Source organism: Sturnira hondurensis, unplaced genomic scaffold (genome assembly GCF_014824575.4).
Source record: "Sturnira hondurensis isolate 20B ecotype Veracruz unplaced genomic scaffold, ASM1482457v3 Scaffold0008640, whole genome shotgun sequence".
NCBI classification, from domain to species: domain Eukaryota; kingdom Metazoa; phylum Chordata; class Mammalia; order Chiroptera; family Phyllostomidae; genus Sturnira; species Sturnira hondurensis.
The window spans coordinates 20,657,255-20,729,343 of record NW_028081271.1 but is presented as its reverse complement, the minus strand read 5'-3'; the positions used below and the strand labels follow the sequence as shown (position 1 = coordinate 20,729,343).

The window sequence follows — 72,089 nt, the reverse complement described above, 5'->3', positions numbered from 1 at the left end:
CCTTCAGCGGGAGTCCGGTATTCAGTAGGTGTTTCTCTTTGCCTTCCCCACTTTCATCTGCTTGACTCTGGGTCCCAGGGAGACTGGGTGACATACTACAAAATGTGGCCTGTTAGGTAGTCTGCAGTGTAGTCTGAGCAGACTTCCTTAGAAGGGAATGTGAGCAGAGCAGGAAATGATCAGCATCACTGAGTGTGGCTTTGTTCAAAAAATGCTGGGAAAGCCTCAAACCCTACTGACCTGTGGCAGCACTGAATGAAATCTCATCTGCATTCCTTTGTAGTTAGCCTGTTGCTGGTTTCCAAGTGCGGAGTACTAATATGGATATGCTCCTGCCATTAAGCTGTTTTCTTCTCAAGAACGACCTGATCATCTGAATGGGAATTCAATCTCGGTAGTGTAAAAACTGTCCGCAGAGTTGCTGTGTGCCTTCGGGTCCAGTGGGCACAGCAAAGAAAAGGAGAGGAGGGTGAGACACAGACAGTGTGGTGGTCTTAAGGGGATTGTGGTAGCTGGCAGGTCCAAGTGTGACTCTAAAACTCAGTTACACAGCAAAAACTGAGCCAGGGGCATGGCCAGCATGAGAGATCTGCTTAGCACCGGGAGAATGTAACACCTTGTCTGGAAAGGTGTGAGCGTGAAACTCTGTTGATAACATTGAGGTCACATTTGGCAGTGTTAAACTAGAAAGCCAGGAACAGATTCCGAGACAGGTGAACAGTGAACAGTGAGGACAAACAGTTGCAGACAGCAGTTCATTGTGTCTACTGTTTTTGTGCAGTTGTTGTTGTTTTAATTTAATATGACTTAAGTAACTGGGAAGTCCAAGAGCAGACGTGGCTTCTGTTACAGTGACTTGGAACATGTCTTCTAAGCTCTCCCTACCTTTCTCTCTTCCCTCCACCCTCTCTCTATCATTCTGGCCCTCACCCGCCCTCCCTGCCTGCTTTCCCCTCATGTTGGTTTTGTACTCAGACAGGCTCGTTCTCAGTCAGCCCCAAACCTACATTTACATGAACTTCTCTCCGCACCCAGATCGTCAAAGTTAGAGAGGCATCTGATTGGCCCCATTTGTGGCCAAGGTACTAGCGTACTCAGTTCAAATGCAATCGAGTCACCTACCCACACCTGTGGACAGCAGCATTGGAACGACCCCACTGGTAATATGTGAAATGGATTACCTTGACCCTGAAGTACTAATGGGAGTGGAAGGTTGTTCTTGCAGGTAAGGTAGAGCCAGGCAAGTGGGAAGTTAGGGGGTGGGTACAAAAACAGAAGAATGCTTGAGAGGATTGCAGAACAGAAAAATGGAGGAGGGCACTGCAGACAAAACAACTTACTTCATTTTTTTCAGGAAAGACATGTATGGGAGGAGGGCACCCATGGGATGATTTTGACATTGATACCACCTTAGGTCCAAGGAGGAAAACTCCAAGGTCTGAATTTCCCTATGACCGCACTGCACTGTCTCTGGACACAGCAGTTAACCCTAGGGGCTGCCAGTGTGGCAGAAAAGAGCTTCTAACTAAAGAAGAAGTGAAAACCCGACGGTGACAGGACAGCCTGTGTATCTTTCTGAGCATTGTGGAGAAAGAAGCTGAAAAGCTGGGCGTGGGCTGAGCTTGCCGCTACCCTTAAAACCAGGAGCGAAGCAGCACAGGTGCGGGCCGGGAATGTCGTCCACAGGGCAAGTCCTTTTAAAGTGCTGCTATATGTGAAATCCCAGATGTGTTGGAGTGTTTTGCCTGGTAGCCACACCAAATGTTAATGCACCATTTCATGCCTGAGTCTCATGGTGTTTAAGTACCAACCAAGGCACAGAGTTAGTTCTGGTGTTTTGTAAGGTGGTGTCAACTGCGTTGCTACTTGGCATTCTGGGGAGACTGACAGCTAGCTCGAGGACCTGTGTGGAGACAATACACAGGGTGGGGCAACAGTAGGTTTATAGTTATTCATATGGAAAACAATAAGATTATAATACAGGGATGAACTCTGTGTTTTACGTACTCACTAATGTACTTTTGCCCCGCCCTTCCTTGGTTTGGAAGCATGAAAGCAAGTCTTCATTGTTTGTACTGTTTTTATCCTTTTCTAAAATCTTAATTATTTTACATACATAAAAGCGTATCGTGCTGACAGTGTGTCAGCCCCTTAGCTGTAAGCAACACCCACGCCTTTGACACTGTTGCTGAGAATTTCAGTCTAGGATCTCCCATGTGTGGGACTGTCAAGGCTTCCCTTCCTCTTCCGACAGGACGATCCTCGTGTATGGCTCTACTGTGTCATTACGGTTTCAGAGATGAGCTCCACAGAAGCACCGAGCCAAGTCCTCTTCTACTTTCTCAGCCTAGGTTCTGCTAAGCTGGAGAGGATACTTCAAAGCCACACCTGTGGAACTCCTTCACATTGCTGCAATAAAGGGCGATTCATGGGATCCGCGTCTCTGGGTTACTCCCAGAGCTAAGAGGGCAGCTTGCAAATGCACCTTGTATTACTTCCTCTTTCATCCTGAGGAGCCCTGGGGGTGACCCCAAGGATGGGGATGGGGAGGAGGTACTATCTGACTGTGATTTCTACTGAGAACGAAAAGGGGCACCTGCTTTCGTTTTCCACACTCTCTACACTCTGTGAGGGGGCTTCTGGCATTGCTGCTGCCATTGCCCCTGGCTTTTAGATTAAAGACTTCGGAAGTAGATGGGACTGTTTATGAAGTATGAATTAAAGATTAGAGTTAAGTAGCCTGACTCACTGGTGATTGAAGGGTGATTCACTGCAGAGGAAATCTCTGCCCAAAGCCATTAACGTAGATCCGCCAATTAAGGCCACTGCTATGGGATCCTGTGTGTCTGGGTTTCTCCTGCCAGAGTGGTACAGAAGCTCAGAGAGGAACTTTGGGACAGGAGGGAACACTAAATGCTGAGCCTAAAGGACTGAATCCTCTGGTCAGCGACTGAGGAGGGCCTGAGACAGACTGGCTTTCAACAAACTCCTCCCTTTCCCCACCAGACAACATGCATGCAGGGTTTTGTTTTGTTTTTAATGTATTAATTATTATACACAAAGAGAGGCGGATAGAGCAACAGACCCTGGCTCGCTGTTCCACCCGTTCATGCACTCACTGGTTGACTCTTGTATGTGCTCTGAGTGGGCATGCCCACAGTTTTTGAAATCTTCTCTCCATTGACATTTGGCAACCACATTGTGAAATAACAATACAGAGACCATTGCATGAGGAGCCAAACAGCCTGGGTTTGCATTTTAGTTTCACCCCTTACAGTGCTCTTGACCTTGGGCAAGTGACCTACCTCCTTTCTGTAGCACTTTCTTTACTAAACAAATGGGGTAAAAAAATTGTTATCGAAAATAAATGGAATAATGTTCATGGAAGCCTTTCATAAGTTTTGCACATCGTTGTGAATGCCGTGATTCTTACAGCTGTGCCTGATACAAACTTAAATGATAGTGCACTAGTATGTTAAGGTACTCACGAAGTACCTTGTCCTGAGCTGCAGATTCCAGAGAGACCAGGAGACTCCTGTTCCCTGTGAGGAGTTTTCTCCCCTGTCACACAAGTTCAGACTATGTTTGCATCCATCTCAGATGGGCTCTCTTCACACACCCCCTGAGCTTATTTAGTCCTTCATTCAAAGAAGGTGTACTGAGAACTACCTATGCGTGGCAGAGGGAATACAGAGGTGACTTTATGAAAGACATAGTTGAGGGAAGAAAGCATTCACAGAACAGGTAATTACAGCTGCGCCATGAGACAAATCCAGCCATGGCGGCAAGACCAAGCTGTTAGGCAGCATATTGGTGGCAGTGGGGGAGGGGGAGGGCACGGTGGCGGAGGAAGGGCCTTCTGGAATGGACGCCTGAGTGGACTCTTCAGGAATGTGCAGGAAACGACATAGGCAAAGGTGCTGAGGCAATTCCAGGCTTTCTGGCTATGTGAGGATGAAACGGATGGGTTCCGTTAACTATCATAAATTACAAAGAGATAAGATACCATGATTTGAAACAGCGATGATTACCCAGTGTTCTGTGATACTGTGTGGGATGAGCAGTTGGCCATGGTAATGTGACCACTTGTTCGACGGGACTGGTAGTTGCTGTGGGCTGGGTGTTTCAGGTAACAGAGGAGGTGGGTCTCTCTGGGAAATTTCATTGTTAAAATGTGATTTGTTGGTTTATTCACTAGCATTCTTTATGTCATAAACATTGCCTGTGTTTAATGCAAGCAGGCAGAGTCCAACCTAAATGGTAATGAACCAACTAGAAGTTAGAATAATTCCCAATTGATATCACAAATAGAACTAATTCCCTGTGTACTCAGCACAGAACCAGCTCTTGCACGCCCATTGGAGAATCACTGAATGCTAGAGAAGAGAGAGACCTTACAGAACATCCAGTCCAGCGTGCCAAGTTCACTGCTGAAAACACAGAGGCTCAGTGGGATGAGGCAATATGCCTAAGGTGGGCAGGCAGAGGGGAGTAATACAATCATTTAGCTACACAGAGTGTATTGATTTGCAGAAGAATCCTAATATGCATCAAATATTTTCCAGCTCTACCTGTTTCTAGTAACTTTTGAAAGAGTATTTTATCCATTAATTTTAATATCACTTAAGAAACATACCATACCAGTTTCAATTAAAGTCCTAGAACCAGTCTTCCCTCTGATAAAGTCATGGTTAGTCAGCAGCTGATTTGGGATCTTGCCATTTTGAGGAAACTGTCCATCTCCTTTCCTGTCTCTTTTGGCCCAAGTTATCTGGAATCTTTTCTTGTGTCCTTCGTTTGACAATAGCATTTCTTTGTTCCTGAAACTTGAATTTGTTTTCTATTTCTGCTGAAACTTAATGGTGCAAGAGACTGGTCAAAAAAATACTCCCTTTAAAACATATGCGAATACTTTTTTCTGTGTGTTTTGGGGGAGGGATGGAGTGTGTGGGTCATCAACACAACTTGGGTGTTTTATGCTTCATATTCAGATGATTATAAAGAACTCTAGATGTCCCCCTTCGGAAAGCAAAATTCTCTTTAACTGTGAGATGGATTACAGGCAGTGGTTGGCAGTCCCTGTAATAATAATGTGAGTAAGAAGGAAACACAATACACCAATGGTTCTCAAATTTTAGCTTACAACGCCATCACCTGGGAACTTGTTAGAAAAGCAAATTCTCAGGGCAAACCCTAAATCTACTGTGCTTCGTGAAGTTGTAGGCAATTCTGATGCAGGGCTAAAGTTGCAGAGACAGACTGCTGTAAAGGTATGGAATGCAGCTCATTTAAAGAATTTACTCCTCACTATGCGAACAGGTAGAATGTCTTCTAATCTGAGAGCAGGTGTTTCTACCAAGCCAGGGACCACCCATGTGAGCATAGCTTCAAGTTGAAGGTAACATGACCACCTCTAGCGCAGGCAGGCTGCCCAGGGTGAGGTGCGGGCTGCCTGTGTGCCGTGATGACACGCTCTACCCTCCCAGACGCTGCCTCTGCTCCTCCTACTTCCCTCTGCCTCCCCGGACATTGTACTAGATTGTTTGATAACTATGATTAAGGCTTTCATGCAGTTATACTCCCAAGTCCTTAGGTAGAGTTAGTACTCCCATCCTTTATCAACCTCTTACACAAATGGAGGGCATTTTAGACTCCTTTGTGAGAAAGAGTTTTGAGAAACATAGAAAATGAGAAAATTGAACTTTTAAGAAAGGTGTATTGCCTACCTCAATAGACATTCAGCCCCTTCTCATTTGATAGAACCCCACCTTTTTTTTTTTTCTGCTGAGTAAATGACTATTCTATTAAAGGACTACATTTGCCCATCTCCACTATAACTAGGAAGGCTATTGGAGTAAGATATAGCCAATAGAAAGCAAAAGATATGTAGGGGACTTCTTGAAAGCCCCCTCAAGAAAGAGGAAATTGCCCTTCTTCGGGGCAGAGGGAGAGAGAAATTTGATTTATTAATGACTTTATGGAGCAACCAGTTCATCCCTAAGAGAGAAGCAAACTTCTACCCTTAGGATTTTTCTCTAGTAAAGAAAATATAGCATTGTCCTGATAGAAGAGATGTCACCAAGTGGGGGTTGGCAACCCAGAAAGGGGAAGTTAGAAGTGTGGAGGCTAAACGTCAGATGGTTTACAGCTTAGCCAGCCCCCTCAGGCCGTAACGCATTATGCTCCTTCTCCTGGAAAACTAACACGCCCCGCCAGCAGGCATAGGGGTCTTCAGCTCTATAAATCCTACTCCCGATTTTTTTCAGAATGTATAGTATCTCCCCTTTTCTCAGAGAGTGTTGTAAGGTCTCACAACAATACTAACGTGACTTTAGTTGAATTTTAAAACAAGGTATTTTATATCATTTAGAGTTTAGGGGTGGGACTGGAGAAGTTCTTGTATGGTTAACATGACAATAATCAAATGCTATCAGACAAATATTTTCCTACAAAGAAAAGTACGCCATACCATAGGAATTTCTCAGTTTTTCCAAAGGCCTTTTTATGGGGTTCCTAGACCATAAACTTTCTCTCCCAGATGAAGCCCAAGAGAACAGGAATGAGGGGGACTCTGCCATGGCTATTCCTTGGATTTAAAGGGAACAAGCTTTCTTTCCACACTGCACATCCGTGTGTCTAATGATCCCTGACAATTAACAAAGGATTTAACAATAGTTGCAAATTGTTACATAATGCTTGCCATAAATAGACAGTTGCCTAAATGCTTTACGTATGTCAACTCACATAATGATCATTCCCTACAATATAAGTTTTCTTATTATCCTTAAATTGACACACAAAGATGTCACACATATGTTGAATAGAGGAACTGAAATTTGTACCCAGGCAAGTGACTAAAAGGGAATAGTGTCATGCGCTGGAGATATACGTGGTTTTCACACTCTAATCTGAATTTACGTCTGCTATGTGGCTTAAGGGAGATTGAATAATACACAGTCTAGATTTGTTGTTTTCATTAGTTTCACATTCGAATTTTAAACCCTCTGTTCACTGTCTTTATTAACCACTGAAAATTAATGGACAAGGAAGATAATAAACAGGGACTATTTAAGTTTGTTTTTTATGCTGGTTTTGTATTTTTAAATAAGGGTGAGAGGTTGCTGACCACGGGCGGATTAGCTGGATGGGATGCTCCAATCTCGTGCCTCAGTGCACCCAGTGCACCCACACTCTTCCCCCCAGGGACTGAATACAACTTCAGTGATTGTCACAAGAGGACATTTTGACGTGAACTGACTGTTTGCATTGCCACCTATGTCTGCACACTCTTACGACCGGTGTTCCGCAGAAGTCACGCACAGCTGAGTGCAATGGAGGGGCAACCAGGGGGACCTTTCATCAGCGAGGACACTTGTATCCTCCTGTAGACAAAATCCCAGCTAACCTCTTTCTAAGCCCAGGGCAAGTTTTTAGCTTTTCCTGTTTGTGGTATTTATATGATCTTTCTTTGCAATGCTGAGTCCTGTTACTCATCTTTTTTTCACCATTTGGCAACATGTACGATTCTCTGAGAATGCTGGTCACTGAGGCAGGATGAAGAATTCTGCTACAACTCTTAAAGACATACATATTAGTATTTTCCTTTTTAATAAGAAATATAAAAGGAGGGGTAAAAACCATATACCATTCTACCCCCTGGACTATCCCTAATAAAATGTACAAGTATAGGAAATGAGACTTCCATAGTGGTTGTACCAGTCTGCAAGTGAACTAGGGTCCCCTTTTCCCCACAACCCCTCCAACATTTGTTGTTTGTTGCTTTGTTTATGATGGGCATTCTGATGGGTGTAAAGTGGGTATCTCATTGTGGTTTTAATTTGCATCTCTCTGATAGCTAGCGATATTGACCATCTTTTCATGTGTCTCTGGACCTCTGTATGTCCCTCCTTGGAGAAGTGTCTGTTCACAGTTTGGAATTTTCTAAGAAAACTAAAAATGAACATGGCTTTTGACTCAATAATTCCACTGTTAGGAGTATATCCTAAGAACCCTGAAATATCAATCCAAAAGGACCTATGCATGCCAATGTTCATTGCAGCACAATTTACAATAGCCAAAAGTTGGAAGCAACCTAGATGCCCATCAGTAAATGAATGGATCAAAAACTATGGTATATTTACACAATGGAATTCTATGCAGCAGAAAGAAAGAAGGAGCTCCTGCCCTTTGCAACAGCATGGATGCAACTGGAAAGCATTATGCTGAGTGAAATAAGCCAGGCAGTGAAAGACAAATACCATATGATCTCAGGAACCTAAACAACAAAATAAACAAGCAAGCAAAATATGACCAAAGACATTGAAATACAGAACAGGCTGACAGGGACCAGAGGGGAGAGGGGAGAGAATCGCAGGGGAAAAGGGGAAGGATTCACAGGAACAAGTATAAAGGACACATGGACAATAACTAAGATGGTGGGGGAAATGCGAGGGAGGTGGGGAGCACTGGGGGGGGGGGCAGGGTTGGGAATGTAAGACAGAAAACTGTACTTGAACAATAATTAAATAAATCTAAATTTTTAAAAAAAGAAATGAGACGTGCTTTCAGACAAAGAGAAATCTGTCTGGATTGTTTTGGCGTGGTGCTGTCATAAGGCAGAGCTCTTGGTGACAATCTTTCAAGACTGCTTCCAGTCCCACTGTACAGAAAGAGATTCTTTTTTTTTTAATAGGAAAATATCTGGGTCTGTGAGGTTGGTGGGAATCCACACCTTGCTTTAGATTCAGTGGATTATATTACAGGTTGCTATTGCCCTCTGGTGGTAGCAGACCAGACTTACAAGCAAAGTTTAAACTTTCATGGTTTAAGACTGAGATAGGTGATCCCAGCTCCTGATGTTTGCCTCCGCCTGAGGTAAAGCACAAATGAACGTCAACCACTATTTACCCACTTACCTGGAAGTTATAAATCAAGCTGGAAAAGTATTAAATAAAAAGTGTTCTACCAACTTATTTTAAAAAGATACTTTGGTTACTACCTGAGAGCCCCTATTTAAGTTCTCAGACTCCTTAGAATTCCACGGAGGCACAAAGACAGTTTCAGGTCTAACCTTGCTTTCCCCCGCCTGCCCTGAGGCACACTTCCAGGGAATGCTCCATCATTCCTGCGGACACACCAGCCAGCGGGCTAAACTTCATCCACATACCTGCAAGGACGCCCCACCTCCATACACCCTCACTGCGAACCCAGGCGAATTCATATGGATGGCAAATGGCTCAGTGAGGAGTAAACTCAGGAGAAAGTACCCTGCAGGTTCTAGCAGCCGTCTTGAGGCCATCTGGGCAAGGTATTTTGAAGGTCAGGTACCCAGAGTACGACGTAGAAAGTGGTGGTGGAGGTGGAGGTCGTGTGAATTAACGGAGGGCAAACAGGGTGGATGCACTGATGTGCCTAAGTCTATCCTGAAAGTCCCCAACCTGAGAAACCCTCCATCAGGATGTCACAAGTTCCATTTTTCTGATCTTGCACCAAGCCATTAAAGGAAAAGTACAAAATGTATATAACAGCCCCCCAAACAGGGGCTGAGATGAACGCTCTCATTAGTGTCAAATGTGGTGTAATTACCCATCTTCCGCAGTGGCTGCCAGTATTTTCCCCCGATGGCTAATGTTGGCAACGGTGATTTGTGGTTTTCAATAATGGATGTGACTCCAGTGTGCAATTTCAGTCACAGTGTTTGTAATCCTAAACGTTAACAGTCTGCCCGTGACTTTGACGATTAACATTGTACTTCGTAATGAGATAGCATGAGTTAGACTTTTTTCACATGGTATCGTGGTCATATTTTCTCAACTCATTACTAACCGCCAAGGTAAAACAGGTAACTGTTTTGTTTAAATAATAACATTTATGTAACAGAAAGGCAAGTAATGTTGACTAGAATATGATTTCAAGTAGATGGATATTGTTCACATTTTAATAAATGAATAACACCTGCAGATCATTATTATTACATCGTCATGCTGCTGTTGTTATTTTCTCCAGTCTGGCTGTGTCCCTGATTGGTTTTCTAAAAAGTTAGTCATCTTAAAGGCCAGTCCCCTGGACCCCAGTACTCCCTGCCTAGTGAGGAGGGATATGGCCTGGTAAGGGCCAGAGCTGGGTTTAAGGGCTTCCAGCCTAGGGTTCAGGTCAAATCTCTAATTGAAAATTTCAGGAGGGAAAACAAAACTGTTTATGCACCATTAAAGGCAGATATATAATTGAGTTTGGTTTGAAATCTATATAAGCTGCCACCAAGCCATGTGGGCCAAAAGATTTGTGAGTTTACAAAGAAAATTGCTTTGCTAAAGAAAAAAATCATTTGTTTTTGTTGATGCTTACATTCAAGAACTCAGTTTTTCAATATCACTGGAAGCAGATGTTAAACTGCAAAAACTAACTAGAGATTGCACTTCAGAAAGCAATGATATCCAACTTCTTTATTAAGTTTACTGTTAAATGAACAAAGAGAGAGAAGAACACGTCTTCCGTTAGCCAAGAAAACAGGACATCTGTGCCCAGGAAAATGCAAGACAGAATTTGGTGGGTGAAATTCATTGTTGAGGAAGGAATAATTGGCTTGCAGGTACCAAAACTGTTGTATCCCACATCTTAAATTGGATTGGAACATACGGGTTTTGTTTCTTTGTTATTTGTTTTTATTTTAATTCTGCGTAGGTTGCATTGCAACAACAAAAAAGAAGTTCAGACTAACAGCAAGGGAAGGAGAACTCAGTTTCTCAGCCTCACTAGTCCTGACTCAACCCTCTGTAAAGTGAGATGTTTCTGTGTCCAGGTTTGAGGGAGTCTGACCTCCCACTAGTAACCCCCAAACCACGATGGGGTCTGTGAGCCCCATAGAGCGAGTATTACGTGAGGTAGCCATGGCATCTAGCTGGTGTTTCTGTTATGCATTGTTGTTGGTCTGCTTTTAAAATCATCCCTGAGTCTTTAAGAAAGGTTGCCAAAATGATCAGATCAGTCCTAGCTGGACTGGATGTGAGCACAGGGTGAACAGAAATCAGCGCTCCCTCGACACAATCGGTGGTAGGTGCTGGGAGCAGCCAAAGTGAAGGTCAGTCTTGGGTACGGGGTTTTAGAATTCAAGGCCCCGTCCTCCCTTTCCAGATGAAGATTTGCCCTCTAGTCTCACCTTTGGAGCAGTGGGTTGTTGTTTTTATTAAGAGAGACAATGGTTTCGTTCTACATGGTTGCTTGGTATAAAGCTCTTTCTAATATTTTTATTTTTCAGTCACAGTTTCTGTTCAATATTATTTTGTATTAGTTTCAGGTGTGCAGTATCGTGGTTAGACAATCCTGTCCTCCACAAAATGACCCCCTCATACTTCCATACTTCTGTGGCACCAGACATAGTCATTGCACGGCTATTGACTATATTCCCTTTGCTACCATGTACAACCCCATGACTCTTTTATAACAACCAGTTTGTGCTTCTTGAGCTTTTCACCTTTTTCCCCAACGCCTTTCCCTCTGGCAACTGTCAGTCTGGTCCGTTTCTCTTTTGTTTGCTTGATTATATTGTTTACTAGGTTTTATATATGAGTTATAAACTAAGTCAGGTTTTTGTTGGTGGTATTCTCACCTCTCTCTGGTGGCTTCTAGACACCACACCACTGCCCCCTGTTCGGGCAGCTTAGAAGCAATAGCTCTGCTCCGCACCATTTTGGCCTCCTCCCTATCTTTGCGAGGGAGGCTGTCTCTTCTCTAACAGAGTGCATGTCAGATACCATAGCTCATCCTAATCCAGGCCCTTCTCAAGGAGGCTTGTGATAGCTGATTTTATACATCACCTTGGCTGGGCCACGATGCCCAGATATCTGGTCAAACAATATCCTGAATGTTTCTGTGAAGGTGTTTTCTTTTTGTTTGTTTGTTTCTTTTGTTTTGGTGGTGGTGTTGCTTTTTCAGACAAGATGAACATTTAAATTAGCAGACTCTGAGTAAGGAGATTGTTTTCCATAGTGTGGCTGGGGTTTGTCCAGTCAGGTAGAGCTGGCCGAACGAAGATGGAATTCCCCCAGGGCGGGAGGGCCTTCCGCCAACAGTTGGCCTTTAGACTTGAACTACAGCACTGCTTCATCCCTGACTCTCCAGCCGGCTGGTCTACTCTCCAGATTTTGGAATTGCCAGTCTCCATAATCACAGGAGCCAATACCTTAAAATAAATATCTCCCCCTTCTCTCTCCATGAACCCCTGAATACACACACACAGAGACCCTATCATCAGTTCTGTTTCTCTGGAGAACCCCAAATAATACAAGTCTCTAGTTATGAAACCTCGAATACTTACAAGGCATTGACAAGGAATGTATAGCTCAGCATAAATTTGGTGGAATTTGAACATTTAAGTGGTATATGCCCCATCTATTGGTAGGACTGGCTCTCTACAATAATTGAAGGTGCAACCTTCCTAGGCTCTGATGAAAGCACGAATTTTCCTTCACCTCCCCTTGGTCCATGGCAATAAGGCTGAGTATCGTGAAAGCAACTGTTTTCTGAAGGCAAGAATTTGTAGACCTTCTTGTTGTTTCATTCAGTCTGAGTGTTGGTTTATCCTACAATTATTATGAAACTATTATGTGTTAAATACTGTACTTGGTTCTGATTATCTCCAGATGCATTTAAAATACAGTGTCTGACACAAGTAATGGCCCTTTTTATGATGAAATCATAAGCATGTAATTCTGTCACATAATAGTATCACACTCAAGCACATCATACATACAACATTTTAGGTGAAATGTTCAAATTAAAGCTATAAATTATTACACCCACATTATTCCCCTACCAACCACTCAAGCAGGTGTTACTTCTGATGGACCCTGTACGATCCCATGACAGGATCTTTCCTGGTTCTGATCCTTATGGAAAGAGATGACAACTCCTAGAGCATGGAGAACCTGTCCTGGAGTCTGACCCTGTGCTGATTTGGCCACCTCTTTGTTCTCAGTCATAATGTTGCGTCTCACACCCATAGACACACACCCACTCCTCCGCACGTGCCCCAAGACAACGGTGCCCACAGCACTTCTTGGCTCCATGTCTCTTGGGCCCCCTCTCCATTGTCCTTGAAACTTATGGAGTGGGAGAGAGCAGGCTTCTCACTTTTCCTACTGTTTCCTTTGTCTACAGTTGTTTCTTACATCATCATAGTAATACCGTTTACTCAGGGCCTGCTAGCTAGCAAATATACATTCGCTTTCCTTCTCACAAAAACAGTGCAAGGTTGCCGCTCTCCCCATCATTTACACACGTGGTTACTGCGTACAGATGCAGAGATGTGAAGTAAGGTGAATGGCTCCTGTTGTAAGTGACAGCAGCGTGAGAATTCAAACCTGCATCTGTCTAGTTTCTCAGCTTGCTCTTTTGCCATTCCTTCAAATTGGCAGTAATATCCTCATGTAGTAATACTAATACAATTATTTCCGCCATAAGAAAGTCTTTTTTTTTTTTTTTTTACTGACAGGGGTACCTGTTATCCCTAGAAATCTTGAGAAAAATGTGTTCTCTCCTGTACTGGTATCTCTACTTCTGACACTGTACCATAAAACCAAAAATGGAACTCCCTGTCCCAAGAAGTCAAACCTTAACACAAGAATTAAAATTTAGTTCATTGGGAAATTTAATAGAGTTGTCTGTGTTTATATCATCCTTGTGTAATGACAACAAACAAACTCTACATATCTCACAGCTTTGAAAGAAAAAACATGTCAAATGTCTGTTTCCACCCCATTAATTCTATCTGGTTTTCCACTTACTCAGTATGTATAAAAACTCTGCTCCAAATCAGGCACTGTGGTCTTTTTGAGTGGACTTGCATCTCTTGAAGGGGTACCATTAAGATGATTCTTTACAAACCTGTCCTCGGAGGGACAAATCAGAGAGAGCCTTGTTTGGTACTAACCTAGATTAAAGCCTAAAGTGACTGTCATCCTTTCTTAAGTTCTCAGTCAAAGGTCTGATCATTATTACTCCCCACATGTGCTTACAAAATTTCCAGAAAATTCCAGGTTCCATCTTGCTTCGCTTGCTTGCTTGTTTTAAGGCCGTGTTCTTTCTCTCTCTCCCAAGTACAGGGAGACAGGGAGACAGACAACTAATTCCAGCATCCCTTCTGATTTTTAGGAACTCCTAGACATGGTTTCTTCCAGTTCTAGGCCATATATATGTATATATGAGAATAAAAGCATAATAACCACTGTTTCACTACTGACTCTAGACATTCTTGCCCCATGCAATATTACAATGTTCCTTCTTTTACAACTGAGTAAACTGTGTCTCTGAACGATTAAACAACTTGTCATTATAAAATGTGGCAAAGCTGGAATACAAATCCATATTGTTCAGCTCTTTAATCCCACACTTTCGTCATTTTCTACTTTCCAGAATCCACAAAGGATAAATGATAAATGGTTGTTTATTACTATGCAGACTCTATAAGTCCGAGAAGCATGAGAAATAGTGTCCTTTTTTTAATGCTCTGAGCTGCACCTCACGGCCAAATAAATATTTGTTGGCTTTACCCTTCTTGCCAAGAACTACCCCTTCTGTTACTTATATCCACCCTAAGACCAGTCTGATTATCTTGATTTTATGATAAATAGGAAGCTGAGGATTCATGATTTTCTGAAGCTGGTCAAAAGCTACATTGTTTTAAAAAATGAAGGCATCAAAATTCAAACACAGGTCTTATTTTAAAGGCCTCATTACTTTGACCTGAGAATGCTATCGAGAAGGGACAATGTTCTGAGTCATTAGCTAATGCACGTCTATCTTACTCCCCAACATAGTCCACTTGGCCTAGCTCCTTGGATCATCGCATATACCCAGCCCGAGCAATTAAGATGGTCCAGGTTTATTGATACCAAGCTAGGGCAGTTAGGAAAGCAAACTCAAAAGAAGTAAGCATATCCATGGTCGTTTTCTGAGTTTCATAACAGACTTCAACACAAAACAGAGAGAGCACATGGAAAGGCTGTTGGAGTCATGACAACCTAGATCTTTGAGCTGAGATCTTGACCTAAACAGAAGGCAGAGAGGACATTGTCAGATCCAGGGTTTTCCTTTAGCCCATCCCAACTAGAAAGTCTCACTTCTGTCATGCTCTACAGCCCCCATTTGGGCCAGACCAAGCCCTTGAAGGGTACAGGCAATGTGAGCCCTCCTGGTACCCCAAGTGGAAGACACTGGTTCATGACTTCTTACCAAAGGCCCTGAGAGTTGACAAGAGTCCAAAAGTCCCCGCCTCCACCCAAACACCCCATGATACTGGAGTGGGGACAGTTGAATGAGTGCTGGGCAGACTCTCTGAGCAGTACTGGGCAGTCATCTCCCAGTACTCTCTGCTGGGGGGCAGGGGGACGTAGTCCAGTGGTTTTCTAAGTGGCAGGATAGGACCTTGAGGGCTGAGAAATCTGAAAGGTTTCTTAGACAGGATGAGACATACTGCAAGCTCCATTTGCCCAGTATCTACACTATATGGAGGAGGGGACTGTTTGTCAGACACTAATTTGGGGAGAAGCTGCTCCTTGTGATCAGGTACCTCTTGGTGGTGCTGCAACGCTACATCAGTGCCGTGGAATTTAGATACTATCCCAGATAAGCACATGTGTGCATGGTGGGGAGCCAGTCTTCATTAGTAGAGTTTATCCTAAGAGAACCGATTAACGTTTTCTAGCTCTGTACTGTCAGATGGAATGAGACCTTGTAAACATGTGGATTTACTGTTTTATTCCCACTTCGCCCATTTACTTCCAAAGGGTCAATTAACTCATTTTACAAATGCAAACTTTCAGGGAAAGGAGAAAGAATTGTTCTTCTAAAAATAAAGAGGGAAACTAAAATAGAACTGAAAATGTATGAACCATGTGGAAGAGTCTCATCCGTTCCCATGTCATTAACCAGTCATTTCCACACTGGCGACTTCCAAGTCTCATCGTTAGTCTCCCCTTTTCTCCACATTTCCACCGGAGCATTCCAACCACCTGCCACTCGACTGACACCCACAGGGAGACAAGGACTGCCCTGAGGCCACAAAAATCGCTGTTCAGGTTCCTGAGCCAGGACTCAGTAGGAACTTAATACGTTTTAAGTGAATGAATGCATGAATATTTCAGTTGTTTTTTCAAGAAATTGACTAGGTGATCTGTCCATGGGCAATATTATCTGGTTTCTGAAACGTGTATTGGTTTTCCCTCACTTTGCAAACAGAATAGGGATCCTCTCGCTCCTTGACGGGGTTCTTACTGATGGATTGTCCAAAGCTGTTTGTGATTAACCATGATCAGGTAGAGAAAGGAGAATTTCTGGCCATGAAAAATCTCTGTGAAGACCAACAGGTCTCAATGAAGGAGTAGCCAATGTTCTAAAGACTGAGGTTGGTTTTGTGTTATTCCAACGGAACACAAACCGTCATTCTTCAGGCCCATCTGCCCTCCAGTGGGACATTTGCTGGCTCTGCATCACTGGAGAGAAGCCATCTCTCAACCACGTTGAGGCAGGATGGCCTCCAAAGTCTTGTTCCTGACACTCTTCAGGAAGCTCAGGACAGCAGTCCCTCCTGTGCCCCTCTCTTCTAAGGCCCGAGGAGGCTCTGGGAGATGGCTTGGTTTCTTGTTCTTTGCTTTGGCTGCAGCTATGACAAGGTATTTGGTCACCACAGTTATGTGGTAGCTGCGCAGCTCTGCCAGGGCCTCCACACACTGGTTGTATGCAGTCAGAAGCTGGCCGTTTCCAGAGGACAGGATGTGATGCCTCAGTGAAGGAGCTGCCTGCAACTCCTCTAGGAAGGCCCTGTGAGAAGGAGGCATGTACTCCCTCATTCTGAGCAGAAAGTCTCCTGAAAGACACAATCCAGAACAATGCCATGGCTCCACATGGAAAGATGAGAGGGTTCTGCTTTTCCGAACATCAGTGCAGCAAAGACTGCTGCTGTCATTTTAACTATGCAGTCTACTTTGCTGGCTCTTTTGCTCAAAGACTTCAAAGACTCAAATGCACACTCATGACTAGTGACAAGAGATGGGAAACGGGAAAAAGAAGCAAACACATCTCAGATAACTGAGTTGGAGCTAGATCTACCTGCCAGTGTATCAATGTTTATCATTTACTAGTGTGGGCCAAGTGTCTTGCTAATCACTATGAAAGAATAGTTATGAATGTAAAATATAAACCCTTAAACTAAGTAGCTAGATAGTCGGCTGAATTTTGTTTCTTAAGTACTTTGTTTGGGAGGGAGTGCTAAGGAAGAAGAAAGTAATAAAATTTATAAGAGCAAGAGGATAAAGAACGAGCAACTCTTTTAAGAGTGGCCTTTTGAAGTCAAGTTCTTTAAAAACCTAATTAACAGATATTTAGAGAAAGTGGAGATAGATAAATCGTACTTAGGAAACCACTATGTGTTTAACGTTATGCATGGCCAGTCAAACCCTGACGTCACCAAGTCAAACTCCAGGAGAAGTTTTCATCCTTCTAGAGAACTGGCTTTTGTGGACAAGACGGGACCCTATGACACCAAGTTGTAGTTTGTTTGTTTTGTTTTTTTTGTTTCTAATTCATATTGAAAACTATGTACTATGCAGTGTTTTTAGCTGCTGTTAAGCATTTGGCTCAAGGCTGGCAGGTAAGCAAATGAGCTTTCAAGCTTCTAAAATGGTTGGCCTTTCCCTCTCCTGGTCTAAATAGAACTGGCCTGGGATTGTGCCATTAGTGTGAGGAGGGGCTTCAGTGAAGGAGCTTCGATCCATCGTCAGCGTTGAGTTGCAAAGACTTATCTCAACGACATGCCACATCCTTCAAACTCCACTATTGTGTCTCATTATAGAGAAGGGAAGCAGTTGCCTAGAGATCCGAACAAAATTGCAGCAAACAGCCCGAAGTGCAGCAATGTTTTAGGACTTGGAAATGACACTGACTGTCCTGTGGGGACCTGATATTAATTGACAACCCAACGTATGAGTGTGGCAGGCACACAGTTTCCTGGTTAATTTGGAAAAGTAAGACTTCGTGACACTTTCAGTTACACTTGGTTCTTACCCATCTGTAAAAGCACCTCTGCTCTTCCTCGTTAAAGAAAAAAAGGAAAAGAAAAAGAAAAATGTCTGACGTACCACTTTCCTTGCTGTGACGAACGCCCAAGAACTCATCCAAAGCGTGAAGCACCGTGCTCTGAGCGGCGCTGCCTCCAAAGTATCTCGGGGGCGCTGAGGAGACCCCTTCGTATATCAACCCCACAGGCATCGCTGGGTTATCTTTCCATCTAAGCAAGAGTACAAGTCAGGAGTGAGTGCTCGGAGTGAAGAGTGTGTTTTCGGATACAGAAGCAGAGAGTGAGCAAGAAAGAGAACTCGATTTCAATGATAATCAAATGTTGGATATCTTTGTAGGATGTGTACCTAAGCATCATCTTCACCCCAATTTCATAATGGGTCATAGAATGCAACCCTTCTCCTACCTCATTTACAGGACTTTTACAGACGAGTAAAAGTGTATTTCACAGTGTATCCCTTTGAAAAGTCTGTTCGTAAAGACGACAGACATCGGTACTGATTGGCAGGGAGAAACTAGGGACTCTGGAACAATCTTCTTTCCCCCTGATAAAGTAGGTTTGATGATAGAATAATTCCACAAGTAGAGATTTAAAAATACACACACACACATAACACATATAAATACATCTTTGCCCTTCCCTGAAATAGGTGTGACACTTGTCACATTAAACTATCATTTCTAAACATGACCTGACTTCATGTGAACACTTTTATCAAATACTTTGTTGATAACAGGTATTGATACTAATGGTAGTGACAAAAAGAGCACAATACAAGCCTACAGGTCCCAGAAGCTAAGTTCAGGGACATGTCGGAGGGCTGCAATAAAGGCTCTTCTTGGTCATGTGCAGGAGTAAGTAGGTTTTTCTCCCCTGTCCTCTCTTTTCTTCTCTCCTTCCCTCTCTTTGGTCTTCCTGATTCCATTTCTTCATCTTCTTCTCCCTGGCACCACTTTTCTTATCTCCGACTATTTTACTCATTTCCCTGTCTGATTTCATAGAGTCTTAAACAATCGCAGAGCGTACATGGATGGCTCCATTATGAGACAAAACCGAAAGCACCGAGAACACATGTATTTGTACTTACAGTGCTTTACAGTTTATGGAGCAGCTTTACAGTTTATGGAGCAGCTTCACATGCATTTTCTCCTGTGACCTCTTTTGAGTAGATCAAGGCAGATATTTTTAAACCCATTTACAGTTAAAGAAACAAAGATTTGAAGCAGCCAAGTCTCCCAGGCCACATTGCTTGGGAGCAAGAGAACCGGAACTTAAATCCGAAACTTGTAATTTTCTAGTTTTGTGTTCACAAAACCCATACATGTGGATTTCTCCTTTTTCTAAGGAATAGAATCTTTTTCTCCTATTACCAGGAACAAATGACCGTGCTGGTTGTTAACAGTTTAAATAACGGGCTTTAGTGATGTCTCACCTTCTTCCCACAAATCGAAAATTTTATTCGAGAGATGGGAAACACCCAGTTTTCACGTGTACAAAAACCACAGAAACATTGTTTAGCTTCCTATTTTATAACCTTTTTCAAATAATTTCTCGGAAGCGGGAAGTGCTCTGAGAAGGTGTTTTTTATTTTTATTTTTTTGGACATGTGGCCATTTTTGGTTAGCTATTCTATGTGTTGCGTGGAGGTCAGCGGGGCCTTCACAGGGAAGGTAGTACCACTCTGGAAAGAAATGAGACACAGAAAGCAGCCAAGGGGATGAGTAGAAAGAACAAAGGGAAGATTATGATCATAAGATATTGCTGCTAGGAAAGAAGGCTCTATTTTAAGCTGATATGGAATTTCATTGCAAGTTTATTTGCAACTGTGAGCCTCAGCTTAGTTAACCTCTCTGAACCTCCACTTCCTTATTCAAGTGCTATAAGTATCTATCTTATTGGATTGTTGTGAGAATTGAAATAACATCTGTTCAGTGCTTGGAACCTATTATTAAGCATTTGATAAATTTCAGCTATATTATGACATTCTTCAGAATGATTTGGGATCCCCGTTCTCGCTTTCATTATTTTGTAACTTTATACAAACCCTTGTGAGTCTTAGTTCTCTTAATTTGTACTTACTTCTTAAAGCTGCTGGAAGAATTAAATGGGTTTCAAAGAGGCTTCGTGACTTGTCAGAGTTCAGAACACTTATTCAGTAAAATTTCTAAACGACATTTTACCAGGAAGCAATATTGAAAACCTGACTGCTACTGGGTGGTGATTGGACCAGATACCACTCTTGTTCAGATTTTCTTCATAATCCTGTTGATGATCTTACGTAGTCATTTTGGTCTCCTTCACTACTTTCTTCCCATTAAGAGCACTTCTAAGTGTTGGACTCTCCCAAGGCTCAGTCATCGGGCTTCTCACTACTTGTGCTTTCCAAGGAATCTTATGTAGCCTCACAGATTTAAAAACCTTTTCTGTTTACAACTGTGCTCCTACGTCTGAACCCCTCCCCTGTATTCCAGACTCATATTTCACTTTCTACTAGACATCTCCACAGGAATGAACACGTCCCAAACTGACCTGATTTCCCCACCCTTTTGCCAAACTTGTTCTGCCTCAACAGAAAAACTGGCGCTTACATCTTTCCAACAGATTGGGTCACGCACGAACCTTAGAGTCCTCTTTGATTTTTGATTGACCTTTTCCTCTTCCATTTCACGTGCAATCCAATAGCAGATGCTTTCAACTTTACGGTCAATCTATATCCAGAGCTGGCCATTTCTCAAAGCCTCTACTGCTACCACCCCAGGTAAAGTTACCACCCTGAATTACAGTAAAAGCTTCTTAAATTCTTTCCCAGCTTCCATTCTTGTCCTGAAATCATCTATTTTTCCACTTAGAAGATAGAGTGATGATTTGAAACTTAACACAGATCGTGTCCCTCCTCTCGCACTTGCTGGTTCGAAACTCCTTTCGAACTGTGCCTGGCATATGGTAAGCACTCATTAAATAGCTGATGAATGAGTAAATAAAATTATAGTATTCTAATAATTGGGTGTCCATCTCATTTAGAAAAGAAGCCAGGAGGCCCCCACATGATCCAGTCTTCCACTATTACCTGTGTCTTTCTCATTCTACCCAATATTCACTCCCTTCATGCATTGCTGGCCTCTTGGCAGCTCCTCCTTCATGACATGCTGTCATGTCAGAGTCATCATGACTTCTTTTCCTTTTGCTTGGGACAAGTACATAGGTGACCCACCATTGACTTTCTTCGGGTATCAGCCTAAACATCCCTTAGGAGTGTGGCATCCCTGACCATTGTAAAGAAGAAACTTCAGCCACCACCCCACCACTCCACGATGCCCCACATCCTACTGCCCACTTCCTCCTGTTGCTCAGTGTTGCAACATGTCTTGTACAACACTTGATCTTGTTGTTTATTCCTTCATCTGCCTCCCATAATTAAAACTTCTGTAAGCTCCATAGAAATGAAGTTGATGTTTTTTTGTTTTATTGCTTCATTTTCAGCACCTAGAACTGTGCCTGGCATATGGCAAGCACTCATTAAATAGCTGATGAATGAGTAAATAAAATTATAGTATTCTAATAACTATATACTATATACCTAGAATATGTATAACCCAGTGTACTTCTTAAAAAGACCTTGCCAGCTTAAAAGAGCCACCAAATGCTCAAATGGCCAAGGCGTCCATCCGTCTCATTTTAGTGCCCCAACCTGAGGAAGGTCCACTGAAGCTGCATCCAAGGTGACAGAGAAAATAACAACATGAAGATCAGAAAAGTAAGAGAAAGGTCCCTACTTTCAAACCCCATATATTCTCCCCCTGTGATGACAATAGTCTGAGGAAGGAAAATTAGTTTTCTCTGAAGAACCCAAGGGTTGCTCAAGGATGCTCTCATGAATTCTCAAAGCTGCTGTTCATGAAGGAAAGGAATTATTTTTCTTTCAAATCTCTGTAGGCAAGACTATTTTTAGCCTTTCTTGTAGCATATTTCTAGTAAACCCAACAAAAGCAGACATTTAAAAGGAAAGAAAAAAAAAAGAAATGAGATATCTTATTGTTTTCCACAGGGGATATTCACTTCCCTGAGAAATTTAATGTGAGTGGGAAATAAAGGGAATGTTTCATTTGCAGATGAAATCTCTCAACTCCCCTAAATAAAAATGTTTTAAAAAAGTAAACAAAAATAATAAATCAAACATAGAACAAATAAAGAACACAGGAGCTGATTTAGATTTTTCAAAACAACCCTATTGGGAATTGTCAACAATCCGGATGTTTTTGGTCATCCACACTTACCAATACACTTAGGGTTTGGTGCTGGTCACTTAGTTTAGCTACATGGGAAATACTCTGAGGGTAAGAAACAGAGGGGAGACATTTATGTAGATGACAGATAATACGTGTCATTGATCTGGAACTTATTTTAAGGAAAACAAAGTCACCTTCTGGTGCTCACTAATCATGATAGGCAGAATTCCAAAAATACTGCCCCAAGATTCCCACTCTAATTCCTAGAACTGTTGACATTATGAGATGTCATGCCTGTCCATAATGATATATTATATCACAGGGTGAAGGGACTTTGTGGATGTAATTAGAGTTACAAATCAGTTGACCTTAATATAGAGGGCCATTCTAGGTTATCTAGGTGAGTGGAATCTAACCAATAACACCTTAAAAGCAGAGACTTTTCTCTGACTAGTGGCAGAAGAAGTCATAGAGATGTGACATACAAGGACAGGAAGTGTCATTGCTGAGTCAGAGGAGCCCAGGTGACGTAATACAGGAAGCTTCTAGAAGCTGAGAGCATATCCTGACATTCAGCATAGGAACAAACACCACAGTTTCAAAGCCACAAAGAATTAGATTGTACCAAGGATCTGAGTGAATTCTTTCCCAGATTTCCACATAAGAGCTCAGCCCAGCAGATACCTTGACTTGGTCTTACAGATACTCACAGAAGTGTGAGGTAATTAATGTGTGTGGTTTTAAGCTGCTAAATTTGTGGTAACTTGTTATGTTACAAAAAAATCCAATATAAACTTAGAGAACAAACAAAGAGATTTATTAGAATTAGATGCTTTCTAAATCCCAGTTTATTTTGAACTATTATTATATGAACTGTTAAAGTAGCTTATTTAAGAAAAAGAAGATCAAACTAGGACCCATAAAATGGCAATAAATACATATCTATCAACAATTGAATCTAAATAAATAAACTAAGCAAACAAGAATAGAGACGAAATCATGGGTAAGGAGAGCAATTTGATGGTTGCCAGATGGGAGGGGTGTGTGTGTGAATGGGTGAAGAGGTGAAGGGATTAAGAAGTATGAATAGGGCCCTGGCTGGTGTAGCTCAGTGGATTGATCAAACCAAAAGATCTCGGTTCTATTTTCAATCAGGGCACATGCCTGGGTTGCAGGTCAGTTCCCAGCAGGGGACACACAAGAAGCAACCATACCTTGATATTTCTCTCCCTGTCTCCTTCCCTTCCCTTCTAAAGATAAACAAATAAAATCTAAAAATAAGAATAATAATAAAAAAAGAAGGACAAATAAGTAGTTACAGAATAGTCATGGGGATGTAAAGTACAGCACAGGAAATAGAGTGGCCAAAGAACTTAACCCATGGGCATGAACAATGGTGTGGGAATTACCTGAGGGAGTGGGGGGTGTTGGGTAGAGGGGGACAAAGGGGAAAAAATTGGGCTAACTAATAGCATAATCAGTAAAATTTAACTTTAAAAGCACTTTTGAATGACCCTTTCTCACTTTTATCTAATTCTACCAAAGCATATCTGCATGTTTTGCTTAATATTTGTTGCTAGAATCTCTTTCTGTATTCAGATCTTGTCTTGGCCCTGACTACATGAGAAACATACGAGAGCAAGAAGAGCTCTATAGGACAATCTCTCTGGGGAGCATTTCAGAGGTGAAAGTCTAAATTGTGAAACACACTCCCAATTCCCTATCTGTCACCTTCCCCTTTTCCCCTTTTCTTCCCAACAAGCCAGGTATCCATCACTTTCAAGTTAATTCCATAGAAACCTTCCTGCCTTTTGTGCTCTGCACCCTACAGTGAGGAATCCCCGCCCAGGCCAGCCTCCCTTAGAGAGGGATGTCACTTCCTCATGGCCTAGACCTAAGCGATCTACAGAAAATAATCAGTACATGCTGTCATTCTATTTTTGCACTAATGAATTAGAACACTAAATCAATAAACTTATTGATTTAGGTATTTGGCATGTTTCTTGTTGCATCCAGTCACAGCTGTCTACTCTTTCTATCAATAACACTCCAGTCATCTCCTAGTTGTACATATGGCACACTGGATAATATCGATGGCACATTTTTATCTCATCCATCCACTACCTGCACCTTCCACTTTTCACCATTAAAAAAAACAAACAAACAAGAAAACTCAATTTCTTACAGTGAATAGGAAAGCAATCTCATTAAAGCCTGCCAATGTATGATGAGTGTATTTAAAACAAAAAAAAACACATCTAGGAGTAGAGTTCTGTTCTGGGAGAAATTACAGGTCACGTTGTTGCAGGAAAAAGTCACTTCCTTCAGCGACACAGTAAAGAATTACTACAGATCAGCAAGTCGATTAGCATGCAAACAAAGTTTATCAGTGATACATTCTCATAGAAGAGAATGGGCCTAGCCAAGGTGGGGTTGGGAAGGCATAGGCCCGGATGGCAAAAGGCATCAGGTCCTTTGTTCTGAGGGCTTATATAGATGGCAGGATGGAGTGAAGGAGTTACATATTGGTGGGTTAAGGTGGCATCAACTTCCTGTGGGGGATGTGACTACTCAAATGTAGGCATGTGTGGGGGGGGTCTTTTTCCCCCAAAATTCTTATCTTGCTCCAGACCATATTTGGTCATCTTGTTGTAAAACAGACGTGTGACGGAGGCAGTTCATTAAAGTTGAGGCACTCATCCAGAGTTATTCATGGGCTCTTTCTGTAAGCACTAGGGATCCTCCTATAAGACAGATAGTGACCAGAGGCAGGCAATTAACCAAAGCTGTTTTATGGGCTTTTCCTTTGGGCATTGTGAACCCCCTTTTCATCCGCCTTCCAGACCTTGGGATGAGCACACAGTTTCAAAGGCTCTCTCCCACAGAGTGGAAACGGTACTCTCAGAATTTCAAGGACTTCCCTCCTCCCATGTCGTCATAGTGTTTCCTGTGATGTCGGAACACCTGGCAACATTGTGACACCAGGCTCAGGCTGGTGACACCAGGCTCACCGGGCTGAGTCAGTGAGCGAGACGTGCCTCCTTTCTCCTCCCCGCCTTGGTTTACTCTCTATCCTACCTAACAATATGACGAAAAGAGAGCACACAGGAATATGAGAGAATTGTTTGGGGTAGCTATTTTAGGAATGTTGTAAGAAAGCTTTCAAGATACTGTCTATACCTCCATCTGTCTCAGTAATGAGGGAATATAAATGACCTTTGTGGGTGGTATACCCGGCTTTTTTTTCCTGTCTGTCATCAAGGTAGTGTTCTAAGAAAGGTAAGTACAAATAACTCTAATATAATAACCCGAAGACAATTACTCTAAACTTCAGTATTCAACCTTTTAATGTCATTTGTCATGCAGATGGTAACCTTCTTCTTCTAGCCAGGAGTGAGTGGATCCAGGTGATTACTTTGCTAACAAGAGTTCTCTGGTGTGTTTCTTGCTCTAGGAAGCTTATGTCAGTTCGTACCCCCATAAATTTGGAAAACGTTACAGGGACATTGCAAGGAATGCAAGGAAACAGTTGAACTATACTTACCCAGAGAGAAAGATCCGGATGACTGCATAAAATATGTCTGGATCTACATAATCTGGAGGAACAATCAAAATTTGAACTTTACTACAGGCCAAAAAAGGCAATTGGTTACATATGCATGGGCCCTGCTGAGCTCCAGGGCTGCCTCTCTATCTGATCCGCTCAGACACCTGGAATGAAGCAACAAGCAAGAGGCGGATGGAATGTAGTTGTCCTCGCTGACGCTTGCAGGACTTTTAAACTATTCCAAATGCTGCCCTTTTCTATTTGCGGTATTTCCCCTTGCTGTACTTAACAACAAAAGACGGAGCTCAAGGCCATGTTTTTTTAAGAAACTAGTAATTTAAACAGATGATGTTCGAGAGGCTATGAGAAGTGGAAAGAAGGCGGAGAGAAAGAATCACCTCTCAGAAGGCTCTCCCAAGAGAGGAAACCTAAAGCCACCAGTGCTCAAGTGGAGTTCTGTGCGGTCAACAAAGCACAGCGGAGTGGACAGTCTCTTACCCAGAGAGTGTCACACCAGGTCAAATACTGATTCATTCCGCTCCCTGGTTCGCTGCATTCATAAACCGTGCAGCTACTCTGAATCTAAGCTAATGCTTGGGGATAACTGATTTCACTAGTTTTATTAAATCGTATATAAGGAAGCAGGTTTTCACAATTGTACTAAATTTGTTTCCATCAAATTTTGAAGGTTACTCCCTTTCTTTATATAATAGGGCCCCTCTGTGCCCCAGCATATTTCTATTACCCATTTTCCTTTCTGTCTCTTTGTTTCTAAGAGAAAAAAGTAACGTATTTTTTGTGATACCTAAATAATCCCACCTCTTATACCATCAGTTTTCCTTTGCTCCCATTGCACCTACTCACTCTCCCTCTCTACCTCCATCTCTGGTCCTCCATCTCTATTTTGTCTAAGGCCCCATGGCCTCAGGTAACTAATGTCTTCCTTGAGCCTCAGGGTGTCCCATTGCCCCTGAATGCTGTCACATTCTCTCTGCACTTCTGTGACAATGCTCTTCTGGACTTTTTTCTGGGCATTATTTCTGGATCTTACCTATATGGTGCTCTTTTCCCACAAAAGTGCGAAATACAACATGCAAACTTTTCTGAAGCAGTAATGACTGGAAATAATTCAAAATTTTACCCAAACTACCATATTTAAGGAGGAAAAAAATCAAACAATCATCTCCACAGATGTAAAATGATTCTGATGTATGTAAAAAATGTCAATATACATTTAAAAAATTTATTCATGATAGAGACAAATAAACAAAACATTTTAGCTAATTAGGATTAGGAGGGCTTATCCTTGAACTGATCAGCAGAATCCATAGAAAGCCTATAATACACATTATATTTAATGTTGGAATATTAAAAATAAGTCTTATAAAATGTGGAACAGAAAAAGGATCAGCACGTCCATTCAATACTATGTTAGGAGTCCTAGCAAGAAGAATAAGAAACAAAAATTAAACAAAAATAAAAGTTATGACTAGTATAAATGAAGAAACAAAATAACATTGTTCTCAAATTATATAATTTCTACATAGAGCCCTGGCTGTTGTAGCTCAGTGGATTGAGCACAGGCCTGTGAAGCAAAGGGTCACTGGTTCAATTCCCAGTCAGGGCACACACCTGGGTTGCAGGCCAGGTCCCCAGTAAGGGACACATGAGAGGTAACCAAACATTGATGTTTCTTTCCCACTCTTTCTCCTTCCCTTGCCCTCTCTCTAAAAATAAATAAAATATTTTTTAAAAACTTCTACATAGAAAACCCACATAACATACATAATTATTATTTATGTACACATAAATGTATAATAATTATGTATATATAAGTATTAGAACAACTAAGTGTTTATCAAGGTTCTAAATTCAAGGTTAATATTCAAATATCAATTTTATTCTGTAAACAAGCAACAGTCAGTCGTTAAATCAAAGATATTGTATTCACTCAGAACAAAAATATAAAGTAACTATAAATAAAACTGAAGCTCTTGAAGTCTTTTATCTTGAAAAAAGTTAAAGACCAATTTTAAAAATTAATGAAAAGTTTGTCCATTTCACGAAAGTCAAGAAAATTCAGTATCAGTATCTAAGAAAACAAATGTATCTACAGAAGACATTTCTATCTGAATGAACTCCAAGCTATAGGACAAAAGAACATGCACTCATGTGAACAGGTGGTGCGGGGCAGCTGGTCCAGGAACTTCAGTCGATGATTTGTGCTAACACTACCTCTCTGCCTGCCTTGATCATGGGACAGAATGACTGGATATAATATAAAAAGCATGCATTTTTTCCAAATTAATATACAGATGTCATGCAAATTGAGCAAACTTTCTAACAAAGATTTTGAAATAAAATTTGGCATGCTGATTCTAGTAGTTTATAAGAAAGGCAAAGGCTCAAAGCTAAGATAAAGAAGAGCAAAGGGAGGGGGTTTCCTCTACCTGGAAATGAGAAATACTGTGAAGCAATAGTTCTGAAGACAGATGATATTGGTCAAAGAAAAATAAACAGACAATGAAACGGAGTAGAGAGTCTGAAAACAGATCTAGGCATTTAAGAAAATCTGGTATAAGAATTAGCTAATACTGCATGTAAGTGATTATTCACAGAAGGGAAATTGAATTTATTTCCTATGTTATACAACACACAAATAATAAATATACACGAACTAAGGACTGAGACATGAAAGACAAAACCGCAATTTCAAAGAAAATGCAGGAAAAATGTATTTATGACCTATGATTTTAAAGTATCTCACACAAGACCTCCTATAAAACCAGACTTTTATGAGAGAAATGACAGAAACTTTGATTATATTTAGATTAAAAATTTCTGCTTTCAAAAGTCATAATAAGATGAGCCACAACAATTACACCACATATAACTAACAAAAATTATGCTCAAGAGTATACAAAAGCTCATAAAAATCCACAGGTAAAAGATAAAAAAGGCCATTAAAAATCAGAAAAGACAGGCATTTAACCAAAAAGGGACAAGTGGTGAGCACACGCCACTCAGAGAAAGAGAGCGAGAAGACAGATAACACATTGAAAATCAAGGAAATGCAGGACATCATTACCATTGTGGGATAAGAGTTTCTACTGTCTTCCCCCCATGAATGCCGATTTAGACCATCGCCCGTGGGCAAGAGAGCCTTTGTGCAAGTCCGGGAATCCAGCCTGGAAGCTCTAGCATACCACTGGAGTAAACAGAGTCCAAGACTGAGTCCCCCAAAGACGGTGAGAAGAACTTTTCACTTTACCTACCTCACCTGTCCCACAAGGAGACACAGCCCAGGGCCAAAAGAGACCTCTCTGGTCTGCGATTTGTTCCTCAAGGGAAAGTGAGAGCATGTGAGTGATTGGTTTGCTTCCCAGCTACATATGATGCTTCCAGACATCCACTTCTCTCTCAGCCCATCTGGGACTCTGCCGTGAGCTGCGTGCCTGAGAACACTGAGAGACAGAAAGTGGCTGTGAAGGTGTCAGGGCTCCTAGAGGACAGTAAAGGGATGCAGGTCCTACTGACCACTGCACGGGCTCCGTCAAGACACCCTCCCACAAGCTGCTGGAGATGCCACACTTGCAGATCCCCCCAACTGGCCCATGGGCAGCCCAGCTGTTCAGAGTGTTCACCCACACAGCACACACCCACTCTATGGCCACTTCGTTGCGTACACAATGAGGACAGCAAGCGTGCACAGAAGTTCACTGCAGTAAGGACAGTGTAGAGAAGGAAGAACAACGTTGGAAGCGACATGCTCTCTGGTTTCAAACTATCCTACACAGCTATAGAAATGAAAAGAAGATGGTGTCCGCATAAGGAGGGACACACAGATGGACAGAACAGAAGTGAGAGCCCAGAAGTGCACCCCGCCTCCACACACACACGCACAAGGAAGGATGTATAGCCAAGAACAATTGGCTACACACATATGGACAATTGATGAAGTCAAGGCTGTACAATGGAGAAAAGACCGTTTCTTCAATGGATAGAGCTGGAAAAACTAGACGGCCACGGGGGGAGGGGAAGTGAAACTAAACCACTATCTTACACAATACTCAAAAATTAACTGCAAACTCATTAAAGGTTTGAATGCAAGACCTGAAGCCATAAAATTTATATTAAAAAACATAGGCCGTAAGCTCTCTGACATAGGTCCTAGCAATAGTTTAGCCAATCTGACTTCAAAAGCAAGGGAAACAAAAGCAACAATTTACCAAAGGAAACCAGCATCAAAACAAAAAGGCAACCTACTGAATAGGAGGAGATATTTGCAAATCATATACCTGTTAAGGAGTTAGTATTCAAATATATAAAAAGCTCATACAAGTCAGCAACAACAACATAAAATTATCGCATTTTTTTAAAGGGCAGAGAATCTGAATAGGCATTTTTACAAAGACACACGTGGCTGACAGGTATATGAAAAGATGTTTAACGTCACTAATGATTAGAGGGAGGCAAATGAAAACCCTGAGATATTACCTCACACTTTGAGACAGCCATTATCAAAAAGATAAAAACTATCAAGTGTTAGAAAAGATGTGTAGAAAGGGAACCCTGGTATTCTATTGGTGGGAATGTAAATTGGTGCAGCCACTAGGGAAGCCAGTGTGGAGATCCCTCAAAAGATTAAGAATAGAACTACCATATGATCCAGCTATCCCCCTTGTGGGAATTTATCTGAAGAATGCAACATGACTAATTTGAAAAGATCACTCTGTTCATTGCAGCATTGTTTACAATAGCCAAGAGATGGAAACCACCTAAGTGCTCCAGGAGCCCCGCTGTGAGGATGGCTCTGTTGCAGCCAGATTTTTGCATGTGAAGGAGAAATGTGATGGAATTGGAACAAGGACTGTGGAAGGGGATCTGATTGTGCATGAGCACCGGCTACCCCATGTGTTACTGCTGCAGCTGGGAACGACTTTCTTCAAACCACCTAGTGGTGCACCTAACTCAAGAGAAGATGAGGACTAAAATATCCAAAGACAGAGACAGCAGGTCATCAAGATGGAGTCCTGCATGACCGGGTCACTGACGACGGCATGGGAGACTGGTGGGGACCAAGTTTTGAGCCTCCGAGTGTCCATACATTCCTGCATATATTACAAAACTGAAAGAAAATAAGTTGGCTTTGGTTCAACTTCCAAAGAAAGCCTTGTTTGCAGTCTCTGAAAATGACAAGCTGGTAGCCACACCGTTGTTTGAATTGTCTGACAACGTACCAGGACTGAGCCCCACTGTATTGAGTCTCCCTCAGCTTTTGAGCAGGTTCAGCTCTGTGTATAACTGAATTCCGGCACAGCGGAGAAGTGAAAGAGTCATTTCTGTGGGCACAGCTGTGCACCGTGTAGAATAAACATGATAGAACTGTTTGGTTTGGTTTTATCTCCTCCCCAGCTTCTCAGTTACCATCTGCTTTCTATTGTTTCAGTAGTAAAGGAGATAAGAACTGGACAGTGGTGTAAACATATGCGATAATGTTCAATTTGCTTTTGTTTCTGTGCATACATTCTTGTACATTAAAGAAAGTAGACTATTTTCTATGTATAATTTTTAATTTCACATTAAACTTCAAAAATTCTTACAAAAAAAGTAACAGAACCACAGAAATATCTGTGCAAACCAACAGGTCATTCCCCAACAGTATGCTAGCCATCAGTTACCATAAAACAAAGCTAATACACCAGCACTATCTCAGATGTTGGCCAGCCTCCAGGCCCTTTGCCCCCACAGACAGCCTCAACTTGGGTAGCCCCTTTACTGTGCATTTGTCCTAAGGTTCTGGTGATGTCTTGAATGGAGAGTCTCAGTTGCTCCAGGGCTTGGAGCAGGGAGTCCTGGCTGGCCTGCAGGATGGCATTCACTCCTTGAAGAAGTGCCTGGGGAGAAGATTGATTCATGCAGTTCCTTAGCATTCACTATAGTCCACTGAGGTGGAGATTGTGGGAATCAGGGACAGGGCACCCCTCTCACTGCTGGACAGTTTTGCAGAGTTCTCCTCAACTAGATTTGCTGTGAGGTCTGCCTGAGAAGATAACCTCTCCAGGCATCTCCCAGATAGACCTTTGGATGTGCTTGGCTGGGTCTTTCCTCTGATTGCTACTTCTTGCAACTCTCAGGGGCATAACTATCATTTTTGTTCTTCCTTCTTCTGTATTTATCACACCTTATAATCCATATGTATGTCTGTATCTTGAATCAGGGCACCCTCCGTCTGAGCTTTGTCTTTCATAAAACCAGACAGATTCTGTAGAGCTCATAGAGCCCCCAGTTCCAGGGCCCCCTCCATCAGGAAGCCTACTTAGCAGTCTCTACCCTATCTAAAGGGACTAATCACACGGATGAGAAGTGACCATGTAGTTTCACTTTTGAGAGTGACAGAGGGTGCTATAATTCTCATGACACAACCAGTGACCCTACTGAGGACACAGTAAGAACTCAAAATAGGCTTCTCAGGGAAGGTGGTGAAGAAAGACATACATCTAACAATTCCCTCTAGGCAAGCCTTGGCTTCTCTGGCTCCACCGCCTGCTGCTCCGCTGTCTTTTTCTTACTAAACCCGGCCTTTCTGAGACCACCTGACCCCTGAAGGAATTTATGTTTGCCACCCCCAGGGCTAGGTGGGTTCAGTGATGGTTCCTTTTCCTCTGAGCCTCGGCATTCACTCGGCATGGCGGTTCTCTCTGCCAGGAATATGTCTATCTGTTTTTCTGTCTATTTTCTTTCTCCGCTTAATTCCTATATATCACTCAGGTTTTAACTTTAGCCGTGATCACTTCCCCTGGGCAAACTTTGTCCTGCACTTCAGTTCTGAGTTAGGTTTTAGATGTCTTTCCATGAAACACTGCACCTTTTTTACTACCCTATACATCAACCCATCTTCCTCCACTAGATCACGAGCTCCAGTGGGGGCCACAGCAATGTCTGTCTTGCTCCCCCAGTTATTTCACTGTCTAGAACAGGGCTTGTTTGTTGAATGGACAAATGGTCAATTACAAGTTTTACAGGAGTTGGGAGAAGGGAACAGCTCTGTGGGCTAGAACGTAAAGCCCTTTCCTCAGATATAAACCAATAGGACAAGGCCTATGTTCATCTACCTAATACACAGAAGGGAAAGACACTGAATGGGATGTAAAGCTCAGACTAATTTCTCATTAAAAAAAAAACTGCTGTAGGTGAAAAGATACCTTAATCCCAGGTACTGCGGCTTTCTCCACCAGTATAAACGGTCACCAGTATAAAACCACGCAGGCTTTCTCCCCCAGGAAATGAGAAAATGAGGTCCAGGTTCCTTGGGAGGAGATAACCGTATGGTTAAAGAGGCTGGGACACTGTGAGTATGTGTGGTCCATAACTCCCCTCAGAGTTAGACCAGTTCACCTGATCTGAAGACTCTCAAAGTCCAGCTGAGCCCTAACGATCCCAGACCATCCCCCAGCGGAGCAGCTGAAGCATGAGTAAGCAGGTATTTCTGATTCCTCACAGGACCCGCCTGTGTCCCATGACACCATTCCTGTCAGGAGCACAGACGCTTAGAGTCACAGGAACAACAGCTGGTTCCTTGCTCCCTTCATGTAGCCCACCCAAGGACGCAGAGACGGTTAGTCACAGGACCAGGTGGGGATAGTGCTTTTTCTAATCAGTACTCTTTGTTTTGTATAATGGAGTGAGAGCTAGAAGACTGTACAGAGGAACTACTTTTCAATAACCTGTGATCATATGAATTCAAGTATCTCACACACACAGCAGGTCTACCAAGCTTAAAAACATTACTTTGTAAAATCACTCTTGCTTCTAACATTTTGAACATGAGAAGGAAAAACAAACACAAAATAAAACTAAGCCAAGACCACCATAGTTCTGGCAGTTACATTATTGTGGGAAAGAGTCCCTTTACCTTTACATCCCTCATTTTCTGAGCTACAGCTTTTACACCGAACCCTATTATCATGCTGAGGTGATGGGAGAGGCAACACCAATTTACAGGGTAACTTTAGTCTCTGGAGGAGGAGGAGCCTAAGGAGGCCATGGCCAGGCATTTCTCAGGAGCTGGAGTCCATGTAACGCATTATTTCAGAGGAATTCCTTTGTAGCTGTAGCAGCCTCTGTCTGCAATGCAGCCTTACGCAGAGCTGGTTAGTCATCAGACGTGGTGGGGAACAGTGCTTTTCCCCACTATTAGAAGTTTGGTGAGATGAGAGAGCTTTTCAGATCATTAAAGAATTGATGAAGTTTGTAGTGTTTTGTTTTGTTTTGTTTTTGCATTGCAATGCACTTTACTTGTTTTATTATGTACAGACTGAAATTATATAATAAAGAAAACTGATCCCCTAATCCCCACAAAACAGAGTCAACCACTGTTTAATTTTGGATGGTTAATATTGGCCCCTTTCCTTCTAACCTTATTTTTGTATTCATTTGTATATAGCTTGCATACTGTACATACAATTTGATAGGCTTTCATTCTTGTTTTGTTGTAACCTTGTAAAGTTAGTATGGGTTCTCAAGTGAGTGAAAGATTTCTGAGAATTTACCTGATGTCCAGGAGCCTAGTCAAATTTCAGTTATTGACAACCACAAATGAAAAAAAGAAAGGAAAAGAACAAGTCAGTTTGTTAACTAGGGTCAGATGTACGCAGGCACACACTCATGTGCAGATGCACACACATTCACACTCACGCACACACAGGCTGTGACTAGACTACAGGCCACCGTGTGACAAAGAGTGAGCCAAGTCTCAACCTGTACATCAGCCCCAGAACATTTAACCAGCAGCATCGGGATAAATCATCTTGCTCATTTTATATGTTTGCACACCACAAATCCATGTTTTTGTTGTAGGTACTCTACTCCAACTCACATTTTAACATCCACTTTAGATCAAGTTCAACCCTCTCACCAAGCTTTTTTCTCATTTTAAAGCCTGCACTGATGTCATTTCTTAGGAGTTCTGAAGGCTTTATAATCTGTGTCACTCGGCCATTTGTCATGAATGGCTTTGTTATTTAACCGCTCCGAGTGTACTTCGCTTTCACTTCTTTATTTCACTTAGCTCTGTGCCAGGCATATCAAGCGACTCCAAAAAAATAATAGCCAAGAAGAAGAACCACTGAACCCTGGGACTACACCTGCATCTCAGGGGTTGAACTAGCTCTGCGTTCTCACCCACGGAGAAACTAGCTTTTCATTGCTCTGTTTTTTACTGTAACATCCTAGTCCGGCCATTTTCGCCTTCAACCTTCCCCATTCTTCTCCTCTTTGAATTACAAATTCAGTTTCTTAAATATTCGATGTCTTGATCAGGATCATTTCTCCATGTCTATTTATTTTTTTCTTTCTGTCCAAATTCTGAGCCAGATTCAGCACCTTTCCATGGGAACATTAGTCACCGATTTTGTTTACTAAAGCAGAATTTGTCAAATATCATAATTCGTCATTACAGAAACCAAAACCCCAGGGCTCAGAAGTCCTTAGTCAGATGAGATGGTCCAATCTCACACCAAGGGGCACACAAATTAGTCTAAAGCATTTAATTCTTTGAGGAGTATTCCCATCATCTGTGGCAATCTTGTATTTACCCACAATACTTATGCTAAAGAAGTTCTTCCTTTCATATAAATTAAATGTCCCTTTAGCTATTTTAGTAAATAACAAAAGTGCTATCTCTTGCATGTATAGCCTGAAATAAATTTGGTTGTGAAAATGAAAAATGAAGTTCAAAGGAAATTTAAATACTTTGCCACTTCCTACCCTATTCTATTTATTGGATTTTCTTGTTTTTAAGAACTCATGCTATTTTTCCTTTAGACAGATGCCAATATCCCTAACCTAGCTGTCAAAGGAATTATGCCAGCTAGGTGGAATGAATAGCATTATTAATCAAATGTTTAATCTGACACCTGGAACATCTACTCTCAACTCATACATAATCATTTATTTCTGATCACTATATACTGATCACTTGTGGAAGTTCCTGCTCCTAACTTGACTTGAATGGAGGGCATGTCAGGGAATGGTTGAGGCCTGATGATGCAGGAGCCTGATTATAAGGTCGGGTTGAGGAACTGAAATTTGATATGGAAGCAAACAAATAAAACTGGTCTGCACCAGTGCATTCAGTGCACATTGAGAGGAAATTTCTGGGACCTGTGATTTTTGAACTTGTATTCAAGTTCATCTCTTCTTTGCAACCATAAAACAGACAATAAATATGGACATTTTTAATCACAAAATAACAGAAAAGGCCTGGGCCTTTCTGGCAGGGAGAATACAAGTCACAAGACTGTCCCTTAGTCAGTTTCTATTCATTCAATTCTGAAGCACTCTCTCCTTTTCTTACCTTTCAGGGTCCTTTGTGGTCCAATTAGTCAACACCAAGTCTGTGTGGACCAGGATAGGAGGGAGTCCCAACTTCCTGGAGACTTCCACAAAGGGAAGGGCAAGATTTCTTGGCAGAACCTTTTAGATGTAAATTCTGACAATTAGCATATTCTAGAAAGAATGCGAAGTAATTGTGGCTGTCTCTCATTCCAGCAACCCTGTGGTAGAAAAGCAACTTGGGGATAAACTGAGATTATCTGAGTCTCTCTATCTGGACACACACTATTTACTCATATTTTGTTCTGTTAACAACCTAGTGGATACATTGCTTGTGAGTGCAATCTGAAATGTATGTGGAAAACTGGAAGGTTGGAACACACATACACATCTAGTATAAAATGGTACCCAGATATTAACTATACAAAGAAGGGCATTACAAAATGTTCAAGCATAAATTAGGGGCTGAAGTAATGAACAGTAGGAAAAATCTACGTGAGTCTATCTACCTACCTACTTATCTATATTCATAGATATGTAGATATGTGTGTATAAAACTAAGAGCATGTATGTGTATATACATGTACACGTGTATTTGTGTGTGCATTTATGTGTCAGTGAGAGAGAGAAATGGGGAGGGTAGAAAAGCTCATCCTATGTGGGCACTGATTCCATCAGCCAATTCTTAAGTCAAACCCAATAACAACTTCAAATAAGTCACCTCAAGACAGTCCCCATTCAGTTGAGTCATCCAAGGAACACTCTGAAGGGCCTTATCTGCCCATAAACCAGGAAAGCAACTCAGATACATGGGAGGATCTCTATTTGCAGACAAGGCTAGTCTAGATCCAGGAAAAAAAAATCCTTAGATTTCCTTTTCCCCACTTCCATTTTATTTACCCTTAGGATAGCAATATCTATTTAGAAACCTTGCTTCTGCCTTTTTTAAACAATATTTTAAAATAGACTTGTGACAACTGTTTCCTAGGTAAAAACAATAAAGAGCTGTAAAGAGTTTTATTTTTAATGTATTTTATTTCTTTACTTTTAGAGAGAGGGGAAAGGAGAGAGAAAAAGAGGGAGAGAAACTTGCTGTGCATGTGCGAGAAATACAGCAATTGGTTGCCTCTCTCACACCCCCAAATGGGGACCTGGCCCACAACCCAGCCATGTATCCTGACTGGGGATCGAACTGGTCCACAGGCTGTAGCTCAGTCCGGTGAACCACATCAGCCAGGGCAAGTGCTTTAAAGAGCTTTAAAATTCAAACTTAAGTCAGCTTCCCTCAGGAGGCAGGGTATGAGGAGGACAGTGCAGAAGAGAGGTGTCCTCGTACATACAAAGAAACTAAGACAGGATCCGAGGCCAGGCTCACTGGGCCTGGAAGTACACGAACACCTCGAAGCGTCGTCTCCTGCCACCCTTCCCTAAGGTACTGCAATGGTTTGGAGAATAACGGGACAAAACCCAGTTGGGATGTTCTATTGTGGGCCTAGATATCAAACTTTCCAACCCCAGACACATGATGTTTTAAAAAGTATATATATTGACTTTTTAAAACTTTTATTAGCAGTTGTATGCTAGATTTACTTCTGGGCCAGAGGTTTTTGTTTCTTCTGTTTCTTCTGGGCTATGTTTTTCTTCTGTGCAGCCTCCTCTTCTGGTTTGGGAACAATCTGCTTCTCTTCAGTAGGATCGTCGCAATGTGACAGGGAGCGCTCACGGATGGGTTCATCCACCCACAAGCTCTGTCAGCACTGCACTGCCTCTCGGGAGTTCTGTTCACCTGGATATGCTCAATGGCCAGAGAATCCACACTTCAACCCTCAAGTTCAGCATTGCTCGCTGCAGTCTCAAGCAAGAGCAGCAAAAATGCAGCAGTGTTTTTGGGCCACTGACCCTGCTGTGTCCAGCCCCATTGTTTGGCCTGGGTGCACCTAACCAAGTCCACCATTGTAACACGGAATGGTACACATTGCTTCTGTCAAGTGACATCCTTTGAATACTTGGTTGCTTCCCGATCTGCATACTTTTGATGGCCTGGGCAGTTTTACAAGTGTTCTTAAAATGAACAGGAAGACTTGAACCTCGATTTATATGACTTTCTGGGGTTTTCTGGGCCAAGGAAATAGTGGTCACCTCAGAACTATTTTCAGAGGTCACCTCAGGCTGCTGCTTAGAGGAGTGTTATGCTGATATTTTAAAAGTCTGAATCAGCTCTATACTTTTCTTTTCCACTTTCTGCTCTTATTCTCACAGGGAGCCTCAGGTATTCACTTGAGAGATAAGAAGCGAAATCAACCAGGCAAACAAAACAGGCACAGCCTGCTCCCTTGACCGTGGTGTGCAGAAATAAGAGCAGCTCCCTGATTTCTGGAAAAGGTATGTTTATATCACAGAAAAGGAATTCCTCTTTTATCCAACAATTAGTGGAACTTGGAGCTTTCACGTCTCAAGGTTCAGGCTGAAACTGTAAAATGTTATGCAAAGATTCAGAAGAGATGTAAAGGAATTATTAACAGATGAATTGATAATTGGCAGAGAGCAAGCGGTGGTGTTGTGAATGGCAATGCACACCTCTGGAGGAGGGGAAATTTACACTAGCGAAATTAGAAGGTTTAGGGTCTGGCCTTGGATTTTCCACAAACTTGCCATCGGACTTTGGACTTCTTGTAGTTCTCAACTGTCTGTAAAATGGGTACAACATAGCTCTACTTACCTTGTGGGACCATCAAAACTGACTGAGATAATGTATGTATTAGGAGTATAAAATGCTGTGAAGTGTGAACTATTATTAAGTTTTTTAGGAGATCTCAAAACTTGCTTTCAGATGCAACCCTTCAAACATTCTGGGAAGAAGGTGTCAGAAAAAATAGATTCAACAAGTAACAAAGGGTTACCAGTTCTAAAGAAAATTCACTTCCTAGTCAGGGAGAAAAACCTCTTTCATTTAAATGGCCCTTTGCCCTTCTTTCAACTGACACCCAAGAAAAGAAGAAGAAAGGACCCATTTTCCCTGCAATCACCATGATGCCAAGCAGACAGACCTGCCCGATGACCAGACATCTATTATGCTTTACCTGTTCTGGCTTTACCTGTTCTGGTTGTGCCTCTCCTTCCTGCCAGACATACCCCATGGTAATAAAGCTCAGGACCACGTGGGCCAGGCGCTGTTCCTGATGACTCTTGAGGAACTCGCAGTTCAGAAGGGGCATCTGTCCAAGAGAGTTCCCCGAGATCGTCAGTTACAGGGACAAGATGGCCACAGGGGCCCCGTGACTAGGAGGAGCACTTGTGTTTCAATGCAGGAATCACGCACACCCATGTCTCCCCTGATCCTAGGACGGCGCTACAGGACAGGAAGAGGCATTCCAACTGTATCGTTCTGGAAGTAGCTAACCACCCCACCCAAGCTCCCCCAAGTATCCCCATGGTTGTGCTGGACACTGGTCTCCATCATTGAGGTGACCCCTTGGTTGGAGTATTCCAAAATACTACACTGAAGACCATTTATCTCATGGGAGTCCCCAGGGGCACCTTTTCCCATCCGGTCCTTTCAAAGCACCTCTGCTTCCTTGGTACCTTAGACCCTAACAACAGCCCTGCACTGTGGGCAGTAATGTCTCCATTTAATTAATGAGTATAACTGTCACCCCACAAAGGGTTCTCTGAGGTGATGTGGGAAAGAATTCAGAGACACACACACACAGGAGAAGTTCAAGAGACAGTGGCAAGATGTATTAAAGTGAATGTACACTCTCAGAGGGAGAGGGAGCAGGGCAGGCTCCATGAGTGACTCTCAGGAGATCTTCGTATAAGTTTTCTTATATTCTCTTGGGCTGGGGAAAGAGCGGGCTTTTGAATTATCCAACCCCTGAAAAGAGTGGACTTATGTTTAACCTATTCAACCCTATTGTCTGATTTTCTTTGGGTGGTGTCCTGTCATTTGGGCTCTTACCCATTATTTTCCAGACTTACCCACAGAGAGTATGAAAAACCACAATGCTAATTTATTATATTCAGGATATAATTGAGGAGAAGAATTTCCTTCTGCTCTCAGTTCCTCTCCCCAGGATGTCTTGGTTTTTTTCCAAGCCTGGTGACCTGGTGGAACGTTGTCATTTCCTCTTTACTGTAATAGCAAACTACTGACCTGCTAAGTCAAGTCGCTTGTTTCTGTTCACTCTCTTTTCCTTTGTTAATTCCTAACTAGCTGCCTCCTCTCTAACAGAACAAAGTTAGGAATTCAATGAAACCCCTAGGGAGAGGCAGCTGAGCTGGGCCAGCTGGTTGTCCAGCCCTTGGTTAAACACTCCCGGTGACCCTGACTGGGTCTCTTCACCTCTCCACACCTGTTTCCTCCCTGTAAAATGTGTCATCTGGAGGTTTGCAGATGGTGTCCTCATTGAAGGCAACACCCTGTACAGCAGTTAGTTATCACTGATAGCAATGCACCCCCCAAACCATCAGTTTCTCAGTTTTGCCTGCGTCAGCCCTGCCTGTCTTGGCTGACACCAAACAGCCCTGAGCTCCTGCTTCCAGGCACAGAGCCCTCAGCCTGCCTCCTTCCTCCACCCCCTCCCTCTACAGCCCTAGGCACAGCCTGATCTAGATCATCTCTGGTGTTCCTCTCCAGGTCAGAAACCCCTGCAGGAGGGGCTGTGGCTTTCTTGTGTTTGTTTCTCTTTAAGCTACAGGCACCGGGCACCACCAAGTGAGCTGGGACCCACCCTCCTTCTCCTGCCCAGGGCAGCTGATACTTGAGCCTTCCTGAAGGAACCCTTCCTCCTGTGTCCACTATGTGGCAGCCTTTCCTAATCTGTGTGCATCTTCCTTTCTCTCACAAACTAGCTCAGAAAAAAATCTTCTACTTAATATGCCCTAGGCCTGTGGGCGAGGGCAGCCGGGAACTGCTGAGATGTTGCATTTAACAGGAACCAGCCCAAGAATTGTAACAGCAGTTATTAAGTACTTATTCTATATGCGGACATCGGCCCACAGTGTCTGTGTCATTATGAATGAAATGAGACATTCACATGGACTACCCAGTCCGGTGGAGGAAAACGGACAGCATGGCTTTTCTCTCCAGGGGAGCAAAAGCCACAGCCCTTACCGGGACTGACGACCTTTACTGGGTTTCTCCGCACATTACATGAAGGTCCTTATTTACTATGCACGAACTGCTTTAGGTGGTTACCTTTTACAGAAAACAAAGGAGCCAGTGCTGCTAATCACATCCCAGAAGAGAGATATTTGCAGATGAAAAGGGAAAAGTGCCACTGCTTTTCCAGTGCAACCAGTTACACTGGTCCTAGGAAGGTTTAGCACGGATTTTAGGACGTTGTTTTGCAGTAAATGTTTGCCACAAATCCAGATGAGGGAGTTTTTAGCAAAAGCAAGACTCAAAGCATCCTAGGCACACTGTAGGCCTGATTCCCCACGGGAGAACCCATCCATGGGTGTGGGTCTTGTGCATTTCTAAGGGGGAGCTGGGCCCACGCCACCCAGAACAGTCTCCTACAATTCTGAGACTGTTACGAAAGAGTATCCAAGGCACAATACTAAAAACTTCCTGTGCAGGATGGTTTTTTGTCCTCCCCCAAACCCACAGGACAAACCTGAGAGTCAGAGAGGGTGAGGTCTTTTAGCAGGTTCCCAGAGCCTGGCGTGGGGGGGGGGGGGGGGACTGAGGTAGGGTGCCATTGTAGGAGGGTGCAGCCAGGGGACCCCCAAAAGAAGGATTTGTAATGGGGTCCAGAACTCAGGATGTCCAGGAAATATTAAAAATATGGGATGTCCTCACCCTCACAAGGCTGAGCTGGGTGGATGGGATACATGGAGCATGGCCATTGAGTTGTTTTGTATAGCAACAGTTTCACAGCTAACCTCTAGAATGGTCATTTAACATATCTATAACCTTTAACTGGTTTCACAGATATGTTAACTAGCTGTGGCCATGCTGTGAGCCAGGGAGAAGGGAGTGACTTCCACCCAAGATGTGACTGGGAGGCAACTCCCCAGCCCCACCCCACCCCCTTACAGCACCTGCGTGAAAGCTTGGAGATGATTGGCTCCACACCATGGGGCCACGCCTGCCCAGACTCACTGTGGCAGTCCAGTAAAGCTGGGAGGATATGGGAGTCCTGGTGGGTGTAGCCAATTGTGGGAGGAGTCGGAAATGGGGCTACAGAGGGAGATTGGCAGGGGAATTTAAATGCAGACGTGGCAGCCATTGAACAGAAAACCACGTGCTTTTGGCCGTAATGTGAGAGAGAATCACCATGTAGCTTTAACAGAGAACCACCATGTGGCTTTCTGTTTCTTTTCCTGAGATATGGTACCTTGGACTGGGCAAAGTGGGGAAGAAGGACTGTGTGTGTTTGTGGCTGTTTTAAGGGACTTTGGGATTTTGATGAAGACATTAAGTCATTAATTACTCTTGAGTCTATATAACTTGAATAAATAATCCCTTTCCTTTTCACCAATCTCTAACATGGACAGCTATAATTCTCTGGTGAAAGGAAAGGCGAACCTAGTACAGGGGGACCCTAGGAGAAGGGGGGGTCAACTATTGACACGGACACTGTGGGCCAGTGTCCGAATATAGGATAAGTACTTAATAACTGCTGTTACAATTCTCGGGCTGGTTCCTGTTAAATGCAACATCTCAGCAGTTCCCTGCTGCCCTCACCCACAGGCCTAGGGCATATCAAGTAGAAGATTTTTTTCTGAGCTAGTTTGTAAGAGTAACACTGTGGGACCCCCTTCTCTGCCAGCCATTCCAGGAAACCATGGGAGACCACATGTGCGGTAACTTCGAAGTAATACAACTACTTGTACATGCGCAGTCAAAGCCTGCCAAAACTAGCCAGGGAGGATCTGCCCTATAAGAATAGAGTCCCTCCAGCCCATGAGGTCAATCTCTGCTTGGAGTTGGCCTGCTCCCATGTCCTCTGCTATAAACTCTGGGTGGTTGGTTCATTTCTTTGTGCTGATGACCAAGAACCTGGTTACCTGTGCCCACCTGTGCCAACATTTCCGCTGTGCTGGCAGCTCCTCTCCTGTCAGCGCTGCCCGATAGACACGTGGAGGCCACAGGTATAACTTTAAATTTCCTAGCAGCTACACTTTAAAAAATAGTGAAAAGATCCATGCATACTGTTGCAAAGGGTAAAATTTTCTTCTTTTTTTACTAAGTGACATAAGCCATTCAGAGAACGACAAATGCCGTATGATTTCTTGCATATGTGAAATCTAATGAACAAACTGAACTAACAAGGAAAATGGGGACAGACTCATAGATGGAGAGCAGGATGACAGCTAGTGAACAGTGGGGAAGAGGGATTAAACCGAAAGGAAAGAGGAGTCATGGACCACAACAATGGTGTGGTGATTGCTGGGGGGAGGGGGAAATAGGGGACTAAAAGGTAATGGAAAAGATACAATAAAGATGAAATAAAATATAAAAAAAATAAAATAGTGACATTTTGTTAAAATATTTTTATCTAGGTCCATATATCTACAATATTATCAAGGCAACATCAGTATAAAATACTGAGATACTTTGTAGTCTCTTTTTATAGAAAGCCTTCAAAATTCAGTGAATATATTACATCTCAATTTGTTTTAGCCACATTTCGAGTGCTCAACAGCCATAAGGAGTAATTGATTACCTATTGTGCCATCTTAAAGTAAAGGAGTAAGGTCCAAGTTGAGGATATTCCTCTTGGTTAGAGGTTTTTTTTTTGAAAAATATACTTACAAAGTAGTTTCAGAAATGTTAACCTGTATCCACGTTAACCTGTAACCACGATAAACACATTTACCAACTACAGTTCAATGATTTAGCCCCTAATGGGTTTAATTAGCCTTGTAGATTCCAGTCACATGACTTACCGTAGTGATTTATGTCAGCTCCTTTCCCAGCACCCCCGCCCTCTTTCCTGAAGTTGCCCTTCATCTGTAACACAGTTAAATTAGTCATTGTTTACATTCCATCCCAGGACCCCTCAACGTTCTGTTTAACTTTTGCATACAATGTATTCTTTGTAACGGACAGTTTTGGAGTTTTAAAAACGCACATAGTCGTGTACTCACCAACTGAGTACAGTACACAAGTTATATCATCCATGAGTCGCATTAGTCGTATATATTTTATTAGTTCTGTATTTTTAGTAGTAGTATGTATTTTAGTGGTATCTATTTTATTGGTTCTGTTTCTTGAAAGAACCCCACTTCCCAGTATAATCACATTGGAAGTTAGGATTTCAAGGTACAAATTTGGGATCCACACAAACATTTAGTCCATTGCCCTCAGTTTAACCCTTCCCCTGTTGAAGGAAATTTTCAGTCTGGGTGTATATGATCACAACTGTTATACACATTTACACACAAGCTTTTCCATGAACATACCTTTTCAGTTTACTCGGGTAAACACCTAGGAATGTGATTGCTGGATCAGATGGTAAGTCTGTGTTTAACTTTATAAGAATCTGTCACCTGTATTCCAAAGTAGCTGTACCATTTTTCATGCCCATCAGAAAAATGAGTAAGAGTCTCTTTTGGTTCACATCCTCAGCAGTTAGTTATTGATATTGCCAGATTTTTAAAAATGTTTTAGCCATTCAGATAGATGCTAAATTGTTTTTTAATACTATTATAAACAGTCTTGTCTTGTTCTGTGTGTAATCTAGTTTTATTTTTTCAGGATTATAATTTGCAAATTTTCCTTTGTGTTCTAGAAAATTTGAAATTTTACCATGATATCTGTGTGCCCTCCCATCCCCCATTGTCTTTCTAATGGAATTACTTAAATCAGATCTAAAAGGTAGCATTTGTATATGGTTGAAGATTTGCTTTTCCTCTCCCTACACTACTCTGCTTCTGACAGTTCTGTTTTCTGGAATTGGCATTATCGGTTTCCTTTTTTCACACATCTTTTCTGATAACTGGCCTTTCTTTCACTTTTGCTTTATGCTTCATGAAAACTTTTTATGGAACATCCTAAATTACTGTTTCTTCAATGTATTTGCATTTTTATTGCTATTTTTGTTTGTTGTTTTTTTCTTGCTTTTCTAATAGTTCCTCTTGTAGATATTCTGTTATGTTTAAGAAGTAAATATAATTAATTAGACATCAATTATTTTTAGTTAAGAATTTAAATTAATTCAGATGTTAAAATTTTTTAAGAACCATTTATACTTTGTTTCGAATTGGAGGTCATTGGCTCTAAATGTCTAGTCCCTTTACATCTCTTTAACAATCTCTAATCTCATGACTGCCCTTAGCAGGTGTTCAATAAGTCTTTTAAAATGAATTTTTAAATATAGACATTAAATATGTATCAGTGAAGGAGTATCTTTAAAATCACATGACACTTTGGGTTGTGAGACTAAGGCAGATGTAAAGAGACTAGTGGGAAGTATAAATATGTATTCAACACTATTATGTGACAGGAAATAAGAAAGTCCATTTCAAAAATCATTTAGTCTTCACAATAATTCTATGAGGCCAGAATTTCTCCCAGTTTATAAATAAGGTAGCAGAATTACAGAGGTTAAGCAACTTGTTCAAAGTTATATAGCTACTAACTGAAAACACCAGGACTCAAACTCAGGTCTTCCAGAATCAGAATCTATATTCTTCCTATTATATCTTCTTAGTATTTGTGCAGGTTTATGTCAGTTTTCCTGGGACCAAGAAATTTCACTGTTCCTTACATACTCTTGGAAAACACTTCTTATCTTATCCCATATGTACTGTGTTTTGGACCAGAAGATACACCTAGGTTTTAGAGGAGGAAATAGGAAAAAAAAAATTTGAAGCAAAAAATGTGGTAAAGTATTTAATAACATAAATACCACAATATCCCACCAATGTAAATGTAAACCAAACTCAACAGCAGCATTGACAACCATTATTCCTGCCAAATTTGGGGCAGGGGTGGGGGGAATGCCACTTATAGTTTGAAAAATCCACTATTTACAGACATCAATTATTCCTGCAGAACCCGACAATCCTGACCTTATAAACTCAGAAATTCTCTTGACTCAACTGCTCTGTGAGGCCCCTACAGTACAATCAAGTCAGACTCACTCAGAGGCCGGGGAGCACTGACCACGTGACACGGAGTGGGGATACTGAGAATCTCTATGCTTGTCCTTTCTCAGAGCGATCTTACCCTTCAGCTTGCCTGTAAGTTACAACCAGATTCTGATTTTAAACAAATTCTTATTGAGTACCTAACATGCTCCAGGAATTATTTTGTGCAGGCTCTGGAAATGGTAAGGAAACACGTGCCAAATCAGGAATAAGATACCGACTCTTCGGGAAGGGTGAGACCATTTTGTCTACACGCTCAATGACAATGACTGGCGTCCTTCTATCAGTTGACCCAGTTCCACAATGCTGAGAAAGAACAGTGGCATGAGGATTTCAATAGGGTGGGGAGAAGGGGTCAAATAATAAAATATAGAAAATACATACCTTGTTCACGTGAGCTCGAAGCTGGTGACTCTCAATCAAGTGAGAAAGTTCGTTGGCAATTTCCATCCAAGGTCTGTAATGATCTGGAAGCTTTTTCTGCATTCAAAACAGAAACACCTCTGTATTTTTAGGTCTCTCTGAGAAGCAGCTTCGGGGAGTAGCTGTTCTCAGATTCCACTATACACCACCGGCCCTGAGCTCAGAAATGCGGACTCAGAGATGAGTAAAATCTTTGTGTTCAAGGAACATAGGGTTTGCAAAGGGAGAAAAAAAAATGTAGTGAGATGTATCTCAGAATAATGTGTTCAATTACTGATGTGTGCATAAGTTTAAGAACTTGGAAAGAGAAAAAAGTGGTTAATTTATCGACTGTTGTAGGGAATTAAAGGAAAATACATGCAGAAATATGACAGCTGGGGCCAGCTATATTATCTGAGAGTGACTTTTCCAGGTGGAAGTTTGAGGATGGGCAGGCAGTAAAACAGAAGGGGCAGTTGATAAACAGAGATAACTGTGTTTCTTGGGACTATAAATGATTCCTTGTTATTAGAATATAAAGCTCAAGAGAAAGGATGATGGAGGATGAGACTACAAAATGAGGTCAAATGTGCCTTTTATGGCATGCATAAGAATTTTTTTATGTCAGTTGACCCCATTATTTGATTTGAATTTTAGGAGGTTAATTTAGTTTGTAGAATTTTAAGATGTGCAGTCAGATTAGGAAGCCTTTGAAATACTGTGGAAGGACTAAACATAAGCAATGGCAATGGATTTGGAAAGGGAAGACAAGGGTTCAGAAAATATTCTGAAAGTAAAACTGAAATGACACGATGACTAAATTTAGAGGCGGGGGTGCTAAAGGCAAGGTGGTTCCTCGCCCAATAGAGCCATATATGTGCCCGTTCTGGGCCCGCGTTATAGCTAAGTAGAACATAGGCTGGGTTTCAGCAACCCTGACTCAATCCCAGGAAATGACAAACTATACCTACTACTGTAATTAAACTTTTATTGGGACAAAACCACACTCATTTGTTTACGCCTATGGCTACTTTTGATGACAGCAGTAGAAATGTGTAGTTGCAGCAGGAACAATATGGTGTCAAAGCTTAAAATAACGACTATTTGGCTCTTTACAAAAAAAGTTTGCCAACTCTGATCTATCCCATAGTCTGGGCCTCCTTTTCGTTTTTGTTGTTGTTGTTTTCTTTTTTTCTTTTGAATCCTCACTCAAGGACATTTTTTCATTTCTTAGAGAGAGAGAGATCACTTTGTTGCCTTCTTGTACACACCTTGACTGGGGGTCAAACCTGCAACGTGGATGTGTGCTCCGACTGAGAACCGAACCTGCCATTTTCGCTCTACTTGACGACACTCCACCCATCCGAGCCACACCAGCCAGGGCTGGGCCTTCTTTTTGGGGAATATAATTTGCACAGCTGAATGTTGTTTCTCTGGGTTAAGAGGGAAAGGAGGTGAGGATGATTTTCACGTTTGTGAATTAGGTGACCAAATGAATTGATGGGGACACAAATTGAAACAGAAATTCAGGTTAAAATCAAAGAGAGGGCTTAAAGATAGTGAATATCCTTTTAGATAGGTACAGCCTAACATATCTACGGAAAGTCAAAATATTCTTGTATGCTGGGAAGTTGGATATACAGTTTGAAGGAGAGAATTAATATTAGAAATATACAACTAGCGGACACAAGTATAGAAATGACACATTGCGGTAAAACCCACAAAAACAGAAAAGGTCACTGGGGAAGTTGCTAAGTGAAAGGAGAAGATACTCCAGAGCAGCACTGGAGGAGGTATTCATGGGGCAGATAGAGGAAATGAACCCAGCAATACAGATCAAAGAGACATTTATATAAGGTCAATTCAGGAAATTACCCCGCAGTTATGAAATTAGGGGATTTTACAGAACTAGGGAATTCAGACAGTCAAATGCATCAGTGGAAATTTAAAATAAGCTTGTCCCCTTTGGGAGAAAAATACCCCCACACTAGGAATTCTTTCAATATATAGGTCAGGGTCATGGAAGCTGGGTTTGGACTTTAATGTGCTAAGGAAGTAAGAAAAGAAAAGCCAGAAATGTAAAGTACTCTTAGGATAGGCATAGGCAGGGGCAAAGGGGAAATTTGTGTTTGAGAGCTGTTGCCATTTAAGAATGACACACCTGGCTGGTGTGGCTCAGTGATTGAGTTCAGGCATGCGAATCAAAGGGTCATCAGTTCAATTCCCAGTCAGGGCACATGGCTGGGTTGCAGGCCAGGTCCCCAGTGCAGGGTAGGCAAGAGGCAACCACATATTTATGTTTTTCTCTCTCCCTTCCCCTCTCTAAAAAATAAATAAATAAATATTTTTTTAAAAAAGAAACTTAAGCTATTTGTACTCTGACTATAGGAGGGAGTGATTGGAGAGGAGTTAAGACTGTTGGTAAGAAAGAAGACAGACCTATAGTAAACTCTGAACTGATTTGGGGGTTTTTTGTCTTAAGTATATGATGCATATGTTTTATGAACAAAATTGAATATAGTTAGAGAAAAATAAAATATAGCCTTCATAAAGGAAAGTCAAAGATGCGGAGTTATAATATTCAGGTCTTTTAAAGTGGGTTTTACGAAAAGAAGTTGTAACTAAATCATCACCTGTGTGCTTGCCTCTTTGATGCCCAGAAAAGGAATCCTGTCCTGAGAATTACACTAAGCATCTGATTTTCGCTTCCTGACTTGTATGGAAATTCTTAAATGCTACATTTTGCCTCCGTCTAGGCGACACTCTGGTCCACAAGTGGCAAACACAAGGCCTGCAGATCGAATCCAGCCCTCCACCTTGCTTTATCCAGCACAGCACCTGTTCCTACCCAGCGGCAATGCCAAGCTCCTTGCCCTTAGTTAGAAAGTAGTTACATTTATACAGTCCTAAAATCACATTTAGCCCTTCGAAGGCAACCTCGAGGCTGTTATGGCCCCTGGTGAAAATGAATTTGACACCCCTGCTCTAGTCTCTAATATTTACCTTTTCTTTCCCTTTAGATTGTGAGAGGAGTCTTTCCCTTCCTTCTTTTTTTTTCATCTTCTCCCATCTTTAGTAAGTTCTAATTTTTGGACTTTTGTTATTACCCCCCAAACACAAAAAAATTGTGAGTTTTGAGAGCCTCTGGCCTCTTCAGCTATGGTCCTCAGTTCAGCAACTGGGCATCACTTGGGAACTTGGTAGCAATGCAAACTCTGGGACCCCCACCCCAGACCTGCTCTGGAGGGATCCTAGCCGTACGTGTTTTAGCAAACTTGTAGGTGAAGCTGATGTACCTAAGAGCTTGAAAAGCACTGCTGTGGGGACCTCGAAAATGATCGGGAAGGGCTTAAAGATACTGTTGCAGAACAGACCTGGGGCAGGAGACGATATACTATTACTGAATGGACCCACCCTTGTGCTCTGGGGTCCCCCACCCCGTACTAGGTTTGCCTTGCCCACCACCAGGGAGAAAGATCTCTCAATGCCAGAGATTGGTGAAAAGGAAAGGGGTTATTTATTTAAAGAGTGATACAGACCTAAGAGGGATGACTCAGTGTCTTCACTGAGATCCCAGAGTCCCTTAGAATACCCACAAATGCGCAGTCCTTCCTTGTGGCAGACCCTGTCCAGCAGAGTCCGCCTGCTGTGGCGGACGACGAGAATCAATGCACAGGCGACAACAATCTTGTGTGGAAACAGGGAACCGCATGGCTGCTCTTTCAAGGGGAGGGTGCCTCTGGATGCCTCGGCCACTACCTCAAGAGGGGAGCGCCCCAACCCTTGCCTACAGGCTTTTATTATTTTCCTGGGGTCTTACATCAAAGAAAGATTTATTATCTATCACATAGAAAATTATTGTCTACATTCTAGGTACGATCAAGGCAATAAAAATAACATGCAGAGGGGGATGGCAATAAGCTGATTAGCTCTGTCCTTGGGAGAGCTCACACAGGCTTTGGAAATTACCTTGAAGATAGACAATGCACATTTGTTGCTTTAGACCAGGGTGAGGGAGTTTCAGCAAGAGCAAGTCATAATAATCGGTAAGCATTTTCCAGGCCTGATTCCCACGGGAAAACTTGTTTTGCAAGTCTGGGTTCTGCCCACCACTTCGCATCTGTAGGTTTGCCATACAGAGCTGAGTCACATTCGCCAGGCCAAGACAAAACGGTCCCCCACACTTCCTTCCCCCTCTGCCCCACCAGGGTATGATATCTCAGGGGAAAAAATAGAAGTCCGTGCGTGGTTCTTCTCTGCCCAAGCCACATGGTCCCCAAAAGACCCCTCTGCCACACCATTTCTGACTCCTCCCACAATTGGCTACACCTGCCAGCATTCCCATGTTTTTCCAGCTTTACTGAGCTGCCATAGTAAGTCTGGACAGGTGTGGCCCTATGGTGTGGCGCCAATTATCCCCAAGCTCTTATGCAGGTTCTATAACCAGGGGGAGTTGCCTCCCAGTTACATCATGGGTTGAAGTAACTCCCATCCTCTTGGCTGAAAGCCTGGCCACAGCTGTTTAATGTATCCATGATATGAGTTAAATGTTATAGATATGTTAAATGACCATTCTAGAGGTTATCTGCAAAGCTGTTGCTATGCAAAACAGCTCTCAATGGCCCTGCTCCATGTGTCCCATCCCCCAGCTAAGATTTGTGGGGGTGAGGACAGAGGACACCATATATATATATAAATATATATAAATATATATATATTTAAAAAATATATATATATATATGTTTTTAAATATTCCCTGGACACCCTGAGCTATGGACCCCATTACAAATTTCCTACTCTGCCCCCACACCAGCTACATCCTGTTACAATATTTCACAATCCATTGAACATGCACTCTTTCTTTTGGCTTTTCATCTAGAGACTGGAGAAAGTATTGAATTCTGTAAATTACTTTTTGATTGACAGATTTTTTTTTAAAGTTACAGTGTAGAAGACAGTTTCAGCTGATGAGTTTTTCATTAAGTAGCATATCTTTTAGTGTCGGTTACTACATATATATCACATTTGTTTTAAAACCTGTATGCTATTGTAATATTCTGTTAATAATTATTAAAAATTGCTTATAATTTTTTCAAGTCTGAAATAATCTTCTTCACCCATTTGTTTTTAGATGTTTTCTCATTATTAGGACAAATTTCAGAAAATGGATTTGCTGCATTAAAGATCATGCACACGAACAGGTTAAAACCTATTTCTTATTTCTTGATTTTCTTACTAAAAAATCACATGAACTTATAATTCTATGTATAATGTGTTGTGCATATAAAGAAAGTGTCAGTTTATTTATGATTCTAGCAACATTGAACATCAAACTTTTTTGTTTTGTCATTTTATAAGGTACGATACGTATTACATTATTTGCATTAAAATTCTATAATTATTTTTTTTATATTCATGATTCAGTCTTTATTTGTGAAATTTAATCATTTAAATTTTTTTAAAGATTTTATTTATTTATTTTTAGAGGGAGGGAAAGCGAGAAAGAAGGAGGGAGAGAAGCATCACTGTGAGAAGAAGTTCACTGTGTTGTTGCCTCTCACACGTCCACTACTGGCGACCTGGCCAGCAACCCAGGGACGTGCCCTGTCTGGTTATCAAATCAGCTACCCTTTGGTTTGCAGGATGGTGCTCAATCCACTGAGCCACACCAGCCGTGGCAAATATACTCATTTCAATATTTAATAAACTTATGGTATCATTCTATTATTTAAATTTGTACTTCTATGATTATCGATAAACTTGAGTGTACTTTCATATGCTTTGGTCATTTGCATTTTGTGTGCATGTGTGTAAAACACCCAAATCTAACAGGGGAGGCAAATGAACCAATGCTTTTCTTTATGCATCTGCTTTTTAAATCATGCTTAGGAAGTTATTTCAATCCCGACATTATTTTTTTACAGTGTTTCCAGTTTTATTGTTTATGTTTATATCTTTAATGGATCTATACTTGTGCTGTACATGTTACAAGTTAGGAAAAATGATCTCATCATTTCCCTTTTGAAATAGAGGAAGTTAAAGCCTGGAGCAGCTGAGTAACTTGCCAAGGTTAGACATCTGGTCAGTGGCCAGGTCAATGTTCTTCTGATGCAGAGTTCTTCTGACTCAAAGTTCAAGGTACTTTCAATTACCTCTCTGAAAAAACACATGGAGAATGGTGGGGATGTGGGAGAGGGGTGGAGGAGTGGTGCAGGGGGTAGGAAATTAAAGATACTTTACATGTTTTTCTTTCCCTTAATCCAATGATCAGGAGACCAAGAGTGAAATGGACAAGAATAATATAAAATATTTGGCTTTCCTTTAAAACCATTTTTTATTTTATGTTATTCTTTTCCTAGCTTTTTACATCTGCCAAGGTATAATTTTCAAAAAATGTTTTAAATGACTAAAGCCAACATAAAACATGAGTCCAAAGTAATGCACACTTTTTGCCCATATTTTTGAGGGGAAAATAAGGATGCACATTATACATGGGTATAATGATTACTTACCATAGGTTAATAATAGGCATAATAATCCCATGTATAATACACACAAAAATGTGAGTGCACATTATACATGGCAAAATACAGTAGTTCAATCGTTAATGAGGAAATTAGCTGGATGGCACAGTTGTTTCGAAAGGACTCGATAAACTAAATGTTTGCAGAGTTAAAACAACGTTGAAATCAAATTGTTGGGTTAAAGATTCACAACAGCATGGATGGAACTGGAGAGCATTATGCTAAGTGACGTGGGTGGTGGAAGACAAATACCTTATGATCTCACCTATAAGCAGAACCTAATCAAAGAAACAAGTGAGCAAAATAAAACCAGAGATATGGAAATAAAGAACAAACTGACAGTGACCAGAAGGCAGTGGGGAAGAAGATAATGGGAAAGAAGGGGAAGGGCCAAGTCAAGGAACATGTATAGATGACCCATGGACAAGGACAATAGGAGAAAGGATTGAGTGTGGGAGGTTTGGGAGTGGGTAGGGCAAGGGAGAGTAATGGGGGGAAATGGGGACAACTGTAACTGAACAACAATAAAAAATTGTTTTTAAATCAATTGAGATTTGCCGAGTAAAAAAAAGATATAACTTATTAAAGTCCTAGAGGGCCATACAATCACAAGTTTTAGTATTATATTTTCTACTCAACAGAAATCATTTTCAGCTCTTTCACATAGAAATCTACAAGTTAATTTGTAACTTCAGAGATCGGGCCATAACCAATGTAAGCACCATGTAAGATGCATTCTTTAAATAACCGCAGAACAAGACTATGAGTGCTCCGGGCTAGTATTCAATTAATGCAAAATCATCCTTTTGCTTTATTTTGGTTAATTTTTCTCACCAGACTTATAACCTAAAAGAAAATAGGCTTTTTACAGTAAAGTATTTATAGAAATAACAAACTCTTTGTTAAATCAATACAGGTTAACTAAAACTTCTGGTTAAAAAAATAACAGATATAAATGATGCATTTCAGAATTGCACACCTGAAGCCTGCATAATTTTATTAGCCGATGTCATTCCAATAAATTCAATAAAATTTTTTAAAAAGCAGAAAATACCATAGAAAGGGTAAAAGTCTGAGTAAAAATAAACCAGACAAATATCAACAAGGGAGGTTAGGTGACAATCTTAATATCATAAAAATTAGAATTTAAAGCTTCCGAGAAATTAGAATTTGAAGCAGGCGGTTTTAAAAGAAATAAAAGACAAGCTCCAATAGAAAGAGGCCAATGTGACATTACAGCAAATTAATGTGAAGAGAAAGGGATATTAGGTGACTTGGAAGAGAGAGGTAAGTAGCATGGGGGCTTTGTAGACTACACTAAAACATTTGATTTTGTTCTCAAGAGCAGTTGGAGAGGTTTTTTAAATTATATTTTATTGATTATGTTATTACAGTTGTCTTGATTTTTTTCCCCTTTGTCCGCCTCCACCCAGCACCCCACAACTCCCTCAGGCAATCTTGCCACATCGTTCATGTCCCCGGGCTATGCGTGTAAGTTCTTTGGCTACTCCATTGCCTATACTGTACTTCACATGCCCGTGGTTATTCTGTAACTGCCTATTTGTATTTCTTAACCCCCTCACCTCTTCACTCATTCTGCCACAACCCCCCTTTTACCTCTTTAACTTGGCATTTTAATTATGATGTGTCTTTGTCTGCTCCTCTTTGCATCCATCTTGTTTGAAACCCTTTGTGCTTCCCGGACTTGTATGTCTATTTTCTTCACCAAGTTAAGAAAGATTTCTTTCACAATTTTTTCAAATTGATTTCTGATTTCTTGCTCTTTCTTTTCTCCTTCTTGAATCCCTATGAATTGTTTAAAGTTGTCCTACAGGCTGCTTACATTGTCCTCATTTTTTGATTCTTTTTTCTTCTTGTTGTCCTGATTGGTTGTTTTTGGTTCCTTACGTTCTAAATCATTGAGTTGATTTTCAGTTTCATCCACTCTACTGTTGTTTCCTTGTAAATTGTTCTTTGTGTCAATTAGTGTATCCTTTGTTTCTGACTGGGTCTTTTTCGTGTGGTTGAGGTCCTCACTAAGTTCCTTGAGCCATCCTTATAACCAGTGTCTTGAACTCTGCATCTGATAGACTGCTTATCTCCATTTCATTTTGTTCCTTTTCTGGAGTTTTGATCTCTTCTTTTATTAGGGCCATGTTCTATGTCTCCTCATTTGGCAGTTTCTGTGTATTAGGTAGAACCATTTTAATTCCCTGTCTTGGTAGTGTGGCCTCGTGTAGTAGGTGTCCTCTGGGGTCCAGTGTCAATGTTCTTCTGATGCAGAGTTCTTCTGACTCAAATTTCAAGGTACTTTCAATTACCTCTCTGAAAAAACACATGGAGAATGGTGGGGATGTGGGAGAGGGGTGGAGGAGTGGTGCAGGGGGTAATCCTCCTATTACCCAAGCTGGGTATTCAAGGTGCGCCCTTTATGTGGACTGAGTACACTCTCCTCTTATAGTTGAGCCTTGGTTACTGTTGGAGGATGAATGGGAGGGATTTTTCCAGGCCAGTCAGCTTCAAGGATTGGCTGTGACCACTTACCACCAACCTCTGCCCTCTGTGGAGGATCAGCTGTGCATGTATAGGGTTGTGACACTCTGAAGTGGTCTGTAGCTGCCCACTGGCTGTGCTGGTCCTGAGGTTTCCCAGGTATTGCAGGCCAAGGTCAGCCCTCACCTGTGTTTTGCCCAGGGCACCCTGCCTGAGTTATAAAGCAATCTGAGATGGCTACTACCAGTGCTGGGCTTGGAGATTTCCAGGCAAAGTCAAGCTGTGATTCTAGGTGGCTAGTTCTAAGCTTGGGGCTCAGTGAGGCCAGCTGCTGCTTTTTTGAGATTTAGGAAGTTGTGAAGTGGGAGCCAAGACTGCCATTCAGATGGAAAACAGGTTGAATGAGCCCATGATTTGGGTGGGACAGAGTCTCTGGGGATCTCCAAGGTGGGCTCTAACAGTGTTAGCCAATTTGATGGAGTCTCTGATACAAAATTGGTCTGCCACCTCTGTGGGAAGAGGACCCAGAAAAGGGACCAGAGCCTCTTCTAGCCCTGATGCCATACACCTCAGCTTTCCCCTGCATACCACTGGTGCCCCTCAAGCCACCACCCTGTCACTGGAGCACAGAGGAAGTGAATATATGTTAGTAAATGAGTATATGGGCTCTTTAAGAGAAACTGCTTGGGACTCCAGAAGTTTCTTCCACTGACGCAATCTCCACTGGATTTTGCAGCCAGAAGTTGGAGGGACTTACCTTCTTGGCACTGGAACCCTGGGCTGGGGGGCCTGGTGTGGGACCAGAGTTCCTTGTTCCTGAGATATCCCTCCTGAATTTGTATCCACCACAGGTGGATGTGGGACCAGCCTGTTTTGCATCTGCACCCCTCCTGCCAGTCTGGATGGCTGTGGTTTCTTTAAATCCGTACTTGTCAGACTTCCATTCAACTTGATTTCTGATGGTTCGGAGTAATGGTTCTTCTATATTTTAGCTGCAGTTTTGTTGTGGTTGTGCAAAGATGCAAGCTGTGTCTGCCTATGCCACCATCTTGACCAGAAGTCACAACTGGAGAGTTTTAAAGAGCAAACTGTCATGGTGTAATCTTTATTTTTGAAGAGTCACTGCTGTGCAGAGAATGTTTTATAGCTGGGCAAGCATGGAAATAAAGAGACAAGGGCAGGGGGGACAATAATCCAGAGTAGAAACGACGCTGGAGTGAACTGGGATGGAAGTAGAGAAAGGTGAACAGCTAGCATGTGTATTTTAGAGAAAAGGCTGAATTTGTCATTATCGAATGGATCATCTGTGAATAGTGAAGATTATTGGGGGGCATAGAACGAAAAAGTAGTTAAGGTTAATACAAAGTCTAGAACAAAGTGAGCAAAAACTAAATAGCAATTGCTACTTTTATATTATTATATATTACAAAGGGTCTATAACAGGAAATTTCAAAACTCAATTCTTAATAAAATAGAAGAAAACAGTGTAAATAAGTTTTGCTAATGTATTTGAAAATCTGAATTGAATCCACATTTCAATTGTAAAAGATCTTTTTGTGTATGTGTCCAGAAATAGCAAACCTAAGCATGTTTAGCAAACCCAATAAGCATGTAGAAAATAAAAAAAATGCAATGAAAAACTTAGCACCTAAAATTCCTCTGGCCTCAAGAATTATGATATATTATCTACCACAGAGAGTAGTTCATTTTCTCTGACCTCTCTCTCCACCTAGAAGGAGAGCTCAATCTTTTGTCGTAATAAACACTGGGCAAATATTAAAGACTGTAACTTTTAATTGGTACCAAATTAATTTGACCATCTAGGATGCCCAATATTTTTGTCTCATCTCATACTCTTTGTCAACATTTCTTTAGTCTGGGAGTACAGAGCTCACATTGGTCTTGTTCACATCTGTATCATAAGCACTATCTAAGTGCCTAGACATAGAAAGTAGTGAAAAATATTCACTATATTGAAATAATGAATAAAAAGCCAAAAACATTGAGAGAAGAGTAAACTGGGGGAGGGTAATTTGACTCTAGAGAAACAGAGCAAATGGTTGGAAGTTAGAATGAAAGGTGGGGAAGGGTTTTAAATAATTGTTCTGAGAATTAGATAGTGATTACAAGTTATTTTTAGGACAACATACAGAAATTTTGTGGTTTGAATTAAAACATTGAGGGTAGAACAAACACAAAGTTTTACATATTCATTTTATTTATAAAGAGAATAAATTAAAATTCACCAAATGTCTAATCCATGTAAATTTCAGTGTTTTATCATACAAATGGAATTTGGTGCAACCATTAAAGTTATATTTAGACTGATTCATTTCAGGCAAAGTATTTTTTATAGCTTTGACTTAAAAGTGCAGAATAGATTTGGATATGCAATAAGGTTACAACTTCGTAATTTTGGAAACACACATACACACAGACATATACACTCTTAGATAAAGTATGTATCTCCAAACATCAAAGATACTTTGATTTTGCAGTGGAGCTATGAAAAATGAGTTTTATATTTTTAAACATTTCCAGTTTTTATTTAATATGGTTCCTTTAATGCTGTAATAAAATTGCCATGGTTAGAATATTTATTCATAAGAATATTGTGGCATATAATAAGCCACCATATGTCAGTAGTCTTTGAATTTCTAAAGATTAATAATAAAATAAATTATCAGTAAAGAGAAATGTGAATTAAGATTTCATACAGTGGATTTTTAATTTGTGGGACTCATTAATCTGAGTTTATAACCAGAGTGTAAGAATTATATGGGGATTTTAGGTATTAATAATTTCTTACCTGCTTACCAACTGCATGTCAATAAAACTTTATTCTCACAAAAGAAAAGTAAGGCTCAAAGAGACTAAATATCACTTGCTAATTTTAAAACAGATCAGAGATCTGGCTGGAATTCAAACAGGAACTAGTATGACTGTAATTAACTCTACCTTTGCTGTTAATCAGAATCTGTCAATTGACCATCTACTATTTCTCCACTGGAGTAATATATAAAAGTATCTTAAAGAAAAAATACTCATAATTTCCCTAGAATAATTTCTCAAGGATTCAAAGGCCTCAGATGAAAAAAATGAAGAAACTAAAATTGTACAAAAGTGTCTGTCAGTTGCAAGTTATCACTGCAACATAAGAATTTTGTTTTCATATCAGAGAATAAATATACTGAGTTTCCTAGTGCTTATGCACTCTGAAGAACATCTTTGCTCCTCTTTTCTCTTTCCCATTCCACAGGCCACAGCCTCAGAAACATGATTCTAGTTTATCCACTCGGATTTATGCAAGAGAGAAGACTCTTTCCCGCTTAACTAAAACAAGGCTGGACTTGAGCTTGTGTGGGCTAACTTAATTGCCCCTTTGTCTACACTATGTCTCATATTCTCGCTTTCTTCTCACCTTAGAACTATAATTTGCCAGCATAAGATATTAATTATCTTCAGCATATCAACATCACACTGGTGAATGTGGGTTAACCTTGTGTGACAAAACCAGTCAATGACATTGGTGGGTGTCACGTGCTTCCTTAACCACTTTACACTTTGGACTCTGACTCTTCATCATCTTCCACTGCCTTATGCCTACAGGGCCAGGTTTGGGAATCTCAGGGCAAAACAGAGTTTCTGTTCTCATTGCCCAGGTCCCTGTAACGTTTTACTTTTTACCTGGCTCCCTGGGATGGGTTGAGTGCTACACCTCCCCCATCCCCAAAATATGCCCACTTGGAAACTGAATGTAACCTTATTTGGGAAAAGGGCCTTTGTGATGTAACTTAGTTCATGATCACAAGAGATCACCTGAATTAGTGTGGAGCCGATGACAAGTGTACCTGTAAGAGAAGGCGTACAGAGGAGGGCGAAGACAGGTGCAGAGAAGACCACGTGAAGGGGAAGGCGGAGAGTGAGGTTATTCTACCACAGAGCCATGAGAAGATGGAAGAGGAAGGAAGGAGTCTCTCCTAGAGCCTTTGGAGGGAGAATGGGTCTGTGGACACCCCCCTTTTAGACTTCTGATCTCTACATCTCTGAGAAAATTAATTTCTCTTGTTGTAGGCCACCAAAATTGTGGTGATTTCCTACAACAGCTGGAGGAAACTGGTATACTTGCTGAGCCTCATTTTGACTAAAAGTAGCAGGTGTGGATTTTCCTGTGCCTTCATCCTTTCTTAGGATCTGTCAGCTCACCCCTCACCATGTTGTTTCAAAATATCCTGAGTAAGGAAACTCTAAGTTGCTTCATTGTTTAAAAGTCCAGTTTCCAGAGAACTATCTTGGCTATCCATCCTCCCTCTTCTCTTCATGCCCGTCTGGCCATTTCCCCTTTGGTTCTACGCATCTTTCTTGGTTCTTAAATTTTGGAACAGAAATCCACACCCCTCAAACTTCCTTCATTATCAATTAACACGGATTAATAAGTCTGATTTCTTTGTCTCTGTCTCTACCATATTGCTATCATTGCCTCAGATTCCTATTCAATATGATGAGGCAGGCTCCAGATCCTAGCAGAAATAATAATTTTTCAGGGAAATATCTGAATTTTTCCTGCCTATAACTTCTATCAGGAAACTATAGCCTCCTGTGGCAATTATTTTGCTACTCTTCCTTCTAAGCAGCTGGAATCCACTGCTTCTATTAAGTGTCTTGAATTTCTACAGGAGAGTATATATATATATTTTTTTTTCCTCAATGGTTGCTTGATGAATATAAAGAATAGAGTTTCCTGTATTTCTGTGACTATTTGCACTAGTCCTTTCCTTCAGCACATTTAAAAGTCCTCCTTCCCCTTGTTTTTGCACTTACACTACTTCCAAGACCTTTCTCAGTGTTTCTCATGACCATGGCTCCTTTATTTCTATACCCAGCCTTTTAAGTGGAGCCCTCGTGTCTCATCTGGACCTGTACTGTCCTCTAGGTATTCCATGCTTATCAACTCCTGAGCTGCTTAGGCTAGAGATTCAGAATTAACTGTTCTGGGTAGGGCTGTAGCATCAGTATTTTCTAAAGCTGTCCCCCTGAAACAATGGTGGGGTACAGTCTAGGAACCACTGCTCTAACCCATCCTGTGCTTAACATTATGCTAGGAAATTTTTCAAATGCCAGTTGCATTATGTCCTGTGTACAAGCCAAGTTCCTGAGGCTAACTTTCAAGGTCTCTTAATTCTATTCCAATCTAAGGTGCCATAATCGACTTGGTCCCTCTTTTCCTGCAAAGTTAATTTCTTCATGTTCTTTTTTTTCAAATATTTTAAAGATTTTTTACTTTATATATTTATCTTTAAAGGGTAAGGGGAAGGAGAGAGGGAGAGAAATATCAATGTATGGTTGCTTCTCATGCGCCCCCTGCTGGAAACTGGCCTGCAACCCAGGCATGTGCCCTAACTGGGAATCAAACCATGATCCTTTGGTTCCCAGGCCCACACTCAATGCACTGAGCTACACCAGCCAGGGCTCCTCATATTCTTTATGTCTAAAAAAAATATACTCCTCCCCTGAACTGCCCCCCCAACCACACACACACACACACACACACACACACACACTCACTTATGATCTTCCAAAAGACTTGTGGCGTATATATGGACGTAAGCCTGAGATGTATATACATCATCTGTACTGAAACATTGGACCCTGGAAATGTCTGAGTCTTATACAAACGGTGACATAGACCGAGTCATTCCTCTCTCCCCAAAGCCAAAATGTTTGCTCGTTCATTAGCTTGACTGTGTTTTTTTCAGAAAGACATTGCAGTAAATATTCACAGTATGCAACTAAGCTCGCTTAAAAACCATCTTTGGGCCAGCCGACATGAAGAGCAGCCTGCCCATCACTGGCTTAAAACTAAAGGAAAGCAAAGCCTACTCATGCTCTTAGCAAAGTCAGTGACTGTTATTTTCCTTCCTGGTCAGTTGCAACAGCTCTGCTGCCTGATGACCTTGATGACAGAGTCTCTCCTGATGGGTGGAGTGGCCAGGGGTGGATTCCCACTTCTCCACCTTTTCCCAGAAAGGGACATGTTTAGAGGTCTCATACAAAATGACAGAAAACTAAAACTGAAACAAGCAACTACATTTTTTTTTTTTTTAGAAATCTGGCATGCAATCATGGTAGAATAGACCCAGTTTTTCAGGGGCTTTTTTTTTCATGGCCTCAGGAATGGGACTTTCTAGTAGATAATATCCAACTGAACCACAGAACGAATATGCTCTGCCTCAGTCTATCCCGACCTGATGTTGTGGTTGTTGTTTCCCTCTCTTTTTAATTTATAAGAAAAAGAAACAGCAAAGAGGGGAACTCAGTAACTGTGGCTCTCCATGATGTTTACATCCTTTATAATATTTTTCCTCAGTTCAGGGTACATATTTAATCCAGTAAGACCTTCTTGGTTTACGGGCCTTTTCCTCCTTGTGAACTAGGGATGATGGGAATATTCCTGAGTCAAATTACATGCACACAATGGAGTTTTGAACAAGCAATGGACTGCGGGTCAGGAGAACTGGTTTCTTAGTCCTTACACTTTAGTTATCAAAGTGCTTTCACGCTCCATAGCAGTCCAGTGCGTGGCGGTGGCACCAGATCGCCGTCGAGTAGGTGTGAAAACTGAGGGCCAGGCACTACTCGTGTGATTCACTGAAGGTACCTCGAGGCTGTAAGTGCAAGTTAGAGTGACTGATGCATGGTTTCACATGAAAGCTTCACATCATGGGGGTCTCTTCAATTCCTCATAAACGGAGAGTCTGGGGTCATCGGGACCCTAACAGCAGTGTCAGAGAACACAATCCAATACTAAGGGCTACAATCCTACTCTGTATGACACACTGAAGTTATTACTTTTAATGCTCAAATTACTTGCAGGTGTGTTACTTGGCTTCACACTAACAGCTCTGTGAGAGAGTTTTTAACTCCTAAAACCAGTGAATGGATCCTATCTATCTTCATCTGTATTTTTCTAATAACACTCCGAAGTAAATAAGCATCAGAGTAAGTGTTCAATGAAAGCTCATTGAATTCCAGACCATCCTTTAATGACAGTTAAATGACAGTTTATGCTTATGGGGGGAAAAACTTTGATATAATGTTATCGCAATGACAGTAACATTGGATCCTTAGATTTAAACTGAATGGTCTTGTCCCTTATTTATGATGTGGTATTTTTTTTTAAAAAATGTCAAGAGTCCTGAGTACTAGTTCTGCTTTTGTCACTAATATGACTTTGGGAAAGTCACTTCTCCCAGACTTGAGGTAGCGCAAAGGTAAAGGGGAGTGGTTGTAAGTTCTGCGATTTCTTACATTTACGACATTATAGGCCTCAGACCACATTAACACAGGGAAGAGTGTTGACAAAGTTACTGGCAAACAATTACATTACAGGTTGAACTGTAAGTAGAATTGAGAAACACACACATTCTTTCTCAACAGTTTCTTCCACTTTCCTGTAAATATCTAGTTCCTCCTACCAGTCCTGAAAGCACCCAAGGTCCTTTGTGGTTTCTTTGCTGTCCCATTAGCTAGCCGAGATAACCTGATTTGCCTATGTAAGTGATCTCTAAGTTCTGTCTTTTTTTAATAACTACTAGATTTTCTGATAAGTTTACTAAACTGACAATCTATTACAAAAAAAAACCCTGACATTAAAACATTCTATTTGGACTCTCCTCTGCCCTAGCTATTGCTTCTCTTTCATTGATAAGTATGTACTGCATCACTTGTAGCATTTTTCCTACATCAACAACTTGGTATTTGTGTTGCATTGTCTTAATCACTACATCAAACAAACCAACCAACCAACCAGCATCTCAATAAACATATTTTGACCTGATCAAAGCTTCCATGCTTACCAGAGGATTTGGAAGAAGAAACCCATAATCTTCAGAAATGTGAAATCTTCCTAAAGATAATGACAGTGTTGTCTTTAAATTCTGACTTTGACGTTCCATAATTTTGTTCCAAGTATCTGCGTTGAAGCTGCTACTGAAAAGACAACTGCGCCTGCTCCAGATACGTCAGAGACTCAGGTGAAGGGAACTTCAGAATAGCATTTTTGCCTTTCAGGTGGTTGAGCAGTGTTGATGCAGCAGGGGAGGACTTTGGCCAGAGGTTGAACTCCAGACTGCCATGAACTTTCTTTGACACCAGGCTGAGTAAACAACTAAAGGCTGCTTATTAAAATAAGCAGGCAAAAAAAAAAACCACCTCAGGAAAAAAATCTCAGTGTTTTTCATAGATGTGTAATATGAGATGATACAGGTTAGACCCAGAGACAAATTGGTTATGGCTCATTGCAAATGCCCTGATAGGATCCACAATGAACCTTGGCAACTGGGTCTTCATTCAAAAGTAAAAAACTATTTAAACCAGAAATTAGTGACACATGGATAGATATTTCAGTGTTTTATATGTAGTTTGAACAATATATTCTAAGATTATAATTGCTTTGGCTTACTTACAATATTTTATAATTTTAAAAATCTTTGAGCACATTAAAGTAGACTATATATATCGTTAAGCTTAATAAGACAAGTAGTAGAGACTAACAACCTTGAGAAGAGCCTGAACAGATTGTTTGATTTAATCCTCGACTTTTATCAAGCATCTTTTGAGAATCTGCCACTAAGATGAGTGATTTTACTTATGAAGTAAATACCCCCAGGTTCATTTTACAGACTCCAAAACCAAGGCACGCCCATGTGAAAACCCCTGTTCATTTTCATGACACTAATTAATAACAGAGTGAGTACCAGGGTTGAAGTATCCTGATTTCCAAGCCACCACTCTGTTCACTAAATCAGGCTGCCAGGTTGTTTGTCAGAGGGGCCATCACGATTTGAATTCGTTCTAATATGGAGCAATGAACTCCAGGGCATGGATCTGCCCTGTGAGAATTCTGAAGACTCTGCCTTTTGTCCAATGGACCCTAAACCTAGCTTGTCACCAGCTCGTAAACAAATTTATGTGGAAGCTAATTTATCTATCCATGGCTTCTCTCACCTCCCATTCTGTAAATTTAATATAAAAGCTAAGAGAAGAAAGTGCTCCAATAATTCATTTAACAGTTCCCATGGAGGGTTGAGTTTTGTAGGTTGCATGTCAAAAGTAGCCTAATTGGTTCATGGTTCATCACAAAACCCCTTGCAGACATCCTCAATTATGTACTTCCATTCAGCCCAATATCCAACCAATCTACAAGTTTGTGAGGTTTCTTATGCCTACTGAATGCAATTTCTCAAACTTCATGTGTTTAATCATCTTCTTTCCTCTAATCTCAGATTGAAAGATGACTTGGTTTTGTTTGTGCTAGTCATTATTTTTCATCTACTTTTCTACACTCTCTCCGGAAATTACTGTAACATGATAAAAGCATAGAATCATAAATTATCAGAAGTGAAAGGAGCATGATAGAATAAATGATCTACTTCAACATCCTCGTTAAATATATGAAAAGTGTGAGATTCATGGGAGTGAAATGAGTTAGCAATCCTGGGACTTCACATCAGAATTGGACTAGAATTCTAACTTGCTGCCTCTGAGCTCAGAACTTTCTTGCTGTAAGTGAGGCAGGCCAACTTAGGTAAAACTCTCCGCTCTGTCACCTGTTAGCTATTTGGCTTCTTAACAAATGGAAAATGAAAGTGAGAATTTTAGTACTAAACCTCTTTCTACTTCTGTAGGAAATAAGAGTGTTTAACTAAGATATTTTGTGATGTTCTTTCCCCCATTCTATAAATCATTTTTAAATATATTTTATTAATTATGCCATTACAGTTGTCCCATTCCCCCCCTTCATTCTCTTCTACCCTGCACACCTCCTCCCACCCACCTTCCCCCCTTTAGTTCATGTCCATGTGTCATAAGTTCTTTAGCTTCTACATTTCCCACATTATTCTTGCCCTCCTCCTATTTTCTCCCTACCATCTATACTACTAATTCTCTGTACCTTCTCCCCACTCTCCTCCCACTCCCCTGTTGCTAACCTTCCATGTGATCACCATTTCTGTGGTTTTGCTCCTGTTTTGAGAGTCCACTTAACTCATTTCTGTTTTAGGTGTAGTTGTTAATAACTGTGGGTTTGCTGTCCTTTCACTGTTCATATTTTTTATCTTCTTTTTCTTAGATAAGTCCCTTTAATATTTCACACAGCAAGGGCTTGGTGATGATGAACTCCTTGAAGTTGACCTTATCTGAGAAGCACTTTACCTGCCCTTCCATTCTAAATGAAAGCTTTGCTGGAAAGAGCAATCTTGGATGTAGGTCTTTGGATTTCATGACTTGGAATACTTCTTTCCAGCCCCTTCTTGCCTGGAAGGTCTCTTTTGAGAAATCCACTGACAGTCTGATGGACACTCCTTTGTAGGTGACTGTCCTCTTATCTCTTGCTGCTTCTAGAATTCTCTCCTTCATTTGAATCTTGGCTAATGTAATAATGATGTGCCTTGGTGTGTTCTTCCTTGGGTCCAACTTCTTTGGGACTCTCTGAGCTTCCTGGACTTCCTGGAAGTCTATTTCCGTTGCCAGACTGGGGAAGTTCTCCTTCATTACTTGTTCAAATAAGTTTTCCACTTGTCGCTATTCCCCTTCCCCTTCTGGTACCCCTATAATTTGGGTGTTGGAATGTTTAAAGATGTTCTGGAGGTTCCTAAGCCTCTCCGCAATTTTTTGAATTCTTGTTTCTTTATTCTTTTCTATTTGGTTGTTTCTTTCTTCTTTCTGGTTCACTCCATTGATTTGAGTCCCAGTTTTGTTTCCATCACTATTGGTTCCCTGTGCATTTTGCTTCATTTCACTTAGTGTAGCGTTCATGTTTTCATCTAATTTGTGACCAAAATCAACCAGTTCTGTGAGTATCCTGGTTACCAGCATTTTGAACTGTGGATCTGATAGGTTGGTCATCTCTTGGTTGCTTAAAAATATTAGTTCTGGGGCTTTGATTTGTTCTTCTGATTGAGCCATTTTTCGTCAGGTCATGCTTATTATATATGAGGGGAGGAGCCTTAGGTGTTCACCAGGGCAGAGCAACCCAGTTGCTGGGTTATGATGCTGTATGTGGGGGCAGGGTCAGAGAGGGAGCAATGGTGGTTGTTCTGCATTCTCTCAAATTTCAGTCCCCTCTGCCACTTCTCACAAGCTGGCACCTTTTCAATTGGTGCTTTTAGGCTTTATTTCCCATCGCTGGGGCCCTGGGTTGTGCAGTTTGTCTCACTGCCCATTTTTTGCCTGGTTTATCTGCACATGAATATGTGTCCTTGGTCAGCCAACTGCTTTATGAGCCTTACTGGGTTTGCTCGTTTCTTCATTGTTCCCCAGATTTAGGTCCATGGTACTTGTGGGTCACTTGTATATCTCGGGTTCTGCCATATAACCTTTGAAGAACTCCTCGGTGTAAATTAAATAAAATTCAAATTTCCTCAGCCTGGCATTTAAGGATATCCATCACCTGGCCCCCAAGCACCTTTCTAGGTGCAAAATTCTATAATCACCTTGGACTTTCTTCACATCAGATTTCAAGTTCTACCTGGCTTGATTGTTGCTAATATAGTTCCCTCATTTTGTCTGTTATTGTAAGTTCCTTATAGAACCCACGCCCACTGAGTTTTGTATCTCCCAGTACCTGGAGCTCAGTAAATGTTTGTTAAATGAGTAATTGGTCAGAGTCTTATTGTGGGCCCTACATTTTTAGAACTGGGGTTTTTTTTTTAAGATTTTTATTTATTTATCTTTAGAGGGGAAGGGAAGGAGAGAAGGGGAGAAATATCAATGTATGGTTGCTTCTCATGAGTCCCCTGCTGGGAACTGGCATGCAACCCAGGCATGTGCCCTGACTGGGAATCGAACTGCGATCGTGTGGTTCGCAGGCCCGCACTCAATCCACTGAGCTACACCAGCCAGGGAAGAACTAGGGCCTTGATGCCAGGCAGAGGTTTGTGCTGGTCTCTGTGGTCCACTTTAAGCACAGCCCCTGCAACAAGGACTACAGTGGCCATACCCTCTATGAAGCTCTGCTTTGCATCTTATTTACCAAGAGGAAGTAGTTCAAACATAATTTTGTTCATGAACTTCCTCTCTGCGGTAACAGTTGGAGTTCCATAGTCTTGTGTTCTATAATCAGCTCTCCCATGAGTCACCCTAGTATCAGTACATAGCAAGGGTTCTGTTTCTCCTAAACTGGGAAGTAGGGCTTTTTGGAAATAGACCAAGAAGTATTCAGAAAAGGATAAAAATAAGATAATCAGATATATGGAGTTTCAATTTCAAATTGATGAAGTCCAAAGTCTGAATTATCAAAAACAATCAGCCCAAAGAGTACTGGTACCCTGACACTGTTCCCATCCAGCTTATTAATTGCTTCTTTGTTCATAAATTCAATAGGACTTTCTAGTCCTTTCCTTAATTAAGTATTCAGGCATCCATATTTTGGCCTACTTCTCCTTTTCTTTTTTTTAATATAATTTTTTTTATTTAATTGTTGTTCAAGTACAGGTTTCTGTCTTATATTCCTAACCCTGCCGGCCCCCCGCCCCATGCTCCCAGCCTCCCTCCCCTTTCCACCCCCCACCCTTCGTTATTGTCCATGTGTCCTTTATACTTGTTCATGTGAGACCATTCCCTTTTCCCCTATGATTCTCCCCCCTCTCCCCTCTGGACCCTGTCAGCTTGTTCCGAATTTGAGTGTCATTGGTCATATTTTGTTTGCTTGTTTGGTTTGTTTACATTCGTGTTAACAGTGAGATCATACGGTATTTGTCTTTCATTGCCTGGCTTATTTCGCTCAGCATAATGCTTTCCAGTTCCATCCATGATGTTGCAAAGGGTAGTAGTTCCTTCTTCCTTTCTGAGGCATAGAATTCCATTGTGTAAATGTACCATAGTTTTTTGGTCCAGTCATTTACCGATGGGCATCTAGGTTGCTTCCAAGTCTTGGATATCGTAAAGACTGCTGCTATGAACATTGGTGTGCATAGGTTCTTTTGGATTGGTGTTTCAGGGTTCTTAGAATATACTCCTAATAGTGGAATTGCTGGGTCAAAAGGCACATTGACTTATAGTTTTCTTAGAAAATTCCATACTGTTTTCCATAGCCGTTGTACCAGTCTGCAATCCCACCAACAGTGAACTAGGGTTCCCTTTTCCCCATAATCTCTCCAGCACTTGTTGTTTGTTTCTTTGTTTATGATAGCCATTCTGACTGGTGTTAAGTGGTATCTCATTGTGGTTTTAATTTGCATCTCTCTGATAGCTAGCGATATCGAGCATCTTTTCATGTGTCTCTGGATCCTCTGTATGTTCTCCTTGGAGAAATGTCTGTTCAAGTCCTCTGCCCATTTTTTGATCGGGTTGCTTGTCTTCTTTGAGTGGAGTCAAGTGAGTTCTTTGTATATTTTGGAGATTAAACCCTTATCTGAGGTATCATTGGCAAATATGTTTTCCCAAGCTGTTGCTTCTCTTTGTATCTTGATACTGTTTTCCTTAGCCATGCAGAAGCTTTTAATTTTGATGAGATCCCATTTGTTTATTTTTTCCTTTATGTTCCTTGCTCTAGGGGACGTATCAGTAAAAATATTGCTGCGTGGAATATCTGAGATTTTCTTGCCAAGGCTCTCCTCTAGGGTTTTAATGGTTTCACGGCTTATATTTAAGTCTTTTATCCACCTTGAATTTATTTTGGTGTATGGTGTAAGTTGGTGCTCAAGTTTCATTTTTTTGCATGTAGCTGTCCAGTTCTCCCAACACCATTTGTTGAAAAGGCTGTCTTTACTCCATTTTATGTTATTGCCCCCTTTGTCGAATATTAATTGACTGTAGAGAGTTGGGTTTATTTCTGGGCTCTCTGTTCTATTCCATTGGTCTATGTGCCTGTTTTTGTGCCAGTACCAGGCTGTTTTGATTACAGTGGCCTTGTAATACAGTTTGATATCAGGTATTGTGATCCCTCCTACTTTGTTCTTCTTTCTCAAAATTGCAGCAGCTATTCGGGGTCTTTTCTGGTTCCATATAAATTTTTGAAGTGTTTGTTCTATGTCTGTGAAATACGCCATTGGTACTTTAATAGGTATTGCATTGAATCTGTAAATTGCTTTGGGTAGTATGGACATTTTGATGATGTTAATTCTTCCAATCCATGAACACGGTATATGTTTCCATTTATTTGTGTCTTCCTTGATTTCTTTCTTCAGTGTTGTGTAGTTTTCTGCATACAGGTCTTTTACCTCCTTGGTTAGGTTTATTCCCAGATATTTTATTTTTCTTTTTGCTATATCGAATGGGATTTTTTTCCTGATTTCTGCTTCTGCTGCTTCATTGTTGGTATACAAAAATGCCTTTGATTTCTGGATATTAACTTTGTATCCCGCTGTTATGCCAAATTCATTTATTAGTTCCAGCAGTTTTTTGGTAGAGGCTATAGGGTTTTCCATGTACACTATCATGTCATCTGCAAACAATGCCAGTTTTGTTTCCTCCTTTCCGATTTGGATGCCTTTTATTTCCTTTTCTTGTCTGATCGCTGCAGCTAGAACTTCTAATACTATATTGAATAGAAGTGGTGAAAGTGGGCAACCTTGTCTTGTACCTGATCTTAGTGGAAAAGCTTTTAGTTTTTGCCCATTGAGTATGATGTTGGCTGTAGGTCTTTCATATATGGCCTTTATTATATTGAGGAATGTTCCCTCTATTCCCACCTTGCTGAGTACCTTTATCATAAATGGGTGTTGTACCTTATCAAAAGCTTTTTCCGCATCTATTGATATGACCATGTGGTTTTTGTCTTTGCTTTTGTTTATTTCGTGTATTACATTTATTGATTTGCGTATATTGAACCATCCTTGCATCCCCGGGATGAATCCCACTTGGTCGTGGTGTATGATCTTTTTGATATATTGTTGGATGCGATTTGCCAATATTTTGTTGAGGATTTTAGCATCTATGTTCATCAGTGATATTGGTCTGTAATTTTCTTTCTTTGTTGTGTCTCTATCTGGCTTTGGGATTAGGGTGATGCTGGCTTCATAGAAAGAGTTGGGGAGTTTTCCCTCCTTTTGGATTTTTTGGAATAGTCTGTGAAGAATAGGGGTTAGCTCTTCCTTAAAAGCTTTGTAGAATTCTCCTGTGAAACCATCTGGCCCAGGGCTTTTGTGTGATGGGAGTTTTTTGATTACTTCTTCAATTTCATTTGCTGTTATTGGCCTGTTCAGGTTTTCTGCTTCTTTTTCATTGAGTTTTGGAAGATTATATTTTTCTAGAAATTTGTCCATTTCACCCAGGTTTTCAAATTTCTTGGCATACAGTTCCGCATAGTAATTTCTTACAATCCTTTCTATTTCTGTGGTATCAGTTGTAATCTCTCCTCTTTCATTTCTGATTGTGTTTATTTGTGTCCTCTCTCTTCTTTTCTTAATGAGCCTACTTAAAGGTTTGTCTATTTTGTTTATCTTTTCAAAAAACCAACTCCTGGATTCATTGATCTTTAGAATTGTGCTTTTAGTCTCTATGTCATTTAATTCTGCTTTGATCTTGGTTATTTCCTTCCTTCTACTTGCTCTGGGCTGTCTTTGTTGTTGTTCCTCGAGTTCTTGCAGGCGTTGGGTTAGGTTGTTTGTTTGAAATGTTTCTATCCTCTTTAGGTGAGCCTGTATCGCTATGAACTTCCCTCTCAGGACTGCCTTCACTGTGTCCCATAAATTTTGGGTTGTGGTGAGTTCATTTTCATTTGTTTCAAGGAGTTTTTTGATTTCCTCCCTAATTTCAATCTTGACCCATTCATTGTTCAATAGCCTACCATTCAGTCTCCATGATTTTGGGTGTTTTGGGTTTTTTCCTGTGGGGTTGGTTTCCAATTTCAGTCCCTTGTGATCAGAGAAGATGCTTGGTATGATTTCTATTTTCCTGAAGTTGTTGAGACTGGTTTTGTGTCCTATCATGTGATCTATCTTTGAAAATGTTCCATGTGCGTTTGAAAAGAAAGTGTATTTAGTTTCTTTGGGATGGATGGCTCTATATATATCAATTAGGTCCATTTCTTCTAGAGTTTTGTTTAATGCTGCTATATCTTTGTTGATATTTTGTTTGGAAGATCTTTCCATTTTTGACAGTGGGGTGTTAAAATCCCCTACTATAATTGTGTTGCTGTCAATATCTTTCTTGAGGTCCTCTAGGATTTTCTTTATATATTTGGGTGCTCCTGTGCTGGGTGCATATATATTTATGGTGTTAAAGTCTTCTTGGTGGATTCTTCCCTTTAGTATTATGAAGTGACCTTCTGGGTCTCTCTTTATAGCCTTTTTTTTGAAGTCTATTTTGTCTGATATGAGGATTGCTACCCTGGCTTTTTTTTCTTGTCCATTTGCTTGGAAAATTTGTTTCCATCCTTTCACTTTCAGTCT

At 41.2% G+C, this 72,089-nt stretch overlaps 1 protein-coding gene and 1 pseudogene across 1 annotated transcript; one reads left to right on the top strand and one right to left on the bottom strand.

The window, feature by feature from the left end:
• Positions 1-15,730: 15,730 nt before the first annotated feature.
• Positions 15,731-63,814, bottom strand: IDO2 (indoleamine 2,3-dioxygenase 2). The gene is given in 11 exon segments (XM_037055425.1): positions 15,731-16,861; positions 18,132-18,280; positions 25,841-25,892; positions 31,623-31,740; positions 33,049-33,084; positions 33,086-33,152; positions 34,396-34,410; positions 36,201-36,319; positions 39,274-39,393; positions 46,664-46,759; positions 63,555-63,814. Coding segments are annotated over 11 exon segments (1,227 nt in total). The 5' UTR covers positions 63,654-63,814; the 3' UTR covers positions 15,731-16,505.
• On the top strand, positions 26,762-31,151 carry LOC118993016 (cleavage and polyadenylation specificity factor subunit 5-like; annotated as a pseudogene).
• Positions 63,815-72,089: the final 8,275 nt, after the last annotated feature.